The sequence below is a fragment of the Lolium rigidum genome, chromosome 5, assembly GCF_022539505.1.
Source record: "Lolium rigidum isolate FL_2022 chromosome 5, APGP_CSIRO_Lrig_0.1, whole genome shotgun sequence".
Lineage (NCBI taxonomy): Eukaryota > Viridiplantae > Streptophyta > Magnoliopsida > Poales > Poaceae > Lolium > Lolium rigidum.
This window is the reverse complement of record NC_061512.1, coordinates 115,504,948-115,577,036: the sequence shown is the minus strand read 5'-3', so window position 1 is coordinate 115,577,036 and position 72,089 is coordinate 115,504,948. Positions and strand designations below refer to the sequence as shown.

Below are 72,089 nucleotides of genomic sequence, written 5' to 3'. Positions count from 1 at the left end.
ATCCATGAGATATACATGTTATAAGTTGAAAGCAACCGCTGAAACTTAATCTTCCTTTGTGTTGCTTCAATGCCTTTACTTTGAATTTATTGCTTTATGAGTTAACTCTTATGCAAGACTTATTGATGCTTGTCTTGAAAGTACTATTCATGAAAAGTCTTTGCTATATGATTCATTTGTTTACTCATTGCATTACCATTGTTTCGAATCGCTGCATTCATTACATGTGCTTACAATAGTATTGATCAAGATTATGATGACATGTCACTTCAGAAATTATCTTTGTTATCGTTTACCTACTCGGGACGAGCAGGAACTAAGCTTGGGGATGCTGATACGTCTCCAACGTATCGATAATTTCTTATGTTCCATGCTACTTTATTGATGATACCTACATGTTTTATGCATACTTTATGTCATATTTATGCATTTTCCGGCACTAACCTATTAACAAGATGCCGAAGAGCCGATTCTTGTTTTCTGCTGTTTTTGGTTTCAGAAATCCTAGTAAGGAAATATTCTCGGAATTGGACGAAATCAACGCCCAGGGGCTTATTTTCACACGAAGCTTCCAGAAGACCGAAGAGGAGACGAAGTGGGGCCACGAGGTGGCCAGACACCAGGGCAGCGCGGCCTAGGCCTTGGCCGCGCCGGCCTGTCGTGTGGGGACCCCATGCGGCCCCCTGACCTGCCCTTCCGCCTACATATAGTCTTCGTCGCGAAACCCCCAGTACCGAGAGTCACGATACGGAAAACCTTCCAGAGACGCCGCCGCCGCCAATCCCATCTCGGGGGATTCAAGAGATCGCCTCCGGCACCCTGCCGGAGAGGGGAATCATCTCCCGGAGGACTTTTCACCGCCATGGTCGCCTCCGGAGTGATGAGTGAGTAGTTCACCCCTGGACTATGGGTCCATAGCAGTAGCTAGATGGTCGTCTTCTCCTAATTGTGCTTCATTGTTGGATCTTGTGAGCTGCTTAACATGATCAAGATCATCTATCTGTAATGCTACATGTTGTGTTTGTTGGGATCTGATGAATAGTGAATGCTATGTTATGTTGATTATCAATTTATTATCTATGTGTTGTTTATGATCTTGCATGCTCTCCGTTACTAGTAGAGGCTCGGCCAAGTTTTTGCTTGTAACTCCAAGAGGGAGTATTTATGCTCGATAGTGGGTTCATGCCTCCATTAAATCCGGGACAGTGACGGAAAGTTCTAAGGTTGTGGATGTGCTGTTGCCACTAGGGATAAAACATTGATGCTATGTCCGAGGATGTAGTTATTGATTACATTACGCACCATACTTAATGCAATTGTCTTTTGTTTGCAACTTAATACTGGAAGGGGTTCGGATGATAACCTGAAGGTGGACTTTTTAGGCATAGATGCATGCTGGATAGCGGTCTATGTACTTTGTCGTAATGCCCAATTAAATCTCACTATACTCATCATATCATGTATGTGCATGGTCATGCCCTCTCTATTTGTCAATTGCCCAAGCTGTAATTTGTTCACCCAACATGCTATTTATCTTATGGGAGAGACACCACTAGTGAGCTGTGGACCCCGGTCCATTCTTTTACATCGAATACAATCTATCGCAATACTTGTTCTACTCGTTTTCTCGCAAACAATCATCATCCACACTATACATCTAATCCTTTGTTACAGCAAGCCGGTGAGATTGACAACCTCACTGTTACGTTGGGGCAAAGTACTTTGGTTGTGTTGTGCAGGTTCCACGTTGGCGCCGGAATCCCTGGTGTTGCGCCGCACTACATCTCGCCGCCATCAACCTTCGACGTGCTTCTTGACTCCTACTGGTTCGATAAACCTTGGTTTCTAACTGAGGGAAACTTACTGCTGTACGCATCACACCTTCCACTTGGGGTTCCCAACGGTCGCGTGCTGTACGCGTGTCAGTCAACTGTGCATTGATTCTTACATGTTTACCTATTGCACTTGTTATATTGCTTTATGATGACAACTATCCATGAGATATACATGTTACAAGTTGAAAGCAACTGCTGAAACTTAAATCTTCCTTTGCGTTGCTTCAATGCCTTTACTACGAATTTACTGCTTTATGAGTTAACTCTTATGCAAGACTTATTGATGCTTGTCTTGAAAGTACTATTCATGAAAAGTCTTTGCTATATGATTCAGTTGTTTAATCATTGTCTTTATCATTGCTTTGAATCACTTCATTCATCTCATATGCTTTACAATAGTATGATTAAGATTATGTTGGTAGCATGTCACTTCATAAATTATCTTTTTATCGTTTACCTACTCGAGGACGAGTAGGAACTAAGCTTGGGGATGCTGATACGTCTCCAACGTATCTATAATTTCTGATGTTCCATGCTTGTTTTATGACAATACCTACATGTTTTGTTCACACTTTATGATGATTTTATGCGTTTTCCGGAACTAACCTATTGACGAGATGTCGAAGTGCCAGTTGCTGTTTTCTGCTGTTTTTGGTTTCAGAAATCCTACAAAGGAAATATTCTCAGAATCGGACGAAATCAATTCCCAATATCTTATTTTTCCCGGAATCTTCCAGAACACCGGAGAGACCACCAGAGGGGAGGCCCAGGGCCACCACACGTGTGGGCGGCGCGGCCCAGGGGGGCGCGCCCCCCTACTATGTGGCTGCCCCGCAGCCCCTCCGACTCCGCCTCTTCGCCTATTTAGGCCTCCCTGACCTAAAACATCGACACCGATTGACGAAACCCGAGAAAACCTTCCAGAGCCGCCGCCATCGCGAAACTCCAATTCGGGGGACAGAAGTCTCTATTCCGGCACCCTGCCGGGACAGGGAATTGCCCCCGGAAGCTGTCTCCACCGCCATCTTCACCGCCATCGCTGCCTCCATGATGAGGAGGGAGTAATTCACCCCCGGGGTTGAGGGCTCTGCTGTAGCTATGTGGTTCATCTCTCTCTTTGTGATCTAGTTGAATATCATCTATGTGCTACTCTAGTGATGTTATTAAAGTAGACTATTCCTCCTCCATGATGTAATGTTGACAGTGTGTGCATCATGAAGTACTTGGTATATGCTATGATTGTGATCTCTTGTAGATTATGAAGTTAACTATTACTATGATGGTATTGATGTGATCTATTCCTCCTTTCATAGTGTGATGGTAACAGTGTGCATGCTATGTTAGTACTTGGTATAGTTGTGTTGATCTATCATGCACTCTAAGGTTAATTAAATATGAACATCGAATGTTGTGGAGCTTGTTAACTCCGGCATTGAGGTGCTCTTGTAGCCCTACGCAATTAGTGGTGTTCATCATCCAACAAGAGAGTGTAAAGTGGTTTTATTATGTGATCAATGTTGAGAGTGTCCACTAGTGAAAGTAGGATCCCTAGGCCTTATTTCCAAACATCAAATCTCCGTTTGTTTACTGTTCCGTTGCATGTTTACTCGCTGCCATATTTTATTCAGATTGCTATTGCCACTCATATTCATCCATATCATTTGCATCTCAGTATCTCTTCGCCGAACTAGTGCACCTATACATCTGACAAGTGTATTGGTTGTGTTGGGGACACAAGAGACTTCTTGCATTGTGATCGCAGGGTTGCTTGAGAGGGATATCTTTGACCTCTTCCTCCCTGAGTTCGATAAACCTTGGGTGATCCACTTAAGGGAAAACTTGTTGCTGTTCTACAACCCTCTGCTCTTGGAGGCCTAACACTGTCTACAGGAAAAGGAGTGTGCGTAGACATCACCTAGCGAGTACGAGGAATCACCTCGGGCAAGTACAATCAACGCGTCCTATTTCCTGGACGTAGGTACCAACAGCAGTTGATCGGCACAAACACCTAATCACCGGATTTCTTATGGGCAAGTCCGCGTGCATTCCTACGTCCAAGTACATCTCTATGAAACTTGAGTACAATTATACTTAAATCCGATTATATCGAAGTATAAGTGCAGTTTCATATAACACATAACTACATTTACGTACAACACGCGAGTACAATTGAATACATGGATGAGTACAAGTACAGTCACGCACACGAGCAGGTACAGTCGCGCACATGAGCAGGTACAGTCGTGCACACGAGCAGGTACAGTCACGCTGAACACACGAGTACAGTTGAACACACGAGCGAGTACAAGTACAGTCACGCAGACGAGCAGGTACAAACGCGCACACGAGCAGGTACAGTCACGCACAACACACGAGTACAGTTGAACATACGAGCGAGTACAAGTACAGTCACGCAGACGAGCAGGTACAAACGCGCATACGAGCAGGTACAGTCGTGAACACGAGCAAGTACATGTAAAGAAGTACAGTGGCGCACACGAGCAGGTACAGTCACGCGTAAGTACAGGTACAGTCCCGCGCACGGGCGAGTACAGTTAGCGAGTAAAGGAAAAAATTGCACCAAATACACTAAAAACAGAAGTACTTATCAGTTGAAACACGAGTACAGTTAGGTACACACCATAGGTACAATCATAATATTATTGGAAGTATGAAAAAAAAGTATCTCCAAACCTATCAATATGAGATCTAGTTTTGAAGATCTCGGTGCGAGGATCTCGAAAGTGAAAACGGTTCGCAATTTGGACTTACGGTTCTCAAGATATTTCATTTTGAAAAAACGAATCTAGAAGAAAAAGGGAAAAACTGACACAACCCAGTCTTCTCTCTCCTCCCCCATCCCCAATTTCTTCCCCTTGCGACACGTGGCGAGCAGGGAGACCACTTGCCAGAGATTTTCTGGCACCACAGCGCGCCACTTGTCACGTACGGAGCGAGTTGCCTTCCCTTCGTGAAGGTCGGCCTTTTTAACGATTTTGGTTTGTTTGAAGGGAGTTGGGAGAAAAGGGAATGTGAGTTTGAGACTTGCCGTCCGTTGATTGATTCGTGGGACTGGGAATTTATCTGGGTAGGGGAAGGGGAATAAAGGAGGTTAAATCCCTCGAATCTACTCCCTGGGGAAAGGGAATTCGAGTTAAATTATCTTTCTGGCTTCACCGGCCGGCACGCCGTCGTGGACCGATCCGTGACTATCTTCACGTCCTAGCAGTACGCTGCTGGTGACTGCTAGCCCAGCATACGTTCCACCGATCCTGTTATCCGTGCATGGCGTGCTCGCCCATACACAACTATTTTGTGGAGGCCGCGTTGATACTGCTTGACCGGTAGCAGGAGACGGGGCTTCTCGTGTCGGATTATCTAGCGATGCGAGGTGCAAAGCGCCGGCGACGCAGCTGCACGAGGTCGCTGCACGTCTGCCCACCTGATAAAATGAGAATCGGGCGGCTCCTTGCTGATCAGTTTCCAGCCCATTCGTCTCCCGAGAAGAGATAGCTTCCTTTGGTCGAGTCGAGTCGATCGTGTACCTCTTCCGCCAGCCTGGTGACACGCGTACATCACGCGACCGTTGGGAACCCCAAGTGGAAGGTGTGATGCGTACAGCAGTAAATTTCCCTCAGTTAGAAACCAAGGTTTATCGAACCAGTAGGAGTCAAGAAGCACGTCGAAGGTTGATGGCGGCGAGATGTCGTGCGGCGCAACACCAGGGATTCCGGCGCCAACGTGGAACCTGCACAACACAACCAAAGTACTTTGCCCCAACGTAACAGTGAGGTTGTCAATCTCACCGGCTTGCTTGTAACAAAGGATTAGATGTATAGTGTGGATGATGATTGTTTGCGAGAAAATAGTAGAACAAGTATTGCGATAGATTGTATTCGATGTAAAAGAATGGACCGGGGTCCACAGTTCACTAGTGGTGTCTCTCCCATAAGATAAATAGCATGTTGAGTGAACAAATTACAGTTGGGCAATTGACAAATAGAGAGGGCATGACCATGCACATACATGATATGATGAGTATAGTGAGATTTAATTGGGCATTACGACAAAGTACATAGACCGCTATCCAGCATGCATCTATGCCTAAAAAGTCCACCTTCGAGGTTATCATCCGAACCCCTTCCAGTATTAAGTTGCAAACAACGAGACAATTGCATTAAGTATGGTGCGTAATGTAATCAATAACTACATCCTCGGATATAGCATCAATGTTTTATCCCTAGTGGCAACGAGCACATCCACAACCTTAGAACTTTCGTCACTCGTCCCGGATTTAATGGAGGCATGAACCCACTATCGAGCATAAATACTCCCTCTTGGAGTTACTAGCAAAAACTTGGCCGAGCCTCTACTAATAACGGAGAGCATGCAAGATCATAAACAACACATAGGTAATAGATTGATAATCAACATAACATAGTATTCTCTATCCATCGGATCCCAACAAACACAACATATAGCATTACGGATAGATGATCTTGATCATGTTAGGCAGCTCACAAGATCCGACAATGAAGCACATAAGGAGAAGACGACCATCTAGCTACTGCTATGGACCCATAGTCCAGGGGTGAACTACTCACTCATCACTCCGGAGGCGACCATGGCGGTGAAGAGTCCTCCGGGAGATGATTCCCCTCTCCGGCAGGGTGCCGGAGGCGATCTCTCGAATCCCCGAGATGGGATTGGCGGCGGCGGCGTCTCTGGAAGGTTTTCCGTATCGTGGCTCTCGGTACTGGGGGTTTCGCGACAAAGACTATATGTAGGCGGAAGGGCAGATCAGGAGGCGTCACGGGGGCCCCACACGCTAGGGCCGCGCGGGCCCCCTCTGGGCCGCGCCGCCCTAGTGTGGCGGCGCCCCGTGGCCCCACGTCGTCTCTCCTTCGGTCTTCTGGAAGCTTCGTGTGAAAATAGGCCCCTGGGCGTTGATTTCGTCCAATTCCGAGAATATTTCCTTACTAGGATTTCTGAAACCAAAACATCAGAAAACAGCAACTGGCTCTTCGGCATCTCATTAATAGGTTAGTGCCGGAAAATGCATAAATATGGCATAAAGTATGCATAAAACATGTAGGTATCATCAATAATGTGGCATGGAACATAAGAAATTATCGATACGTCGGAGACGTATCAGCATCCCCAAGCTTAGTTCCTGCTCGTCCCGAGCAGGTAAACGATAACAAAGATAATTTCGGAGTGACATGCCATCATAACCTTGATCATACTATTGTAAGCATATGTAATGAATGCAGCGATCAAAACAATGGTAATGACATGAGTAAACAACTGAATCATATAGCAAAGACTTTTCATGAATAGCACTTTCAAGACAAGCATCAATAAGTCTTGCATAAGAGTTAACTCATAAAGCAATAAATCAAAGTAAAGGCATTGAAGCAACACAAAGGAAGATGAAGTTTCAGCGGTTGCTTTCAACTTATAACATGTATACTCATGGATATTGTCAATGTAAAGTAATATAACAAGTGCAATATGCAAGTATGTAGGAATCAATGCACAGTTCACACAAGTGTTTGCTTCTTGAGGTAGAGAGAAATAGGTGAACTGACTCAACATAAAAGTAAAAGAAAGGCCCTTCGCAGAGGGAAGCATTGATTGCTATATTTGTGCTAGAGCTTTGGTTTTGAAAACAAGAAACAATTTTGTCAACGGTAGTAATAAAGCATATGTGTTATGTAAATTATATCTTACAAGTTGCAAGCCTCATGCATAGTATACTAATAGTGCCCGCACCTTGTCCTAATTAGCTTGGATTACCGGGATTGTCATCGCAATACACATGTTTTAACCAAGTGTCACAAAGGGGTACCTCTATGCCGCATGTACAAAGGTCTAAGGAGAAAGCTCGCATTGGATTTCTCGCTTTTGATTATTCTCAACTTAGACATCCATACCGGGACAACATAGACAACGAGATAATGGACTCCTCTTTAATGCATAAGCATGTAGCAACAATTAATTTTCTCATATGAGATTGAGGATATATGTCCAAAACTGAAACTTCCACCATGATTCATGGCTTTAGTTAGCGGCCCAATGTTCTTCTCTAACATTATGCATGCTCTAACCATTAAATGAGTGGTAAATCACCCTTACTTCAGACAAGACGAACATGCATAGCAACTCACATGATATTCAACAAAGAGTAGTTGATGGCATCCCCAGGAACATGGTTATCGCACAACAAGCAACTTAATAAGAGATAAAGTGCATAAGTACATATTAAATACCACAATAGTTTTTAGGCTATTTGTCCCATGAGCTATATATCGTAAAGATGAAGAATAGAAATTTTAAAGGTAGCACTCAAGCAATTTACTTTGGAATGGCGGAGAAATACCATGTAGTAGGTAGGTATGGTGGACACAAGTGGCATAGTGGTTGGCTCAAGGATTTTGGATGCATGAGAAGTAATCCCTCTCGATACAAGGTTATAGGCTAGCAAGGCTATTTGAAACAAACACAAGGATGAACCGGTGCAGCAAAACTCACATAAAAGACATATTGTAAGCATTATAAGACTCTACACCGTCTTCCTTGTTGTTCAAACTCAATACTAGAAATTATCTAGACTTTAGAGAGACCAATTATGCAAACCAAAATTTAGCAAGCTCTATGTATTTCTTCATTAATAGGTGCAAAGTATATGATGCAAGAGCTTAAACATGAGCACAACAATTGCCAAGTATCACATTATCCAAGACATTTTACCAATTACTACATGTAGCATTTCCTGATTCCAACCATATAACAAATTAACGAAGAAGATTCAACCTTCGCCATGAATACTATGAGTAAAGCCTAAGGACATATTTGTCCATATGCAACAGCGGAGCGTGTCTCTCTCCCACACAAAAAATGCTAGGATCCATTTTATTCAAACAAAACAAAAAATGAAAACAAACCGACGCTCCAAGCAAAGTACATAAGATGTGATGGAATAAAAATATAGTTTCAGGGGAGGAACCTGATAATGTTGTCGATCAAGAAGGGGATGCCTTGGGCATCCCCAAGCTTAGACGCTTGAGTCTTCTTAAAATATGCAGGGGTGAACCACCGGGGAATCCCCAAGCTTAGAGCTTTCACTCTCCTTGATCATATCGTATCATCCTCCTCTCTTGATCCTTGAAAACTTCCTCCACACCAAACTCAAAACAACTCATTAGAGGGTTAGTGCACAATTAAAATTTACATGTTCAGAGGTGAAATAATCATTCTTAACACTTCTGGACATTGCACAAAGCTACTGAAAGTTAATGGAATCGAAAAATCCATCAAGCATATCAAAATAGGCAATACGAAATAAAAGGCAGAATCTGTCAAAACAGAACAGTTCGTAAAGACGAATTTTATTGAGGCACCAGACTTGCTCAAATGAAAATGCTCAAATTGAATGAAAGTTGTGTACATATATGAGGATCACTCACGTAAATTGGCATAATTTTCTGAGTTACCTACAGAGAATTCTGCCCAAATTCGTGACAGTAAAGAAATCTGTTTCTGCGCAGTAATCCAAATCTAGTATGAACCTTACTATCAACGACTTTACTTGGCACAACAAAGCACAAAACTAAGTTAAGGAGAGGTTGCTACAGTAGTAACAACTTCCAAGACTCAAATATAAAATAAAAGTGTTGTAGTAAAAACATGGGTTGTCTCCCATAAGCGCTTTTCTTTAACGCCTTTCAGCTAGGCGCAGAAAGTGTATATCAAGTATTATCAAGAGACGAAGTATCAACATCATAATTTGTTCTAATAATAGAATCAAAAGGTAACTTCATTCTCTTTCTAGGGAAGTGTTCCATAAATTTCTTGAGAGGAAATTGATATTTAATATTACCTTCCTTCATGTCAATGATAGCACCAACAGTTCGAAGAAAAGTTCTTCCCAATATAATGGGACAAGATGCATTGCATTCAATATCCAAGACAACAAAATCAACGGGGACAAGGTTATTGTTAATGGTAATGCGAACATTATCAACAATCCCCAAAGGTTTCTTTGTAGAGTTATCAGCAAGATTAACATCCAAATAACAATTTTTCAATGGTGGCAAGTCAAGCATGTTATAGATTTTCTTAGGCATAACGGAAATACTTGCACCAAGATCACATAAAGCATTACAATCAAAGTCATTGACCTTCATCTTAATGATGGGCTCCCAACCATCCTCTAGCTTCCTAGGAATAGAAGCTTCGCGTTCTAGTTTCTCTTCTCTAGCTTTTATGAGAGCATTTGTAATATGTTTTGTGAAAGCCAAGTTTATAGCACTAGCATTAGGACTCTTAGCAAGTTTTTGTAAGAACTTTATAACTTCAGAGATATGGCAATCATCAAAATCCAAACCATTATAATCTAAAGCAATGGGATCATCATCCCCAATGTTGGAAAAAATTTCAGCGAGTTTTATCACGAGGCGGTTTCGACGGTTTTAGCAGTTTCGAGCGGTTTTCGCGCTTTGCATTAGAAGTGGAAACATTGCCAACACCAATTCTTTTATTATTAATAGTAGGAGGTGTAGCAACATGCGGAGCATTAGCATTGCTAGTGGTGGTAATAGTCCAAACTTTAGCTATATTATCTTCTTTAGCATTTTCTTCTTTCTCCCACCTAGCACGCAATTCGGCCATCAATCTTATATTCTCATTAATTCTAACTTGGATGGCATTTGCTGTAGTAACAATTTTATTATTATGATTTTCATTAGGCATAACTTTCGATTTCAAAAGATCAACATCAGCAGCAAGACTATCGACTTTAGAAGCAAGTATATCAATTTTCCCAAGCTTTTCTTCAACGGTTTGTTAAAAGCAGTTTGTGTACTAATAAATTCTTTAAGCATAGCTTCAAGTCCAGGGGTGTGTTCCTATTATTGTTGTAAGAATTCCCATAAGAATTACCATAGCCGTTGCCATTATTATAAGGATATGGCCTATAGTTGTTACTAGAATTGTTCCGATAAGCATTGTTGTTGAAATTATTATTTTTAATGAAGTTTACATCAACATGTTGTTCTTGAGCAACCAATGAAGCTAACGGAATATTATTAGGATCAACATTAGTCCTACTATTCACAAGCATAGACATAATAGCATCAATCTTATCACTCAAGGAAGAGGTTTCTTCGACAGAATTTACCTTCTTACCTTGTGGAGCTCTTTCCGTGTGCCATTCAGAGTAATTAATCATCATATTATCAAGAAGCTTTGTTGCTTCACCAAGAGTGATGGACATAAAGGTACCTCCAGCAGCTGAATCCAATAGGTTCCGCGAAGAGAAATTCAGTCCTACATAAAAGGTTTGGATGATCATCCAAGTAGTCAGTCCATGGGTTGGGCAATTTTTAACCAAAGATTTCATTCTTTCCCATGCTTGGGCAACATGCTCATTATCCAATTGTTTAAAATTCATTATGCTACTCCTCAAAGATATAATTTTAGCAGGGGGATAATATCTACCAATAAAAGCATCCTTGCATTTAGTCCATGAATCAATACTATTCTTAGGCAGAGATAGCAACCAATCTTTAGCTCTTCCTCTTAATGAGAAAGGAAACAATTTTAATTTTATAATGTCACCATCTACATCTTTATACTTTTGCATTTCACACAATTCAACAAAATTATTGAGATGGACAGCAGCATCATCAGAACTAACACTGAGAAAATTGCTCTCGCATAACAAGATTCGATAAAGCGAGGTTTAATTTCAAAGAATTCTGCTGTAGTAGCAGGTGGAGCAATAGGTGTGCATAAGAAATCATTATTATTTGTGTTTGTGAAGTCACACAACTTAGTATTTTCAGGAGTACCCATTTTAGCAATAGTAAATAAAGCAAACTAGATAAAGTAAATGCAAGTAACTAATTTTTTTGTGTTTTTGATATATAGTGCAAACAAGGCAGTAAAATAAAGTAAAGCTAGCAACTAATTTTTTTGTATTTTGATATAATGCAGCAAACAAAGTAGTAAATAAAATAAAGCAAGACAAAAACAAAGTAAAGAGATTGGATTGTGGAGACTCCCCTTGCAGCGTGTCTTGATCTCCCCGGCAACGGCGCCAGAAATTTAGCTTGACACGCGTACAACACGCGACCGTTGGGAACCCCAAGTGGAAGGTGTGATGCATACAGCAGTAAGTTTCCCTCAGTTAGAAACCAAGGTTTATCGAACCAGTAGGAGTCAAGAAGCACGTCGAAGGTTGATGGCGGCGAGATGTAGTGCGGCGCAACACCAGGGATTCCGGCGCCAACGTGGAACCTGCACAACACAACCAAAGTACTTTGCCCCAATGTAACAGTGAGGTTGTCAATCTCACCGGCTTGCTGTAACAAAGAATTAGATGTATAGTGTGGATGATTATTGTTTGCAGAAAACAGTAGAACAAGTATTGCAGTAGATTGTATTCGATGTAAAAGAATGGACCGGGGTCCACAGTTCACTAGTGGTGTCTCTCCCATAAGATAAATAGCATGTTGGGTGAACAAATTACAGTTGGGCAATTGACAAATAGAGAGGGCATGACCATGCACACACATGATATGATGAGTATAGTGAGATTTAATTGGGCATTACGATAAAGTACATAGACCGCTATGCAGCATGCATCTATGCCTAAAAAGTCCACCTTCAGGTTATCATCCGAACCCCTTCCAGTATTAAGTTGCAAACAACAGACAATTGCATTAAGTATGGTGCGTAATGTAATCAATAACTACATCCTCGGACATAGCATCAATGTTTTATCCCTAGTGGCAACAGCACATCCACAACCTTAGAACTTTCCGTCACTCGTCCCGGATTTAATGGAGGCATGAACCCACTATCGAGCATAAATACTCCCTCTTGGAGTTACTAGCAAAAACTTGGCCGAGCCTCTACTAATAACGGAGAGCATGCAAGATCATAAATAACACATAGGTAATAGATTGATAATCAACATAACATAGTATTCTCTATCCATCGGATCCCAACAAACACAACATATAGCATTACGGATAGATGATCTTGATCATGTTAGGCAGCTCACAAGATCCGACAATGAAGCACATAAGGAGAAGACGACCATCTAGCTACTGCTATGGACCCATAGTCCAGGGGTGAACTACTCACTCATCACTCCGGAGGCGACCATGGCGGTGAAGAGTCCTCCGGGAGATGATTCCCCTCTCCGGCAGGGTGCCGGGTGCGATATCCTGAATCCCCCGAGATGGGATTGGCGGCGGCGGCGTCTCTGGAAGGTTTTCCGTATCGTGGCTCTCGGTACTGGGGGTTTCGCGACGAAGACTATATGTAGGCGGAAGTTGCAGGTCAGGAGGCGTCACAGGGGACCCACACGCTAGGGCCGCACGGGCCCCCTCTGGGCCGCGCCGCCCTAGTGTGGCGGCGCCCCGTGGCCCCACTTCGTCTCTCCTTCGGTCTTCTGGAAGCTTCGTGTGAAAATAGGCCCCTGGGCGTTGATTTCGTCCAATTCCGAGAATATTTCCTTACTAGGATTTCTGAAACCAAAAACAGCAGAAAACAACAGAATCGGCTCTTCGGCATCTCGTTAATAGGTTAGTGCCGGAAAATGCATAAATATGGCATAAAGTATGCATAAAACATGTAGGTATCATCAATAATGTGGCATGGAACATAAGAAATTATCGATACGTCGGAGACGTATCACCTGGTTCGCGTCGCGCCGGCTTGCCCACCCCCATCTAATCAGTCCTTCATCAATCATCACCCACATCCGAGGCTGCCGATCGGCATCCGGAGATCACCGATCAGGTTCATCTGGTGGTTCACGCGCAAGGTAAGATACTAACATCAGTGTGCAATCCTTCAAAACTGATGTCTGCAACTCCTAGTTCAGTCGACCTACCTTCGTTAATTTGTGAAATGGGACAAATCATGAGAAAGACAAGGTGTGAATCAAGTGCTGACAAAAAGAAGAAAAGGAAAAGATTAAACTGCAGTAACTCGGTCTCAAAAGGGTGCTCTACATACATTCTGAAGTTATATCTTTTTTTTATCCTACCATTATTCCATTACATATTTTTTTGCCTTTTTAAAAATTAAGAAAGATCTAAAATAGCCGATGAAAAATGAAACCTTAGAAATTGTAAATGAATCCCTAAAAGCGGATAAAGACTTATATTCTATTTGATCTTTTTTACCAGTTATTGAATTTGAACAAAAAGTAGGGCCCCATTTTGTAAATCGCACGGGGGCCCCAAAATTCTAGAGACGGGGTTGGTTACCGGGGAGCTCAACACTTTTGTTCTATGTTCTTAGTTCCTAAATTATTAAATGTTTTTACTAAAATTCGTTAATAGTTTCAGAAAGCACCATGACTGCACTTTGGCTTATGAACAAGCTCTAGACAACTGAATACCTCGGGAGATTCAACCGACGATTTGTTAAAGAATTCTTGAATGGAAGTGATGTGGAGTACGCAATTCATCCACGCCTAATTGCTATTATGAAAGAGAAAAGTTTTGCAGGAGCTGATCCCGATGAGGATTCTTATAATCATTTGCATTTCTTTACTCAGTTGTGTTCGACTATTAAATTGAGAAACTATTCTCATGATAAATTGAAATTTAAATTGTTTAGTCAATCCATAATCAACAGTGCATTGTATTGCTATAGAACATGTCTTGTAGAAAAGATTGGTACTTGGGAGAATCTCATGAAGGAGTTTATATTTCGATTCTACCCCAAGGTCAAACGCCGATGCGAGAAGGTTCATAACCAATTTCAAGAATCATCGCGGCAAAAGTTTAATGAGAGCCTACTTGAGATATAAAGGCGTGGTTCAAAATTGTCCCCATCATCATTTACCACCTTGATATGTTTTGCATGTTTTTTAATTGAGGACTTGATCAAGATAATAAAAGAGAATTAGACTTATTATCCAGTGGATCTTTTATGGAACTCACCCCTGAGCAAGCTTGGGTGTGCCTAGATAAAATTCATAGAAATAGACAATCTTTGGGGATTTGATCTTGGGAGTGACGGTGAGATAGAAACTGAATATGATTGCCTAAATGCTTACAAGAAAACCTGACAAGTAAAAGGAATGGGTAATAAACTTAATCTTGATGATGTTATGGTATTACATGTTCTTCAAGCTTTTACAAAATTTATTAGAGCACCCAAGAAGGAATGGCTTCATTATACTCCGCCACCTCCACCAGTTGAAGCAGTGCAAGTGGAAGTTGATGCACCTAAAAAGGTACCCATTGAGAGGATACCTTATGAAGACCCGCTCCCTTTCCGAAGGACAGGGCAAGGCATATTAGTGCTCAAATCCTTGCAGAACTAAAGGAAGAAGAGATGGAAGAGGTAGAAGTACCAAAAGAAAAAGTTGGTAATAAGGAACCCACCTATGAAGTTGGAGAGGGAGAAAGAGAGGTAACTAAGGAGAGAATTTTGGCTATGTACGCACATTGCAATGTAGTTGAGCTTGACTCCGAAGCCTCACAGTTCGTAGAAGGTATGGTTAAACCTAAAAATGTGGGTAAGCCTGTTCTACCTTGCACTTTTGGTGGATCCTCTTATTATGGTCTTTGTGATATCGGAACAGTCGTTAATGTTATTCTTTATAGATTTTATTTCAGTATTCAAGATGAACTTGAACATGCACAATTAGAAGACACACATATGACAATAATGCTTGCTGATAAGACTCTTAGAGTTCCAATGGGAATAATAAGAAATGTGCCCATTGTGATAGGAACTTACACATATCCCATTGATTTTATTGTTATGGACATGTCAATTGATTCTCATTGTCCAATTATTTTTGGAAGAACATTTCTAAGCACCGCAGGGGCTAGCATTGATTGTAGAAAAGAAACTATCTCCCTCAAGTTTGGAGAGGAACTAATGAGCTTCCATTTCTCAAAATTCGTTCATAAACCAATTTTCGAAGATATTTAGGAAGAACAACTTGAGGAGGAAGGTAATCTCACCAATCTTTCTGTCATCCTTTATGATATCCCTAAACATGATACATAAGTAAGTTTAAGTGAAAGTGAAGACTCTATGAGAGATTTAGATAAAGAGGACATTGGTAAATACTTAGATTCATCTCCTGTAGTTGATTGCTCAACTAATGAAAATTATGAGACACCTGAAAGAAAGGGAGATGAAGATTTACCACCTCCAGAACTGAAACATCTTCCAAAAGATTTAAAATACAGGTTCTTAGATGAAACGAATAAATATCATGTTATTATAAGTGCTAACCTTGCAGAAAAGTAAGAAGAACAATTAATGATGGTACTTAAAATGCACCGTAAGGAATTTTGGTATTCCCTAGATGACTTTAAAGGGATTAGTCCCTCAATACTCACTCGCGGAATATTCATGGAAGATGGAGCCCAACCTGTGGCATATTTTCAAAGGAAACTCAAACCTGAAATGAATGAAGCGGTAAGAAAGGAAATCATCCGCCTCCTTGACGCATGTATCATTTATCATGCCAAAAATAGTGATTGGGTAAGTCTTGTTCATTGTGTCCCTAAGAAATGAGGATTGATTGTTGTACCAAATAAACACAATGAAATGGTCCCTACTAGAACCATCGTAGAATATAGAATGTGCATTGATTTCAGAAAACTAAATAAAGAGACTAGAAAGGATCATTACCCATTACCCTTTATAGACCAAACTTTGGAAAAACTTGCTAGACATTCTTATATTTCTATTATCTAGATGGATACTCTGGTTTCTCCCAAATAGTTGTTCCTCTGGAAGATCAGTTGAAAACAACTTTCACTTGTCCTTTTGGATTATATGCTTATCATAGAATGCCTTTTGGTTTATGCAATGCACCGGCTACCTTTCAGAGGTGCATGACCTCCTTATTTGTTGATTATATTGAGAATATAATGGAAGTATTCATGGATTACTTTTCTGTCTATGGAACTTCATTTAACCATTGTTTGCGAAATCTGAATAAGATTTTGCAAAGATGCGAACATACTAATCTAGTCTTAAACTGGAAAAAAGGCCACTTCATGGTTCAAGATGGGATAGTACTTGGTCACAAGATCTCGGGAAAAGGAATAGAGGTTGACAAATCAAAAGTGAAAGCCGCAGATAATATACCACCTCCACGGAATATTAAAGGTATAAGAAGTTTCCTTGGCAATGCTTGATTTATAGAAGGTTTATTAGAAAATTTTCCTAAATAGCAAGACCTTTAACAAAAAAATTACTAAAGGATGTTCATTTTAAGTTTGATGAAAATTGTCTTATTGCTTTCAACATTCTTAAACAAGATCTCCTTAAAACTCCAATGATAAAACCGCCTGATTCGAGAAAACCTTTTGAATTACTCTAAGAGGCAAACCATGAGTCTTTCGGTGTTGCTTTGTGCCAGCGTGATGGTGATTACCTGAATATCATTCGTCACGCTAGTCACACTCTCAATAACGCACAGATAAATTATCCTATGGTCGAAAAAGAATTCTTTGTAGTTGTGTTTGCCTGTGAGAAGTTTAGATCTTATATTACTAACTCGGAAGTTAGATTCCATACTGATCATAAAGGCTTGAAAGAAATCCTTGAAAGGACCAACATTAAGCCTAGAATGATTCATTGAATTTTTCTTTTGCAAGAATTTGATTTACAGATCATACAAAGAAGTGAAGAACAACTTGAGGATCAAGATCCTTTAGATGAATAAATAGTGCAGCATAAGGTAGCCACGGTTTTTGTACCTCCAAGTACTCTTCGCTCTTATGAAAAAAGGTCCATGTTCTTTGTGATGCTGCTAGCAAACATTTTTTACCCACAATTTGCGAAGGGAAAGGGAGAATGACATGAGAGTCCAAAAGGTAAATGATCTAGACTGAGACCCATGCATTGTAAATAAGTCTGAGGTATTTTTTCTCTTTTTCAGTTCGTAGTCTTCAGTTTTTCATCTTTCTGGACACATTTTTTTAGCTCTTTTCACTAGCAAATATTTGTTACCCCCATTTAGGTACGGTCGCTATTTTCTTTGGAAACTTTTTGTTTTACTCACGATGTCCTCCTTTTTTAGTACAGGCGAGCGGTACGACAACACACGCCCGAACGGACGGTTGCTATTTGTGCAGTACCTTTTTCGTTTGTTCTCTCTCGTTGGTTCTTTAAAAACGCGGTGATCTCACCTCCTTTTTGAGTCGGTAACTCCAGTACGACCAGGCGGTACCGTGCAAACCCGCCCGTACCAAATTCTCGAAAGGTTTAAATCAAAGTTGTTTGTTTGGATTTTTGGAAAGGTATCGGGTACGGGCTACGCCCATACCAGTGGTCATCGCGTATCCTAGAAATTCATTTTTAGCTCTTTATCTTTCATTATTAGTTGGGATTCTTTTTCTGTGCGACCATAACTCTAATCCCACGAGATTTCTCTTTACCTACCCCTAATAAATCTTCACAAAGCCTCTTCTTCTTCAACTCTTTCAGATCTTCATCACCAGATGCGTTAGTCAGCTCCAGGAAAAGGGAAACCTCTTGGCCTCATGCCTCCGTCATGGGATAGCTTCCAGACTTCGTCCCTCGAAGATGACAAGCGCATGAAGCTCAATGCCTCAGCTCAAGAAAATGAGAACCGTCTTACGACTCTTACGATGAAGACTATGAGCCCTTCATGCATCAAGCTTCACATGGTTGGAAGCAGTCAGAGTACTTCGCCATGGTGACGCCATAAGACGACGAGGAAGCCAAGAAGCCTCGCAGGAAGGGATGTGTGGACTCTCTCAAGCTCATCTCCACCAACTACATGTCACCCAAACGTAAGTTTAATAGAGTTGATACAGGAACTTATGAGGGGACCACCGCTTGCACCTCCACAACAAAGAAAGTCATGTTGAAGGCTCGCATCAATGTCAATCCATTGGAGGAGTGTGACTTCAATCTCAAGGATTAACCAACTCCACCAAGCAAGCCACTCATGAGGACTAAGCAGCGCATTAGTTAGCTGGAGAAGTATCAGATGGAGGAACTCTTTCACCAGGACATTTGGATAAGTATCAAGAAGAACAAGAAGGAAATCAACGAGATAGTATAATTAATCACTGATGCAATGAACTCCACACGCTCTGAACTGCAGAAGGCTCTCTGTCACATATCTGCTCTAGAGGAGATGAATAGGAAGCTCCGTGTAGCTGTCTCCAATGCCATCCCTCCAACTTGAAGTTGCTATGGTATCAAATAATAGCAAGGATTATTTGATCCCACCTGGCTTGATTCCAAGCTTGGGGAGATCTATAACACCTTGTAATTTATATTTCGAAGTTCCCATGTTTACTTTTCCAAATGCATTTAGTTTTAAGTTTCGATAAGGATTGCATTAGTGCTTCTTTTATTTACTTTTGGAGAGCGAAGGATTCTTATCCTATAAATACGAGCCGTAATTATATTTGAAAAATGATTGAATCATGATTATTGTGTTAGATGTGTGAATTAGGATGAATATTATTGTACTTGCATCATGGTAATGATCTTAGGGTCTTCCACACCAATAAGTCTTGATAGAATATGAGAATAAAGACATCTATAAAGCATATTATGATCATTGGTTTAACTATATGAGAGAGAGAAAATTAGAAAAATAAAATGACTGTGAAAGAAGTTTCATGCTATCAAATTATGTATGAAAATATAAACAAATAAGATAAAAAAGAGTCACTCATAGTTCTCATATAAAAGCTGAGCTTTGTGATCTTATAATATGTGAAGAAAATAGTTTTCATGTATATACTATCGAGTATGAAAGGTGTGGAGACATTTAAGTCATTTGAGTATGAGAATAGTATGGTGTGGTTCATCTTCTAGTTCTATATGTGATGTTATAATCAGTGTTCTTAAAAATGCCTCATTTATTTTAACAACTCACCCTTCATGAACAAAGATAACTTTGTCCATTAAGCATCTATCTGCATCGGGGACGAGCAAGAGTCTAGCTTGGGGAAGTTGATGAGTTTATTTTTAGCATGTTTTTACACGGTTATTTCATTTAGATATCTCTGAGTAGCAATAGGATTTTTTTTAATTTACCGTGCTACCGCACCCTTTTATGCTTGTCTACGCATGATCTTAAAATATTAAGACAATGATGAAATATCAATAAAAACTATCATTTTAAAGGTATTTTGATGTCATAAAAATTATTTAAGCACTTAACCATACACCTGGGCGAAAGGGAAACGCGAGGACATATTCCAGTAAGTTTAGCGGGCATCGATACGGGGGCCCATACCGTCGGCCCATACACCGTACCAGGAGCACCACCTCATCAAATACTTTCATCTCGCATAGACGGCAGGGAGATCTAAGACACACAGCTTCGAAAAACACAGAAACATCACCTCTGGGATAGATCTGGAGGAGGAACTTTGGAGAAGACATCATCCAGGCTGCTACACGGATCATCGAATGACAAGGCATCACCTCCTTCATCATCAGCCGCTGCATCTCCATCACCATCATCGATCCCATTCTCCTTCAACCATAGTTGTAATCTCGATTGCTATTGTTGATTTGTATTTGAATTGATACCATTACTTTCATCCCATCCATAAGAGTATGATGATGTTCTTGATGTTTGCCTTATGGTCTCGAGAGAGAACTACCCTTTGAAGTGTGGTAAGTGTACGTAAAGAAGAGATATTACTGTATCGGCATTTTAACACATGGAAGAGGGGGATAAAGGGAGACTCACCAAGCTCATTTCGATAACCATGAGGTAAAGCCCTTAATTATGATGGTCAATATGTGGTTTTCATAAGGCTAGCCGCAGTGGTTATTTAGAGATGCGATAACCGATGGTTTTCTGGATGTATCTTGTTATGAAGCTCTCTCCACAGACATATGAATCTTAGTCCAATTCAATTTCATGCTGACTTTCTATGCATCCAAACACAACATTAGTTAAAATCACTTCTTGATAAAGGAAACCACATAAAAACTTCTGATTTTAAGTGGAACCTTAATCTTTCAAATATATTTCATAAGGTAAACCGTGTGATCATTAAGCAAGTCAAGATACATTGATTTGACTGTAACAGACCCGAAGTGGTTAGCGACCACCTAAAAACTTCCTCATTGTCGGGCAGCTGGACCGTCATGAGATGCAAATAAGATAAACCCATGAGACGCAAAACAAGATGAACCCATCTATTTTATTTATTATCCGATAGGACTCCCCTGAAATCTATGTTTAAAGGAGTCGATCCTAATACATGCGCCAATCATCTCCTTTGGCTAGAAAGTCTTACTAATTGATATTTCCAGAGACCAGCTTATTATGGCCAAAGTACGTCTAAAATGGAACATACCTTGCATAAGCTAATATCCCCAGACATTATAACTAATATGATCTGCCGCACTGTACAAAGCTAACCTTAGTTAAGCACATGTTTCTAGGGATCAGTGCATATCCTACCCACCGGGCCCAAAATCTACAGTACTGGTAATTCCTGATCAACAGTTACTTGATGGTCGATTGGACGTTACGATCCTAAACAGTGGCATGCTGGTCGTGTGTCTCGTATATAAAGAATTCCAGGTATTATATAAAACCAGGAACGTGAATTGGTCGTGTGTCCTTTTATATATGCTGCTGGAAGGACTAGCTAGCAGATCAGTGTTTGATCGATTGACGGTGTAAGTTAATATCGTCGACACCAATCATCATTCGTACAGTAAGGACACTGAACGACGGTCGCGCATGCTTTGCATGTTGCAGAGCGTATACCGTGTGGCAGTCGCGCGTACTGGCAGCAAATGACAATATGGACCCATTCTCATCTGAGCCATTTATTCTCAGCTTCTGACTAGATTATGCCAACAGAAATTATAAGACAGGGAGAACTGAGTTCTAGCTCAGTGGCAAGGCAAGCGAGTGCGCAGCCAGTCCATCCGGGTTCGAATCCCCATCCGCGGTAATTTCGCAGGAGGGTTGAATAAATCGGGTTATCATCCATCCGCGTCCATTCGTGGGGAGAGTCTCATCCTACCTAACAACGTATAGCCAAAAGAGGGATCATTCCGCCATTGATCAACGAGTTTTTAAATTATAAGACGGTGATATGTTCAATAAAGGTTTCTTTTGCTTCGTAAGAATCCTGGAAAATTGTAATTTGCTCTTCGCTGCATCTGCTCTTGCCACCAGATTTTTTTTAAATACTCGGTGCATATGTTCTTGCCACCGTTTTTTTATTTTTTCTAATCCAAATAATTTTTTTGGCCCGTACATCTTGATATCCTACATTTTGCACACCAAGTTTCACGAACAATTAATATTTTTTTGTGTCATGTGTAAAAACAAAAAAAAATCTTGTAAAAAGCTATTTTAGCGCCGAATTTTGTCTTCTCAACACATTTACACATGTCACAAATATGTCATTTTTTCGTCAAACAACTTTCTGAACGCATAAAATGCTAAAACGCCTCTAGTCTTTGTCCGAAACGAGGGCCATGTACTACCCAGTCGAGGCTCGGTGCCCATGCACGTTTCCTACTCTGGCAAAATTTGGTAATGTTAGAGCATCTTCAACAGACGTCTAAAACAATTGTTGCGCGCTAAAAATGACAATTTTGGGTGCAGGAATGGAAATCAGCGCTCCAACATATACGGTAAATGCGAGCACACGGTATTTTTTTTCAACGTGCACGATATTGCAGCATTCTGCGCGGCATAGTTGGCGCATTCGCTCCAGCGCGTGGCAAAACGCGGTGACGCGGGCGAAACACAACTACCAAACTTTTCCGCTCATGTGTTCCCCCGCCGGAGCTGATTCTTCCACCCCTCCCCTCTGGCGACCTGCCACGCCGCATCGCCGCCGCAGACGCTGCGCCCAGGTCGAATCTTGCCCATGTTGTTGTGCCGACGCTGAATCACTGCCGGCGTTGCCGCTCCCCCATTCCAACTCGAGTGTGTCGTCTCGGAGGTCGATTCGCCGACCCCGACGCCTCATCCCGTGCGTTGCATCACTGCCGCCGAAGCTACGCGCAAGTTGCTCGAAGGTATGGCGCGATGTCGACTCACCCGGTAAATTTCAGGGCTCTCATTTGTTTGTTGAATATACTCCAATTTTTCATTGTTTCTAGATGAGTTTGTCGTGCATTCATCCGATGAGGAATGTGATCTTCAAGAAGAATAAGAGGTGTCTATATTTTTGGCTATGCACGCAAACAAAAGGTTGAAGCATGGTGGTTTTGTTTTTGGTTAGCAGAAGTTGTGGCGGGAAAGGATAGAAGGGCACAATAAATTGATGCGGATCTATTTTGTGGACAATCCAATATTTTCGGAGAGCTATTTTCATTGTTGTTTTCGGATGAGCATTAACTTTTTCAATCATATCGCAGAGTAGCTGAAGAAGTATGACAAGTTTTTTGATCAAAGCAGAAATGCCGCCAGGGAACTTGGGAATAGCACCTGCCAAAAGGTCACCGTCACTTTGCGTATGTTTGCATATGGGATTCTAGTGGATCTAGTTGATGGCCATTTGGCGATGAGTGAGAGTCAAGGTATCGAGTGTGCCAAACGCTTTGTCGTAGGAATTGTCAAAGCATTTGGTGAGGTATACTTGAGACCTCCCAATGCTCAAGACATGACAAGGTTTCAGGAGTTAAGCAAAAAAATCAGGATCTCAACTTATGCTTGGTTTAATTGATTGCATGCATTGGAGTTGGAAGAAATGTCATGTAACATGGCATTAACAGTTTAAAGGCCACAAAAAGGATTCCAATATAATCCTTGAAGTTGTGGCTCATTATGAAACTTGGATTTGGCACGATTTCTTTAGAATGTTCAGTTCATGCAATGACCTCAACATTCTCCAACGGTCACCATTGATGAACAAAATTGCATTGGGTGAGAAGCAAATGGCCGCACCTACAACCAGGGCTATTGCCTAGCCGATGACATCTACCCAAGGTAGCAAACATTTGTGAAGCCAGTTCACAAACCATTCGGTAAAAAAAAACTTCAGTTTCATAATGCACAAGTGTCAGCCAGGAAAAATATGGAGAGAGCATTTGGGATTTTGCAAGCCCAATGTGCTTTTCTATTGTGAGATGACTGGCTAGATTTTTGGATCAAGAGATCCTTTGGTACATTATGAAGGCATGTGTCATCATGCATAACATGATCATCGAGAATCCGCGAGGGAAAAACAATGACTACTATCACTATTAGTTGATGGGACACCATGTGCAAGTGTGTAAAAGATAAGAGAGGGTAGCCCGCTTCATTGCCTCGCACAAAGCTATTCGAGATGATGATGTGCATGATCAGCTTCAGGAAGATATCATTGAGGAGTGGTCGACGTGGAATGGCCAACAACAGTATGTCTCATCTCACATGCATGTTTGTTCTATTGTTTAAAAACTATTTGTTGTATTGTTCATGATCTATTTATTGTATTGTTCACAAACTATATGTTGTATTGACAATAAACTGTTTGTTTGTGTTGTAATAATAATTGAACTATTTCACTGATGTTTTTTTGGTTCTTTTTATCTTCATTGCTCTATATTTGTTGTTGTTTGGTGTTTTTGGATGCGCCAGCACGCTGTATTTTAATGCGTCTGGTACAGCGCTCCTTTCCACATGTAATAATTTTGGGTTTCTGATGAAGCAATCCCTTCCGCACGTGCAAAACTACCAAAACAGGTGATGTATGCTAGTTTTAGCACGCAGCAGTTTTAGGCACATGTTGGACACGCTCTTAGCTGAGAAAAACTTAAGAACTGCACACGCGGCGCGTATGTGTGAAGGAGAAAACATACATATCCATGCGATAGACTACAGATGCAAGTGAGATATCACAAAAACTCACTATAGTTAACAACTCCCCCTTCGTCTCTTACCATAGGAGGCAGAGGAGACACCTCTCCCACCCCAAGATCTCTGTTGGCATGAGGGCTGCTCACCCCTCTCTCTATTTTCCACTCCCGCGGCAGGAGGGGGGACCTCGCTCCTTCGTTCTAGTCTAGTTTTTTGGGTTAGGTTTTGTCTCATGTGGTGCGCCGTTGGGCGGCTGCTGGGCAAATGAATCTGCCTCAACTCTACTCCCACACCGGCACTGACCTTCACTGTGGCGTCTCAGAGTTGATGGCATCGTATGCTTGTCGATCCTTCAGATCGGCGGCTCGGTATTCTCGCCTTTCTTTAGATCTGGCGAGATATTATTCTCGGTGTGTCACTGGTGTTCGCTATTGTCCATGGCGGCGCTGGGGTTCGGGCCGAGGTGGATGCCCTAGAGCAATAATGTTAGTTTGGAAGTGGTGGATTTGTCATTATTCCTCAACTTTATCGATGGGATGCGACGGATCTTGGTCCAAGGTAACATAGGGACGTTCGCTAGTCGACGTATCATGACGACATGTGTCTCGCTCGCTGCTTGCAGCGGGCATGTTCATCGACTCACAAAGTCTTGTTGGCTATTGTGCTCTTGTAAATCTGGCAATGGTGAAAGTCGGTGTCTCTTCCGACGTGCGTCTAGGCGGTGTTGGAGTTTACCGATGGCCGCTTTCTTTGGCGAGTGTAGGAAACACTATGAGTAGTTTTTTGCATATTTTTGGGACACATGTTTTCTCCTAGTCTATTTGTTAGTTTCCACATTTGTTTACTCATGTAACTTGATTTTCTATTAATGAAATACGTAATTGCTCTCAAAAAATCTCACTATAGTTTATTTATTGATCCTACTTTAAAATTGAGGACTAAATTTAAAAATAAAAATTATAAAGTGGACCATAAGTACATATATCGGGCCATGGGAAGCTCGGCCAGGCTGGCCTGGCCCGGCACGAAATTCTTGGCCTTGGGCCAGCCCGATCATACATGTGGGTCTGGCATGGGCTAAATATTTAGGCCTGATGGCTAGGTTGGGCTAGGCGTGTGCATAACTCGGAGGCAGCGTAGAGAGAATGACTACATCAGTCGTGTTGTATAAGGCTTCCGCTTAGCGATCTACAAAGATATGTGGATCTTAATCTTATTCTCGTTACTTGCATCTTCTTAGATCTTGGCTCTTCCTAGATTAGATTTTAGTTTTGTTTGCATTTAGTAGGAAACTTTTTATCTCTTGTGCTGCAAATCTCATCCGAGATCTCGCACGACCTAGGGTCCAAAGCTCAGTATACCAATGCCACTGAACAAGACAAACTTATTTAATCTTGTTTACTTAATGAATAGTATAGTGGTTTTCCTACAAATAATTTTGGAAGATAAACATCCTACTCAAGATATAGAAAAATTATGTGGTTCATCCATATAAAAAATTGTTGACAAAAGATAACTTGGTAAAAAGACAATGGAATGGTTGTAAAAAAAAGTGTTTCTTTTGTGAATAGAATGAAACAAATGAACATATTTTTCTTTTACATATGTTCGCCCAAGCCGTTTGGCATATATTTTTTCTTAATTACAGTGGTCAACCACTTTTTGCATTGGCATTGGTTGAATGGAATCAATAACAAAAGTAAAGAAATAATACACATTGGTATTGTTGCTTTGTGTTGGTTGATACGGAGATGTAGAAACATTATTAATTTGAACAAAGTTGTTGTCTCAAACTTTTTGCATGTTATCCATATGGTTACAGGCTGGATTCAGCTATGGTATTTTCTATTTCTAAAAAATCAACGGGAACTTATGGATACTGGATGCAACCGTTTGTTGATGTCTGCACAAGATATCTATGGCCGAGCCGGTTGGTTGCTCACTAGTAGATTGACATATGCTTAGATATTCCATGATTTTTATGTCATTTGTGATGTAATAAATAGATATTTGAATGACATAATAAAATTATGGATGTGTGCATCAACTGATGTAGAGGCCAGGCACATCCCCATTTCAGAATAAGGAACTTAGAGAAGCAAAAAATACTAAGCAATTGGTTATCTATTAGTGTTATCTCTCCAAGAAGTAATGTTATAATTGTCCTAAAATTATGGGTCAATGGTAGTTGAACTAGAAAATATACGATTGGAAGAAGACATCTCGTATAATAGAGAGAAATGTCTTACTTTTTTACCGATAAATCATCTCGTAACTAGGATAAGATAAGTATGTTTTTCTCTCCTAAAATTCAACACTCATCCTACCTGACATTGACGCGAGACTATGATTAAAGCGGAGTGGTCATCCACTCTTCCACGCAAAAAATAAAACAAGCGATGGTATACTAATAAGAAAATTGATGCATGTGGCACACGATATGCAAATCTCTCGATATCAGCCCTCGACCAAAATGAACCAAACAAGAATGGGGTGATCATTTCAGTCTTCGATAAAAACATTATTTTTTCTATCTATGTACAAATATAATTGATATAACAAGAAAAGCTCAAATACAATGTTCACCTCAACTAGGGTAGAAATTTGAAGTGCATAAAAATATAGCTTTTCTGAAACAAGCTATTCCTATATAAGGACAACATGAAAGCGCACATGGAACAAATCATGGATACTAGTACAACAATATTTGAGGGAAGTGAAACAAATTATAGTGCTAGAAGAGCACATGTAGACTAGTGAATAATAAGATTGTAATATTGTGCCGCATACTCTTAGATTTACCATGGAAATCAAAATAATATACATGAATAATTTGCGACAACGTGGAACAAATTTTATAGTAAGGGGGGATAATTTTTGTGTTAGTTGAATAAATCCCGACAGTTTTGGAGTAACACGAACCAAGAATAATGTATGACTACGGTGGAACGAGATTTTAAGTAATGGCAAATGTCACTGCTAGTGTAACAATTCACGACTATTCCAAGAGCAAACTTATAAAAAGTATAACGGGATGAAAATGCTTGTAGAACAAAGTTCCAAATAGGAAAAGCAAGATTTCAAATAAGAGGAACAATTCATGACTAATGGTGTATCAAATTCCAAGATCACCAAAATGTTAATGGTTGTGGAACAAAAGGAACAAAATGTTAAGGACTATATAACAATTCTTGCATACGACCAAAAGGGACAAAGAGACATCTCTCATCGATGCCGACAACAGGTCAGACGGGACAACTCCCACCTAAGACCCCAAATTGAACACGGTTAGGAAACGAAGGGCTCGCCGGATTGACTCCACAACCGCATTAGGCTGCACCTCCCCAAGGCATGATTTGAAGGGTATATATTATCATTTTCTTATTTGCAACATTTTTTTATTTGAGAGTACCTTATCACATGTACCACGCGATCTTATTTGCAACATCATGGAGTCATATAGAACACAGACCTAAGATGTGACAGTACGTTTTACGATTTATAAGAGTGTGTGTCATCCAAAATTTCCATAAGGTGAGAAACAACATGAGGTTGGGTGGTTAGGAGGGTGGTTGTACCCCCAGCCCACTAGAGTTCAAACCCCAGGTTTGACATATGGGTGTCTCATAAAGGCGAAATATTCATTCAGTAGGAGGCGACATTCCCGTCGACAGCGAGGCGCATGTGGTGACTTCGTCAATTTCAAAATCCAATCCGCCGACTCAGTATTCCGGAGGTGCTCATAGGGGTAGAGTGTGCGTGTGTGTTCATAGGAGTGAGTGTATACGTGTGTATGTGAGCGTCTGCGTTTGTACTGTGTTTCTCAAAAAAAATCCCCATAAGGTATTAGAACACAGTAGAATTTCTATGAATGTCTCCTACTGGCTTTCAGAGGACTAACTGGATTGCATACATATACTGTACAATAACAATACTGAATCAGCAATTACCAAGTATTGCCGAAATTCCTCTGCTATGGAGCTCAGGCTGCATTCGAAATTATGTGTTGCTGTACTAGTCGATCGTGGTCACTATGCTCCCAGCATTGCTCCTTTTTTTCTAGATAAAATGTAGGAAACAATTCAAACACAAAAGCAACATGATGTACTCGTAGATCTGGTTGTAAAAAAGACGACCTCGTTTCTTAAGTAAGTTAATTGCTGGACGGTCGGGCAGGCGGGGCAAAGGGCACCCAGGCAATCTTGCAGCGGATGAAACCTGTCGCTGCTAAGGCATCAAATGTGCACAACTCGCACTCAGAACTGTTCACAAACTCACAGAATGATGAGGATGAGGGACTGAAGGAAAGAAAGCAAAAACAGATCAACAGGGAGCAGCAGCAATGGAGGCAGAGTACGAGACAGGCTTCACAAGACTCACGATCCGACAGTTCAGACTCAGCGCAGGAATATCAAACAGCCAAACTAATAAACTGCCGCGAATTGCCTCTAGGATTAACAGTATCAAAAGGTTCACCTAATTTAGCAAATATATACAGGATAACATGCAACCTTGTTTAGCATATTGTTTTCGAACTTGAAGAAAAAAGATGAGCTCATTGTCATGCAAATAAGCATAGCATCCATATTGTTATGGGGTAGTCCTTACATGCTGGTTTAATTTAGTTCTACTGAAATGTCATAATGTGACTGATGAAACGACTGCCGGATTTCGCCCAAAACGAGATAAATCATAGACAAACTACAATAAACTCAACCTTCTCCAGATTTTCTCCAAAATGAGAGTTCGACAAACTACCGCCTGCTGCCCTGCAACTATTAGTTCCAGGAATCCTGAACCATAAAGAAAAATTTTTAGGGAAGTTCAAGTCAGCACGGAAAAGAATGACTCATGTAGAAAACAAAACAAAAATGAGTAAACAGAAGGGCTATTACAGTCCATCTATCTCACCACCAAAAGTGAAACAGAAAGTGAGTTGGGCAACATGTTTACTTAGAGCACAAAATTACATCATTATAATTTGTTTGAAAATAACAAGCTTCTCGATTGCTGATAATATTTGATAAACAAGAAAAGAGAGTTCATCATTACCACCAGGAAACATAAAACATCCTGACACTGACGATGACAATTGATGACTAATAGTGGATCAACAAAGAACCATCAGAGATAAGAGAATTTGAGATAGGGTCCTATGAAATAGTACACAGAGATACATACGCTGTTAGCTTGATATTCATTCACCACTTCTAGAGGCAAATAACCAGATCATCTGGCGCTTCCATGTCATCCTTCTTGCCTGAAAAAAAAACAAGTTTTCTCCGTCAAGCTACAAGAACGTGAATAACAAAGAGAATTCTAACCCACAACAATTTGTAACTATACAAACTATGTGTTGCTTATATGAAATGTGCCAGCGGACAAGACTGATACGCAGAGCAGGTTATCAGAATTCAGCACAGCTCACTGGTCACATAGCTTAGCACTGATCAGAGCAACAGGGTTTATTTAGAAGCCCAAATTTGGGTGATTAGTTGAATTAACAAGTATACAAGAGCCATTAAGTATACAGGGTGAGTTCTTGCATCACCCCGCGAAATCCGACGCGAGATCCAGGTCCCCATCGCCTCCTCGTAATATGTCATCTCCATAGACGAGTTGGGCTGGCTAAGCTCTGGAACGGGGACCCGATGGTAGATAGAATTTTTTGGGCTATGCGGTTAAGTTCCTTCCAACCTCAGTACTCGGTGGATAATAGAAACATACGCTCTCCTAGTTCTTTTGGAGAGTTAATGCACTACCTCTGTGTGCTGGAACTAGATTCATGATTGGGATTACATGGATGGTGACAGTATTGTTGCGTTACATGCGGATTTCTGCTTCATGTAATTCAAAATGTGATAAACATAACAGAAAATATAAAGGTCACCTTAGAAGTGTGGACCTATAATTAAAAGTTGTTCTGGTACATAGCTTAAAAGTTAAAACATGGAAATATCTGTTACTCAAATGATGAACTAAGGAATTGAGAGTTATGAGTAGTATTTATGTCAGTCTGATTAGAGTGAAGAATGTGTTATATATGATGGTTCTGTCAAAGAAAGAAATCAGGTTTCATTTTGGTAGATGTTATTTTACAGAAGAGGTACTGCTGTTCTACTTTTATTAAGAGACAAGTCATCACTTGATTTCCTGTTATGCTAATATTGCTAGTGATGCATCTGTTCTGCAGCAGGCTACAACTAGGAAGGAGAAAGTTGGACCAGTCGTTCAAACAAGGGAGGAGGAGCAGACCTAGAAGAGCAGCAGGGCAAACAGAAGTACCAGGAGCTCAAGTCAAATGGACTAAACCAACCAAGTTTTCTTGTCCTCTCACTAATGTAAGGTAAAATCGATTAACAAAGCAATCTGTAGGATATATATACGTCTGTGCTTTGCTGAATGTGAACTAGTAGTGAATAAAAGAGGAATGTCTCAGCTTATCTTAATGCCAACATAAGATTTTTACTAGAGAACCATGTATTCTGATGTTGCTTTTAAATACTTGGTTTATTTGCTTTTAAGTAAAGGCAATCTTGTTGCTTTAGAATCAGTAATAAGTGTTACCTCTAACTATTCCATAGAGAAAAATCTGTACCGCGGTGCCACAATTTAGATTGGACTTGACTATAGTTTCAGAGAAGCAATCTTCAGTAGCATGTCTTCAGGTTCAACCAAAAAACTTGGTCGCCCCCTTGCATGTAATGCTAGATAGGATTAAGAGGGAGGCACGGCTTTGGGTCATTGCGGGAGCTAAAAGGTTGGGAGATATCATGCCGAGAGAGTAGGCCTTGTTTTTTTTCGGACCTTAACATGTTCTTTCATGTAAAACTTCTTCTTAATCAATAGATTGGGGCAAAGCTTTTGCCCCCGTTTCAAAAAAAAAACTTGGTCGCAGGAAACTAACATCCTAGAGGATGTGTAGTTGGTTACTGCATCCCTGTGTTTAGTCTGCTAGTTTTACATGCATGAGGCTTATTCTAATTCCTGGTAGAGTTTAGATGACCAAGTTAAACTAAATACTAGTCCTCACCAGTCCAGTGTGTGACAGATGATTTGAATTAATAAGACCAATAGAGCAACTTATGTGTTCCTCTTGCTCACCTATTTCCAGAGAAGGAACCAATCAAGTAAATCTGAAATTCAACTCTGTTTGATCTGAGATATCTTTAAATAAAGAAAAATAAGTAAGTTAATTGGAGATAATCATCATATAAATGCTTCATCTCCAGAAATAAGGAAGTTAATTGGAGATCTGAATCTACTTTCCGGTTTCTTGCAAACCACATTTTATTGTCCAGAACATATATCTAGATTTATTTCCTCAACTAAATAGGACATGTCTTGCCATCATTTATTTGATATGATGTAAACAATCTATATGCTCACCAAGTTTTACTTCAATATTGGAATTTGGAATTTTCCTTTGCGATTGGTCATGACTGCTCCAGTTCGTTTTTTGTATGTCTTAGTCAGCAATAAACCTAGCTGCCTCCCCTGCCGGTCATCCCGGCCATCGCTGGTGGCTCTCAGCGTCGCCACCTACCAATATTTTAGGTTCAACTCTCAAGATCATTCAGAATCCATGGCCTTAAAAACCATAATTCATTGTATTTCTGTTCTCATGATGTAGCCTTAGTGATATGTTCTCTAATATTTTCTAAAGGTATTTTTTTTATTCACCCTATAAATGGAGATGCATTGTTGGTAAAACAATATATGTTGTTCAGGACAAGCAAAGATTCTTATATTATGTTTCTCGACATCTATTTGTAAGGTACTTGGTTTGAAATTTGTTTTCTCATTTATGCATCTCTAACAATCCCTGTTACTATCTTTAACAATTCTAATATTTGTTACTATCTCTAAGAAATGTGCCAGCGGACAAGACTGGTACGCAGAGCATGTTATTAGAATTCAGCACAGCTCACTGCTCACATAGCTTAGCACTAAACAGAGGAACATGGTTTGTTTAGAAGCCCATATTTGGGTGGCAAGTTAAATTAAGAAGTATACAAGAGTTATTATTAAGTGAAAACAAAACATCCTTAAGGTATCTTGTGAGCCAAATTATAGAGATGTGGAAATAACATGTAGGGGTGGTCATTTCAATAAAGAAGTGGACATAGAGCAATTAAGTGAAAACTACATCCCTAAGTATCTTCCGAACAAAATTAAAGAGATGCAGAAATAATATTTAGAGCATGTGGTGTAAATTTCAAATTCACAGAAACCAAATAGCTGTATACTTGTTTCAGATATTGCCATCAACTGCGACAGCTCACCAAAGAATACGAATACTGATGCCTACTTAAGAGCTACATCACGTCCCACACAAGATTTAAGTAACGTATACATAGAGTTTTATGAGCATATAGTACTTATGTGAGCAAACATCATTTCATCTTCAGATAAATGTACCATTGTAATCACCTAATCGGAGATTATTTGGCAAATAATGGTAGCATGCTCACAAGATTTTACCTATCACAAATTTCATCCATTTGCACATTACAACAAACAATTCTGTCCAAGGTTCCGAGAACAACATAATGCAGCAGCCCAACTGAAAGCAAGGAGTTTTTAGTAGTAACAGTTAAAGCAAGAAGGAGTTTACCTGTTGTAGGGATCCGGCTTGCTCCAAGCCACGGTGGGAGCACACATGGTACAAGATAAGAGTAGTCATCTTGCAGCCGAGATGCCCCGATCACCTTCCCCTTGTGGATGTCCACGACGACGACGTGGTCGCCGACCTTGAGATGCACGGCGCAGGCGTTCAGAGGGTCGAGGACGGCGATCTGTGGCGCCGCCGAGTTGTGCCGCACGGGATAGCCTCCATCCGCCAAGACCTTTCTGAGCTCCACCTGCTGCTCCAGCGTCCAGGCGCGGCCCTCGTCATCGAGCGCAAACGAGCTGAGCAGAAATGGCCCGCCCGGAGCGAGCTCGGCGTACCTCAGCCTCCCCTCGCTGACCCCAACGCGCCGGAACTTGGCCACCTCCCTCATGTACCTGGCAGTTTCCTGCTCGTCCTTGCTGAAATCTCCAGTCTCCGTGGGTGCGCGTGCAGGCAGCACGCTGCGGCTGGGCAGCAGGGTGCAGAAGATCTCCGGCGTGTCGCGGAACGGGTCGAGGGAGATGACGCCCAAGGTCAGGTCGACCCACCACAGCCGGCCGCCGAAGGCAACCGTTTCTTGGTTTAGCGACATATTGCGCGGCGGCATTGATCTGCGCCGTATGCCCATCACCACCGTGTTCCACTTCCCTTCATCCGAGAGAAACCGCAGAAGGGTGCCGCCTCGGCTGACGAGCTCGGCTACGGCGAACCTGTCTGTGTAGAGTGCAGACTCCTTTTTGTTCTGGCAAAGAAAGCCACTGTATAGAGTCTGGCACGCAGCGCTACTAACCCACAGTAGACGCAAACAATGGTTGCGTGCGCATTGACTGTACCGTTCGTTCACCATGACTTGTGAACTTGAATGATTGAATCCAAAACCCGTAATACTCCATCGCGAAAACTCTGGAGGCGCGCGTGCCGGCGTGTCGCGGAAGTGGTCCACGGAGATGTCGCCCGGCGGTCAAGTGGACCCAGCACAGGCGGTTTACCTCGATCCATCAGTCACAAGGGATCCGTCGATCGGTTGATTCGCGTCGCGATATTTCGCGGGAGAAACGCATCGGCATGCGCTACAAATTACTACACCGCCTCGCGTGCCCACATTAATTCGTCTTCCGCGCGCACGCGGTGGATCAATCAATTAACTAATCTACTGGTTCGCCTACGCTCGCCTGCCCCATACGCACTCTAATTCGCCTACGCTCGCGGCACCATGGATTATGCATGCATGGATTCGGCGGCAAAGGTGCAAGCGCATGCATGCACGTGACTACTAAACCACCCATCCCCTTGCACTTGTAAGCATACGATCGGGTATATAGATTTTTGTACGCACGTGTTTTCCATGTTAAGATATCAATACAACTTTCTTTTTGCGAAAATTCTAACGATGTATTAATAATCATCAATAGTAGTACAAAGATATCTAAAAGTAATAAAAATTACAAATAGATCATTGGACCACCTAGCGAAGACTAGAGACACTAGCACGAGCCGAAGGCGCGCCGCCGTCCTCACACCTCCATCACCGGAGACAGACAAACCTTGTCGTAGTAGAGCTTGTTACAGTAGGCAGACGAGAAATCTTCGTGCTAAGGCCCCAAACGACCAGCGCACTAGAGGAGCAACCATCGCCAATGATGATAACCGTAGATCGAAAGAGACTGACCTGAAACCACACAATCGAACACGAAAGACGACTGGATCACGAGAGATCCATCGGACACACAACTCCACGCGCCCTCCGCCGGTGCTAGATGCACCACCGGAGCGAGGATAGGACGGGGAGGACCTTATTCTGACTTCAGGAAGTAGCCGCCGCCTCACCATCCCGAAGAAGACACCGAAAACAAACTAAACGAAGAATTGAAACCTTCCCGCCGGCGAGAGGCTGCGGTCTGCCACACCTCCAAGGCTCCAAGGCCACCGAAGGCGGAGCTGACCGGCAACATCGTCGGCGAGAGGTATGAAACCCTAGATGGGTTTAGAGCCGCCTCCTGATCGCCTTGGTGTCTTGATGTTTTCCCGTAACATACCAATACAACTGATATCATGTACCCCATGCTAAGGCCATCTCCAGCGGGATTTTTGGGGTCGATGTTCGAAGTAGCTGGCACGGGCGGGAAAGACTGCCGATCTCGAGGGACTAGTCCCTGGATAACCCCAGACAACGCCAGTGTGTGGCCTGACAAACTCGGTGGCTTGGACGCAGACCAGCCACAACTCGTAGACATGGCGTTGGCAAGAAGCGCCGTTTGAGCGGCCATGGCCTCGGAGTTTGCAAGGGCTATAATTTGGACATCATATGCCAAGGCTTTGGCCCTTTCTTGGGCGGCCGCAGCAGCAACAAGCTTGGTCTTCACATTGTCTGTATGGACAGTTCACTTCCTTGACTTTGCCGCCCTCTCCTCCGGCGTGGACTCCTTTGACTTAACCATACCGGGAATGGCAGCCTTTTTTGGGCGTTCGCGACCACGACAACATCTATGGCCACCGCGGTTGGATTTGTGGTTTCTAAGGAAAACCGGCCTGAAAAACCACACAACGCAGGGAACCAAACGCACACCTCTAGCTCCAAGGTCGCCGCCCCGACTTACACCACTCGGCATCAAAGCGACACACGAGCCATAACGCCGCACGACCCAGCCGTCCCGTTGCCCATGCTACCCAGGAGACCGCACACAGACAGTCCATCGTAGCAGCCAGAAGAACCTCCGCATTCCCCGAAGATGAGCCAGCCGGGTTCACAACCTTGCCACCCACGCAGCACCAGAACGCCACCCAAAAACCAAACAGTGCCACGATCCTGCCCCATTGGACCGCTCCAGTTGCATAGGAGACCGAAGGCCACCACCTCGATGTGCCACCATCGTCCGGTGCCCCGGAGCCCGCATCCCTCGACCACATAGCCATGTACCCCACCTCCGCGAACCCATCACACCCCATAGGCCAAGAGCTCCAAGCCAACGCGTCCAACAAGGTAGTGGCGCGTCCTTCACCGCCGTCCGCTCCCGGTGGAGCTTACGTCTTCACCCGGAGAACTTGAAGCTCTCCACAACGACGCCAACAAAAAAAAGAATTATTTGCACTTAGCAATTATTTGCAAATTTTATAGTTTTTCATTATAAATTATTATATTTACTATTTTTTTTACAAAATAAATGCCCAGTCCTTTCTTTTAGTGACATCTTCTACCCTTTTTCCCACCCTTTTTCTTCCGCGCTCATTGCCTCCCTTAGTCTCCCGCCACTTCTCCCGCTAATAGTTTTTCTCGTTATTATTCCCAAGGGGGTAGCTATATATGACATATATATATCGTTTTAGATCTATGGTTTTTGGTCCAAGTAGATGGACTAGTCCGCGTGCATGCATGAGTTGAACCAGGAGCTCGTTGATGTGTAGATCGAATGCCAATCAGATGATTAGAGGTGTGGGCCCATCGTGAACACACGCCGGGCTGTTGGTCTTGTGCACGACCATCAACTGCATATAGCTGATGTGTTGGTCTGATCTTCTCGCGCGACGTCGTTGAGTTGCTTTCCACACGCGTCTAGCTTGCTAGGTATTGCAAGCATATCCAAAATACCACATTTTTTGGTGGGTGGTTGGAGCCGCCCATGCCGTGCGGTTTATGGTTAGGCCGCTCAAAAGTTAACCTACACTTAGAGAAGGAGAAATTTGTTCAAAAATAACGTGAAGTATATATTTATTCAATCGTCAATCGAAGTTTTGTTTCTCTAATTGTAGATCACAATTTGATCTTTTTTTTTAGAGCTATCTATAGCTTGTAGGTACGACATATATATTAATTTTTTTCCGGGCATGTTGCATATGTAGCTTATGTCAGTTAATCCTGCATATAATCCAACAACAGAAAAAGGTATGATACAAGTCGCCTCGACAAAAGGCTTTGCATAATAGAAAGAGGGAGTTAGCTAGCTCGGCTGATATATATTTTTTTCCTTCAACTACTCTAGTCTCGGTGATCCGGCCAGAACGCATGCTCTAGGAACCGATCGACCACACGTACGTACCAGCTGAGGAAGGGATGCTTGGAACGATCGAGGAAGCTATATAGGGCAACCATACATGCATACATCTATGTGAAGAATATATATACAAGTATTGCACATACATATGTGGCTTTGCACAAAGTGTGTGCCATCGCCTAACTCCATCCCTAGTTTTTTTTTTTTTTTTTTTTTTTTTTTGAGAAAGGGCTACGTGTTCAGCTCAAAGAGATACATTACAACGCACACACGTTAAAGCCAGCTCGAAAGATCGAGAAACGCCACGACCCAAGAACTTTGCAGAAAGACCCTCCAAAGAAACGAACATTACAAAGAAGCCCGAAGCCAAACTGCAACCAGCCACTCCTCCGCTCACCGCCGGCGAACACCGGCAAGGAACACGACGGAGCCATATCGCCCAAACGGGCTTTAGGAGCCGCATCGGAAGCCCGCGGAGCGCGGAGCTGATAAGGATTCCGAAGACCATCGGCTGGGGATCCACCCCAAGCTCGTCGCATCCCGGACCTCGGCGCACCGGATCCTCCGCCTCCCGACCCCTTCCCGACTTGGGCCATCATCGCTTCTCGCCAATCGCCGGCGAAGCCCTCGAACCAGCAAGCCAACGGGTCCCGGCAGAAGCCACCTCGCCCCGCCTCCACGACGGCCATCAAAGAACGCTCCCGCAAGATCGGGACCTGCAAAATCGACCTTATTTGTGGAGATTCGCGAGTCTCCCCTCCCAATCGCATCCGGCTGCGACCATGGAAGCACCACGATGAGGAGGGAGAGGACTCCACAACACCAGACCGTGGTCGCCCGATCCGGAGTCTCTCTCCCGGCATGAAGCCGAGGTAACGGCATACGCCGACACAAACCAAAAGAGCAACTATATAATATCTAGAAACTATCCTACAAACTCCGGCACCTCGCCTCAGCATCACCCCTCCGGCATCGCCGTCGAGGAAAGCCTCGGGTCGGCCCGGTTCACCGGGGTCGACTCTCAAACTACTGTAGGACTCTGAGAGAGGAGAAGTGAGGTATTTGGATAGGTTCCGTTACTCCATCCCTAGTTAGCTAGAGGAGGCACTAACAACCGCAACTGCACTTCTATGCGCTACCTAGCTACTATATCAAGTTTCTCTCTCTCCAAGTAGTTTCATTCTTTTTCCCACCAAAGTTGGCATAGGCCTGGTTATATATCGGAATAGTCCATATATCCCGACGATGACGAGGTTGGTGGCAGTGCACCGGATCCGGTGGTGTTGCGGAATGGGTGCACCCAACGTCGGCGTAAACCCCGATTGGTTTACACCACAATGTTATAGTGGATGTTAGACATAAGAGCATCCCCACTCGTTGGCGCTCCCCACGCCCAAATCCGGCGAAATTTTCGTCCGGATTGGAGGAAGATTTGGCGTGGGGAGCGCCGAAGTTCCAGCCGTCCCCCCGGCAGGAAACCCCCAACCTCGACCATTTGACATATTTCAAACAAATTTAACATAAAATTTAACAAGTTCGGCGACCAAAAGTACGAAAATTGCTGAAACAAATTCGGCGATAATCAGTACAATGTTTAACAAGTGCTGAAACAAATGAAGCACACAATTTCACAATTTTTCAAACAAATTAAGACAGACTAGTTGGCGTCGGCGTTGGCGTTGCCTCGGAGCCTCCATATGTGCTCCACCAGATCATATTGCAGCAGCTGATGCATTGTAGAGTCTCGAATCTCCTGGCGCATAGCAAAGAAGGCGGCCCATGATGGAGGCACCTGGTGATTAGGCTGTGCAAGAGGACCCTCTCTCTCATATGGTGCTTCTTGCTCAGCCAGAGGAACCGGATGCTTTCGCTCATTTTCAATAATCATATTGTGTAGGCACACACAGCAGTTCATCACCTCCCACATCTGATCTTTCGACCAAGTCATAGCGGGGAACCGGACGACAGCAAATCTCTGCTGGAGGACACCAAATGCACGCTCGACGTCTTTTCGGCAAGCTTCTTGTTTCTTGACAAACTCGCAAAGTTTGGGGGTGCTAGGGTTGGAGATAGTCTTCACAAATGTTGCCCACTTTGGATAGATACCGTCTGCAAGGTAGTATCCTTTGTTGTAGTGCCGACCATTGATCACATAGTCCACCGGGGAGCATGACCCTCAACAAGCTTGGAAAAGACCGGGGAGCAGTTTAGGACGTTGATGTCATTGTTGGATCCAGGCATACCAAAGAAAGAGTGCCAAATCCGAGAGATCATGGGTAGCCACTGCTTCAAGTATCACAGAGTGCAGCCTTTTTGTGACCCTTGTAAATTCCCTGCCACGCAAACGGACAGTTCTTCCATTGCCAATGCATGCAGTCAATGCTTCCAAGCATCCCTGGAAAACCCCTAGCTTCATTGGTTGCAAGGATCCTCTGAGTGTCTTCGACAGTGGGTGATCTCAAGTAGTAGTCCCCGAACACTGCTATGACAGCCCTGCAGAACCGGTAGAAACAATCTCTTCTTGCATAAGCTCGACGAACATCTGCTCCTCCTCTTCGTCCGAGTCCATGGCCGGCGAGGCAAATGGACGAACACCTGACGGGCGTGGTCGAGGCAACCCGAGCCGCGAGCGACGAGGAGCCGGCCAAAGTCGGAGAACAGGCCGGCGGAAGAGCAGCCAGATAGGCCGTCGTCGAAGGGCGGCGGAATCTGGGCAACAAGCCGGCGGGGTGGTGCCGGCGGCGAGAGAGATACGAGGGGTGGGGGAGATTTTGAGCGACGTGGCGGTGGGGTTCGTGCGTCGAGTCACCGACAGATCGGGCCCTTCCCCGCTTTTCACTCGTTCGGAGTCCCCGAGCGTGCCCCGGGGGGGCGGGGATGGCGTGGGCTCGCCGGATGGATGAAGGGCCAAATCCGGACGAAAACGAGGAACCGGGGGCGCGACTGGGCCGAATTTCGCCGTCCGGATGGAAAAAACGTCGCCCGAGGGCCTCGTCGGGGGGACGAGTGGAGATGCTCTAAGCTTCATCGACATCACTATGGTGATGTCTCCGGTAGTGTCAGGCGTCGGGCTCGGAGTGTAACAAGCGTAGGTGAGGTGCACATCATTCAAGTTATCATCTCTTCTCGCCTACGTGAACTTGCATACATATATATCGGTTCCGACAACCACTCCGCCACAAACCAGCCTCTAAGAAGCTGACATGTTTTCCCTCTTTTCTGATTTCTTCCCTTTGACCACTGAGAATACAAATTTTCATATCAAATAATATTTTAAAAAAGTAATTTATAATTTTATCTATGTCTTGCCCGTGAGAACAAACAAAAGCATCCTCTTGTTTATAGCTAGAGAGGTGGTTTTAAGATATTCCATGCGGAGGTAGTTAATTCGCCAAAATTACTGCTCCCATCCTCGTTTTTCTCTCCTCTAAATTAAGCCGCGAACAACTTTTTCCAGCTCGTGCATTGGGAAATAGGGAGGTGGTATTTATTGGTGAGTGGGATTTACTATTCGTGAGAGATTAATTGCCTCCTTACCTCTGCGATTCTGTTTCAATCTCCTCCTACTGTAGAAAGAATGCCGATTGCGTGCCTGCGTCCTCTCCCCTCCGCCTCCGCCTCCGCCTCCGCCTCAACCCAGCCGCTCACCGGAGCCTCGAAGATCGCCGGCCACCCAAGCCCTGCCGCCTCCACTCCCCTACATTCGCCGCACCCTCCCACGCCCAAACCCTAGCACCGCCCCTCACGGCCGCCGTCGCGCTGCTGCTGCTACTCCTCCCCGACCTCCTATGCGCGCGGCATGGCTGGCCCCTATCGTCGGCGGTCCGGTCCGGCGGCAAAGAGGCCCACCTGCTGCTCGCGTCCAACGGCAAGGACGACGACCACCACTCCGCGCGCTGGTGAGTAGGCCGGTGGGGACGATGGGGCGTTCTTCCCCGGCCGACCACCCCGCGCGACATGGCACCCTCCCTGCCTCAACCCGGCAGTGCCACCTCTACCTCGGCCAGGAAGGACGGCTTGACAAGGACGGTGCTGCTGCAGCCAAGGTGGTTCTGGATTCGGGTGTGGCATGTTTGGCCAGCTGGGTGCCGGTCGCTCACCACCGGCGCGGAGTCCCTCTGGGGGCTTGCAGTTCTCAGGTACGGAGTCCCTCCGGCGGTGATGCTGTTGTATCGATTTGTACAAGATGAACTGCAATCATCTGCACTACTAAACGCTGCTACTGGTAGGTGCCATACCTGGAGTAGTATCACACAAGAATCCATCTGCATAATTGGACAAGTGAGACGGGTTAGGAAATCATGTGCTAACTAGTACTACATTAGTGTTTCTTAGCTGGAGTAGTACCTACACATCTTAACTGGACAATGGATTGAATTTAACTAGAACATGTGGTGTTCAGTTATTACATTCTGATGATTCAGGTTATCAAGTAAATAAGCTTGGCCGGTTCTTCTTTATGCTACACTAGTCAAGAACAAAAATTCGTTTTCTTTGGACATGCTTATTTCAGCCATGGTACTGAAGCAACCAATTAAGATTATTTCATTATAAGGAAATAAACCTTGTGCCCTTTGGATTTATGATTTTGCTATTTTATCCTTGATATATTAAATTAAACTATAAGTACCCACTTTGCAAACTATTGCCCGTCACTGATGTGATGTCTATTAATAATAAATATTTTTTCAGTGTGAAGCTATGCTTGAGTTAGTGAATATCTTCCCCTCCCTCAAGTATGAGCTCCACCTTCTTCTCCGACCACCACGCTTGAACAGGCCCTCCCTTGCTTGGGATGGACTCCCTGACATGGAAGTAGTGGCCGGCGCGGCTCCAATCCATTCGCCACGAGTTCATCCTTGTAAGCTCACGCACGCTGTGACCCCCTATCCCTGTGTAGACCTAAAAGTGTGACATTTCAGGGCGCGATGTGTATATTTGCTTCGATTGCGCTGTGCACATGTCCGTCCATAAAGTGAGATTGACCAACACGAAAATCAGCCATCCCGCACTGAAAAATCAGCCATGCTTCATCATGGATATAATCGAATTATTGTTGTTGTTGTGAACGATTTAATCTGCAGTAAAAAATATGCATTGGTTGCACTAAAAGAACACATTTGCTGCAGTAAAACTATTCTGATACTGTGCATTTGGAGTGTAGAATCACTTAACTTGCAATTTATTTTAGGAATAGGATGCACTGAATTAACTAGTGACATCTGTTGGAAAGTTATTCTAGGATGTACTGATTTTACTAGTGGCATCTGTTGGGTTGGTAACTTGGTATCTCAGATAATTTATGGTCTCAGATGCATCACCATAGTTTCCTTCTAAATTGTAAATGTTACAACGTTGTCTCGCCTACTGTAGAATTCTAGTTAAAAAAAATTGTCTGGCTATTCTTCTCCCGTGAGTCACATCAGGTTCTGATACTTTTTTTCCTTATCTGGCTGCAGGTAAAACCACATTTGTGAAGAGACATCTCATTGGAGAATTCGAGAAGAAATACAAACGCATGTGAAGAGGCCTCTCAGTGAACTGAATTTCTCATTCGCCCCTATATTTTAGCATGCATAACACCTAAAGGATGCATTAAATTAATCTGTGCAGCAACCATTGGTGTTGAACTTCAACCGTTGGATTTCACCACCATCTGCGGAAAGATTTGTTTCTGCTGCTTGGAAAATGCTGGGCAAGAGAAGTTCAGTGGCCTTAGGGATGGATCTAGTAAGTGTTATGTGTTACTTATTCTGAAAAGACAAGTGAAGTTTCAATGAATGTTTCTTCTGCATATGATTGTGTCCTGTTGCTCAATAGGTAGACGTCTTGGTTAAGTTGTAATGGTTTCCTTAGCCTATAATTATTAATTTGTAGATCATGGGGTGTTAGATATTCTAGAAACACAATTGAAGTGTCAGCTATTGTTTTTTTGCATATGAATTAGTTGTATTGTCTCAATAGTTAGATGTCTTAAGCCAATTGTAATTGTTTCCTTAGTTTTGTTAGTATTTGTTGTTCCTAAGGTGTAACTGTCAGCCCGATGCATTTTCTTTATCTGAACTTCAGTTAAATGCTTATAGTACTTTTCTTGGATTGCTACTGTTTCTTTTAGTATGCTTGACTGATTGTTCTTTTAAATTATTTTACGGTATCCGTGGTCAGTGTGCGATCATTATGTTTGATGTCACCTCATGAGTGGCTTACAAGAATTTTCCTACATGGCGCAGAGACTTGTGTATGTTTGCTTCTGTTGCAATCTTATTTAGTAAATGTTTAGATTATGGTTCAGAGTTCTGATGTCTAGTTGTTCTCAGGCAGCTTGTGTGAGAACATCGCCATTGCACTTGGTGGTACTAAGGTTGATATGAAGAAGAGACAAGTTAAAGCTAATTTGAGAACCACCCTAGTCAAGCACGCTTTTGCAGTTTTTAGAGTAGGTGCAGGATTGATGTTGTTCAGCTCGCCTTTCTATTCTCTTACTAGATACAATTGCTTTGTTGGGATTAGCAGATGCATGAGTGACCTTGTCAAATGCATGGGCTTTGTGCTTGTTTTGTTCAAATTTATCATAATGTTTCGATGTTGGGAGTTCCTCACTGATGTTCATCAATATTTCTGTAGTGGTTAGTCGTGGTTCGAGTTATAAGTCTTGTCTTCTGGAGTGGTTAGTACTGGTTATGAATCTGGTTATTGCCTATTATTATGGTTCACAAGTAGTCTAGTCCTCATGAGATATATTGTTGCTACATGTGTTTGTACAGACTTCCCTTGTGGTAAAATCATTTATTCTCCTGTTAGTAACAAAATATTGATCTTTTTTGTCTATTCAAATGGATAAGAATTAGCTAGATTTTTTTCTTGCATGTATATAATCAGCTCCTCGTGGTTTACCAAACTCCCTTGCTGGGCTGCATCAGTGTCCGCTCCTCGTGGTTCATAGGGCTGCTGCTAGGAGAGACACCACTGATTCTTTTGCTTACCTATGAAGATTGTTTCAGTGGAGAATATTTTCTTGTCTTCTTTGCTCCTATTATTGGAAAAGCATCTCCAGGCTGCCCACAACACCAGTTCTTGGTAGATCTTACTACAGATACTCTGTTTATATAACATTTGTGCTGTTTTCGGGATATGAAGTTGTTGTAATCAAGCAAGGTATGATAATATAATATGATATAAAAGGATGGAGTGGTTACTTCACAGTCTAGAAAAATTTGAAGTACATGCACGAAGTCTCAACAAAGCGTTCAACAAAAAACAAAATCTTTTCTCGTGTGCTTGCTCTAGTTTGTCATGCGTAGAAGCTGCAGAGGCCACTATGTTTTCTGTTTGGTTTCATCATGGTGAAATGAAAGAAGTAATTTATACATTTATATATGCTGAAACTCTCTATAATTTGAATCACTTTGCTTCTACAGTATGATGGCCTCTTGCATGCTTGATTAAGATCTGTGTAGCTGATAATGTTCACTGAACTCAACTGCTTCTATGATGAAAGGTTTTTGCTAACCATCGCTATGTAAATACCTCTGCTGCTTGTTCTGCTTACCGAGGACTAGTAAAATCATTCTGAGCGAGTGGTACAAGTTGTTCCTGAGCATGTTATAATCTTGTCTTTCTCGCTCCTGTTACTGGAACAACGTCCTGGCCACTCACACACCACACTAGTAGTTTTACAAATCTTATATGTACTCTGGTAATTCAACATTTGTGTTATCTGTGAGGTAGGAAGTTAATGTAAGAATGCAAGGTATTATAGAAACGTTGGAGTGGTTTCTTCACTGTCTAGGAATGTTCATGTACACACACTCAGTCTAACTGGAGTGACCAATGAAAGCAAAATCTCATGTCTTCTGCTTGCCTGCGTGTCAGTTGAGTCAACCATGTAGATGTGTCAGTATGTATTTTGTTCGATTTCATCGAATACAATATAATTACGCTTTTTAAAAGAAGGTTGAAGCTGAATTACTTTGCTTCTACAGTATGAATGCCCTTACTTGATTGAGATGTTCAGCTGATAAGGTTCTTTTGAATTAATATACTGCACACATACCCCCTGCAGACATTTGCAAGAGTGTGCAAGTGATCCATTAAGATAAAGAGCCACCTGTTTAGTGACCTCGTCGTCAACATTTAAATGAAGGCTGGGAATGTGATCAAGGAATTACCAACAGGGCCATCTGATTCATCAATGTTGAGGTTGGCTCAGTTGATAAGGCCACCTTTTTCTGCTCCGTCACCACCATCATCATCAACATGACTAGGTCCAGAAGGAGTAGCAACACCATCCAAGGATTTGAGACAAAGTCATTGCTTTCAAGTACCAAGGTGACGACTTTGAGGTCCGCAAGCCCCCACAAACCCAAGCCGAGCCGTGAGACGAGGTAATGTTTTTTTACTTTTCTTTAGATTTTCATCCTGAGATGTCAGATGTTAATATTCAGGCAGCGATACATGGGTATGTTGCATGATAGAAAAATCCTTGTCTGAATCAGAGAGGGGTTGTCATTGGCTGATAGGTATTTATTTACTAGTAATTGTTGCAAGAAGCGCACCATGTATCGGCTAAAGAAAACATGGTCCTAGTCATGGATGGGATGCATAGGCATTTCACTTTGATGTATGTTCTGTTTTTGAACTTTTTATTTAGAAGCACTTAAATTCGCTATGCATGTTGCTCTCTTGTTTCTCATTTTCATATGGATAGAAAGATGCGCTCCTATGTATGTGGTTCAGCCAAGATAATGATGGACCGTGAAACTGGAAGGTCAAAGGGGTTTGGTTTCATGACCTACAGTTCTGTAGAGGAGGCCCGAGCCTGCCATTACTGGAATGGATGTGAAGGTGTCATGTTTTATTCGTCAAACAATTTGCGTCAGATGGACCTTATGCGCTGATTTTTATCATCCAATTTCTCTCATGGCTTAGCAGCCATGAATCATCCAAATGTGTTTTATTTGTGGCATAATTGCTTGGAAGCTACACTAATTGGTAATTGTGTGGACGGGCTTGTGATTATTAAATTATCTTGAAAAAATGGTGCTCTGTCAGCAAATAGAATTTTATAGGTTATTACACTGATATGTTGTAATTGTTACCTGTGGAGTTGAGTTACTGCGCAACAGTAGCACAGTAGGCTCTACTTTTATCCAACCAAACAATGAGGAAATCATCATACTTAGTACTATAAGATAAAGATAGAGATGATCTGAAATGTATACCTTCTCAATAATGGACAGAATATGATATTTGGTTTCTAGCTTGCACTTTATGCAAGTTAAAAATCGGCACATATATTTGGAGAAATATAGGTTCCTTGGGAGGCTAGCAGAATGATTTTGGCATCTTCTAGTAACATTCTTTTGTATAGAGACTAACATTGCAACAGCTAGAACTACACGACTATGCATGTGTAGTAATTTCCAAACTTTGCACTTTATTCAAACAATCATGTAATCTAGGCACATATTAACAGAGCTCTCGGCTTTGTTCTAAGCTAGCAGGAATAGAAGCTAAATGTACTCATCTATATCTTAAGTCTGAATCACGTAATTGCATTCTACTCTATATATCTTACTGCAATTTACATAACTGCACCTGTTCTTTCTTGTTAACTACTCCCTCCGGTCCTATTTAATTGACTCAGATTTAGTATAAAGTTGTACTAAATCCAAGTCAATTAAATAAGACCGGAGGGAGTAATAAGATACTTTACTTAGCCCAATTAGCTAGTGGTAAAAAGAAACTCCTTTCGTCGGAAAATAAAATGCCATGCTTGGAATTTGATAATCATGTCATCAATGATCAAAATGAACTCTAATCCAAGATTATGTAGTTTACATTATGTCAACTCTTTCTTGGGAATCTGATCTAGTAACAATTTAAATGTATTAATTTATTTATTTTCCAATTTATATATGATCTAGTAACAATTTAGAGCTGTTGGATTCTTTTGTGTGGCATAGCAAGACGATAGATAGTATAGTGGATTCTTGGAATGAGTTGTGTTGTCTCAGAAGAATTCTTGTTGATCAATCGTACTGATAATGAACATTTTTTTGTTGTTTTAGAAGAATTTCTTAGTTGCTGCAGTGGATTCTTAGAATGAAAATATTGTGTATTATCAAAAATATTTTATGATGACCTCCCATGTCCGTTCTTGCAATAGATGAAAGATGTTTCACAAGTGTCTTGGTTGGATGATGAATTTACAAAACACTGAATAGGCCCTTAATTTTCCAGGTTTGAGTCCCGAAATGCGCTAATGTTAAGATCCAGCTCAGCGCAATCAACCGAAAGCGAACTGGAAGGTATATTGTTATCTCGCCATACTTTCTGACTAACTATAGATGGACATGCTTGAAAGTATTTTTTTTATGATTTCTACACTGTTGCTTGCTTGTGAATGAGCCTAAATTTGTACTAGTGGCAGTTGAGCTTGAATGAACTGGAACATATTTCATCTAATTGGTACCAGAGTGACATGTGCTATGGCACCGTGCGAAAGATAAATAGCTGGAGCTTAGTGAGAAAAAAAGATAAATATGATATGGCACCGTCTTGCGAAACATTTACTATAATAGCTTAGCTTGATGGGTATGCGATTGTGCGAACAAGAAGTCCATTAGAAATTGGCTGCAATTATCTTTTTTTCCTCGTTGAGATGCATTTAAGTCATGTTTTACTTGTTGAGATGCATTTATTTCCTGTTTAGCTAGCTTGAACCTGCTGCCACCTCTCTTTTATTAATTTCTTCTATATGCGCAATTCTACATTCCATTCACAAACATATCGATGCTTTTAGAGTTTGAGTGCACTTGCAACACTCAAAATTTGGTCATGTGATAGATAAAATCCATAGATTTTTCTTAGTTATGTTTTTACCAATAAATAGCAATGCTTTTATTATATAATTGCCTTGTTAGTTGCCACATGCTCTAGCAGGACTTTCTTATGCATTGTTTGTAGGCATGTAGTTCTTGTTATGCACTGTCCTGCCAAAACCACAACCCAGCGAGGTTTCTTATCCACCAGAACCGTGAGCTTTTTTAAATTTCTGATGATTTGTCCTGATCATTTTAGATGTCTGGAATGATTGATGATGCAATTTCTGGGTGACAACACTGTTTTAAACTATTTGTTATGTCCATTAGTATTAATCTTCCTTTTATATATCTTAAAACAGATGAAGTTGTGCATTTGCTTGTTGCTCATCATTCTTGGCTACGCCCCTGGCATCATCTACGCACTAATGTGTGTACTCGTTGCTCTCAACTCGGACGGTATGTATGGTACTTGTTCCTTGTTCTAAATGGACAGATATCCCATCCAATTTGAATTGTTTATGGATATCACATCAACTGCCCAAGTATCATGTTTTAGTCTTGATCAAGGATAACTGAGTTGTTTCAACATATGAACTTTTTCAATTGCTGAGTGCATTCTCATTTCAGTAGTCCAGTGACGAGTACCTTGTAACATGTTAAAATTTTAATATGAAGACGCAATGACGAGGGTCATTCAGTTTTGTCTGTTAGAACATGTGCTTTATTATGTCTCAGAAGCGTAGTGTGTATCCATTGGATGCTTGAATGAACGTTAGGTTTTTCCCGGCAAGGAAACCGTTAGTTGATATTCTGTAGGTCTGGATGGGATATTTCTGCTAAATAATTGTCAGAGTGGCTACTATCCCGGTTGAGCTTAGTTTCTTGCTTTGTCAAGTATTACTCTTCCACTGCTAGGAGCAACTATGGATTCAATGCGACCCACCTAGAACCTTCTGTTTGTACCTTGGAAGAGATTAGAATCTTCTGTCTGCTACTAACTTAAAAATCTAAAGTTAATATTGTGGTATGTCACTGTACAAGATCTTCATGACTTAAACTTAGAGATTTGATACTGGCAGCTTGCAAGAGTTTTTTTTTTTGGAATATGGTTGTCTCTGATGTTGGTGATGCACTGTTGTTGCAGATGGATGCACTGGAAGTTCCATATGAGGGATGTATGTGCTCTGGATTGGTCATTATGCTCTGTTTTCTTCTCCAGACAATGGAATTTGTTGAACAAGAACTGTTTGCAAAAGCTTATCATTCTCCTATGTGATTTACTGGAGGTGAAGATACCAGATGACGAGCGCAAGCTCCTCGCTCTAGGTTGGTAACTCTTTTTGGAAAATAAATCTTATTGTTGATAGTGGCGACTCTCCAAGAATTCCATGAGCTTGTTGTCCTATGTATGTTGCTCAAGTTCTCCTTTTCTTTTCTTGTAAGTAAATCTCTTTGCATGTGTATAATCCCTTTTCGATTTAGTGGTGGAATTTGTTGATGATGTTGTGGACTGCGTACATACATCCTTACAATTTGTCACTTGTTGATTTACTTAAATGATGGTAAACTGGTGTTAGAATTTCAGCATGGATTGTCTTTTTTATATGTATGGTCCTATGTAATGATGGTAAACAGTAGTTTGCTGAAGTAGTAGTGATAGTAGGATAATATAAATTTTGATAAGCCGTACATATGTGTTTTCTTGTTAGTAGCATAAAGAAGACAACTTAAATGTTGTGTGATTCTCCGGTTGAGCTATTTGTATGTCAATGTAATATTTGTGGATGCCATAGTGAATATATTCTCCTTTCTTTCTCCTTCTCCATGTCCTAATTGTCAAGGAGATGCCATGTCCTGTTGCCTGTCCTGCTTCACATATGATGTATTTTTTCTTGGTCAGCTGTCATGGAGGTGATGGACAGAAGTGTACACAGGGAAGCATCAGCTGTCGTGTAGGGGAGAAGTGGATCGGAGGTGGCCAGTTGGCAAGGATGTAGGGAGCCATGCGGTTCGGGCCGGCCAGTCATGCTTTCATTCTTGATTTCTTCCACGGATGTTGCAGCCGGTTAGGAACTAGTGAGCTTTAGGTAGATTGACTGATACTACAGTGGGTTTTTGCACTAATATTTCATCTTACGCGTTACCAGCGCTAGATCAATTGGCCTGGAGCATCTTATGAGAGACAAGCTACTTGGCCACCTTGTGTATTTCAAGGCGCTGAATGGCATGATCTAAACTTGTTGTTGAACTTAGAGATTTGATAGTGGCAGCTTGCAAGAGATTTGTTTCTTTTTGGAATATGGTCGTCTCTGATGTTGGTGATGCGCTGTTGTTGCAGATGGATGCACTGGAGGTTCCATAAGAGGGATGTATGTGCTCTGGATTGGTCATTATGCTCTCTTTTCTTCTCCAGACAATGGAGTTTGTTGAACAAGAACTGTTTGCAAAAAGCTTATCATTCTCCTATGTGATTTACTGGAGGTGAAGATACCAGTTTTGGAAAATAAATCTTATTGTTGATAGCGGTGACTCTCCAAGAATTCCATTAGCAGATGAGCTTGTTGTCCTATGTATGTTGCTCAAGTTCTCCTTTTCCTTTCTTGTAAGTAAATCTCTTTGCATGTGTATAATCCCTTTTCGATTCAGTGGTGGAATTTGTTGATGATGTCGTCAGCCAAATCTATATGTTCTGTGGACTACGTACATACATCCTTACAATTTGTCACCTAGTTTACATTACATGGCTACTTCTATATGATGACCTATGTATATTATTTATCATTCCGAAGTAATACACACCTTTTGCTTGTGATTGCTATCTCATAACATCTGGGTTGCCCTGATATTTTAGTGTGTATTGTCGGCTGAACCTTAAAAGTCTTTCGCAGGCAAGAGCGGAGCTCATTGACTGTTTTATGTTGTTGCTTTGAAATCTCGGCTGTATAGATCTTTGCTCAACCTTGTTTCTCTTGCTTTCAGATTCAACTGGAAGAGTAGAAGGTGATGGGTTACTGGGTGACACATCAGCATGCTAGAAACACTTGATGGGAATTACGAGATACAACGGGACGTGGCAGTGGAGCAGTACATCAGCATGCTGTCTTGCCCCTCGTTAAGCGGAAAAGTTGAGCGGAGGTGGCCAGGAGGGAGCCATGGCCCCCAGTTCGGGCAGGCTAGATATGCTTTATTTGAGCCAGCTAGCTACTAGCGAGATGTAAGTCAACGTTGTCTTGCCTCATCTTCAACTTATTTTTGCACGATTTTTCCAGTGCTAGAACAATTGGGCTGTAGCATATTATTTTACCGGTTAGATTTTGTTGTGTGACGTTTGTTTCCTGAAGACACACTAGGTCACTTTTGCTCTCAAGATTCTGAATAGCATTAGCTAAACTTGTCAGTGGAATTCTATATTGAAATGTCACAAGTGTTGTGGTTTTTGCACATTATTATCCATTATTCTGCTCTATGCCGGAGAAATTACAAACTTGCTGTCAAAATATGCTAACATTAGGTTTGTCACTGTACAAGATCTTCATTATTTAAGTATAGGGATTTGATAGTGGCAACTTGCAAGCATTGTAGTTTTGTTTTTTCAGAATATGGTTGTCTTTGACATTGGTGATGCATTGCTGTTGCAGATGGATGCACTGGAGGCTCCATATGAGGGATGTATGTGCTCTGGGTTGGTCATTATGCTTTGTTTTCTTATCCAGACAATGGATTTTTTTTTTAGAAAGAACTTGTTTGCAAAAGCTGATCATTCTCCTTGTGATTTACTGCAGGTGAAGATACTGGAGGACGAGCGCAAGCTCCTCGCTCTTAGGTTGGTAATTCTCTTTCTGGAAAATAAATTGTATCGTTGATAATGTTGACTCTCAAAGCATTCCATGAGCTTGTTATCCTATGTATCTTGATCAATTTCTCCTTTTCCTTTGTTGGAAGTAAATCTCTTGCATGTGTTTGATCCCTTTTTGATTCAGTGGTGGACTGTGTTTGTGATGTTGTCAGTCAAATCTATATGGTCTGTGGACTGCACCTACATACATCCTTAGAATCTGTCACCTAGTTTACGTTACATGGGTATACTTCTATGTGATGACCTATGTCTATTATTTACCATAACGAAATAATACACACTTGTGCTTGTGATTGCTTCCTCTATTGAATTGATCGAGATGAATTTGCCGTGTTCTAGGTAACATATAGGTGGCCCTGATATTTTAGTGTGTCTACTGTCAGCTGAACCTTGAACATCTCTTGCAGGCAAGGCCGAAGCTTATTGGTTCTCTTTTGTATAAATCTTTGCTGAACCTTGTTTCTCTTGCTTTCAGATTCAACTGGAAGAGTAAAAGGTGCTGGGAGACATGACGCGGCGGTGGAGTAGTACCTCAGCATGCCGTCTTTCCCCTTGGGAAGGGGAAAAGTATAGCGGAGGTGACCAGGAATGAGGGTGCCATGGCCGTCGGTTCGAACTGGCCGATTATGCTTTCTTTGCTTTTTTCTTCCACGGATGTTGCAGCCGGCTAGGTACTAGCGAGATGCAGGTTGATGTTGTCTTGCCTAGAGCATCTTCAACTGATTTTTGCACTATTTTCCAGTGCCACATCAATTGGGTTGTACCATATTATTTTACCGGTTAGATTTGTCTGCGTGAGTTTGTTTCCTAAAGACACAATACGTGGTCACATTTTCCTCTCAAGGTGTTGAACTGCACTAGCTAAAGTTGTCGATTGAATTCTATATTTAAATGTCACAAGAGTTATGCATTTTGCACATTATTTCTCTCTTGTCCATTATTTTGCTATGTGATCAAGCCGGAGAAACTACAAATTTACTGTCAAAACATTAACTCCAGGTTTAGCGCACTAGTTAGCGTGTTTCCAGCCACAACCATCGTTGGCCTATATAGCATCCTACGGAGGCCTATATAGACCTTGGCGGTTCTACACGATGTGCGAGCGAACTTGAAGCAACAAGAATCGGTCGGCGGGTTTGCCATTGTGCAGATTGGACTTGGAGGAGGGAAAGATGATGGCATTGTGAGACTTGCGAGGGCTAGCTAGGCGATGCGTAGATAGGGTTGCCGATGCTGAATGAGCGTTTCACATACAGTGGTTGCTACGCTGACAAATTGAGGCAGAAACGATATAATATACTACCTCCGATTCAAGGAATAAGGCGTCCTCGTTTTACGTGATTTTCGTTTGACTAAGAATTACTTCAAATATATAAAAATTATTTGTATGAAATTAGCATCATTAAAATGTGTTTTTCAATACGAATCCAACGATACTAATTACATATAATATAAACAAATTTTTGTTGCTTAATTTTTATGGTCAAAGTTCGTCTTGGAATACGCGTGCGCCTTATTCCTTGGGACGGAGGTAGTATGTATTTCGAGGTTGTTCTTACAAGTAGCCCAAACAAGGACGGTATAATTACTCGATGGAGAAAGTAAAGAGTTTTCATATCCATGTGTATATGTTAAAGGTTGTGGACTGACTAATTCCTAGCATCGTCAACCCAGGAAGAAAGTAGAGATTAACTCCCATAGTTACCGCTAGAAAAATGAGCCACCAAGAAAGTAGAGATTAACTCCCATAACTACCGCTAGAAAAATGAGACACCCACAATTACTGCCCATCGTATGCAGTCACATAATGAATGACTATTTATAGGGCAATTGTTTTCCCTATGCCACTCTCCATGTCATCAATCGCAGGCCCTAGGAATCTAGACGGTCCATCAAGCAAACCAAAAAGAAACTCTCATGAGAACCAACCTGAGGTTGGGTGGTTAGGAGGGTGGTTGTACCCCCAGCCCACCAGAGTTCAAATCCTAGATTTGACATCTGTGTGTCTCATAAAGGCGGAATATTCATTCAGTGGGAGGCGACGTTCCCGTCGACAGCGAGGCGCCTATGGTGACTTCGTCAATTTCAAGATCCAATCCGCCGGCTCAGTCTTCCAGAGATGCTCAGAGGGGTAGGGTGTGCGTGTGTGCGTTCATAGGGGTGAGTGTATACGCGTGTATGTGAGCGTCTGCGTTTGTACTGTGTTTCTCAAAAAAAAAAAAAAAAAGAAACTCTCATCTTCTTCCCGCCCTTATTTTTCCCTCATCAAATTTGAAACCCGGCAGAACCTTGAACTCCTCTAATCTATAAATATCACTAGGTGTGTGTCTTACGCGTGCGTCGCGTGTGACTTAGACTTTGACTCTTGCTCGTAGAGGAGAGGAGAGGGGTCACTCCGTTCTCCTCTTAGTCGATTTGATCGTTGCCCACCCGGCCGCAAAGATGATTCATCCAACAGGTATTTTACCATCATTTCTTTTGGTTCCAAGAGTGGCCGCCAATTCTCCTTCCATGATTTTAGTGTTAATTTCGGTTCTTTTCCCAGTCCCACTCTGGCGTGAGCACTGCTGCGATGAGGAGTGTCCTCGTCATGGACTCAACAAGGGGAGAAGAGAAGATAGAGCGAGCGCGCTGTGGCCAGAGATGGAGGTGGTGAGGACGACAGACAGAGATATGGTCTGTGTAGTCGGCGGGCGACGAGATCTAGCAGGTCAGATTTCTTTTCTTTTTGTCCGATTCTGGGCGCGATTCAATACTAGTGCTACCTCTGTGTGCTGGAACTAGATTCATGATTGGGATTACATAAATGCTTAGTCTCCAGAAATACGGAAGTTAATTGGAGATCTGAATCTGTTTTCCAGTTTCTTGCAAACCACTTTTTATTGCCCCCGGGACGGGGAATTGCCCCCGGAGTCATCTTCATCGACACCACCGCCATCTTCATCGCCGTTGCTGTCTCCCATGATGAGGAGGAAGTAGTTCTCCCCCGAGGCTGGGGGCTGTACCGGTAGCTATGTGGTTTATCTCTCTCTCCCATGGTGTGATCTTTATGTGATCATGAGCTTTGTATCACTATTAATCTATGTGCTACTCTAGTGATGTTATTAAAGTAGTCTATTCCTCCTCCATGATGTAAAGTTGATAGTGTGTGCATCATGTAGTACTTGGTGTAGGTTATGATTGTAATCTCTTGTAGATTATGAAGTTAACTATTACTATGATAGTATTGATGTGATCTATTCCCCCTTTCGTAGCTATTGGTGACAGTGTGTATGCTATGTTAGTACTCGGTCTAAATTGCAACGGTCTATTACGCACTCTAGAGGTTACTTTAATATGAACTCCGGAAGTTGTGGAGCTTGTTTACTCCGGCTTGAGGTGTGCTTTTGTAGCCCTACACAATGAATGGTGTTTGCTATCCAACAAGAGAGTGTTTAAGAGTAGCATTTATTTATTCAGTTATGTGATCATTGTTGAGAGTGTCCACTAGTGAAAGTATGATCCCTAGGCCTTGTTTCTAAGCATTGAAACACCATTTCCAACAAGTTCTGCTACATGTTCGCTTGCTGCCACTTTTATTTCAGATTGCAATTACTACTTATAATCATCCATATTACTCGTATTTCACTATCTCTTCGCCGAACTAGTGCACCTATACATCTGACAAGTGTATTAGGTGTGTTGGGGACACAAGAGACTTCTTGTATCTTAATTGCAGGGTTGCTTGAGAGGGATATCTTTGACCTCTACCTCCGTGAATTCGATAAACCTTGGGTGATTCACTTAAGGGAAACTTGCTGCTGTTCTACAAACCTCTGCTCTTGGAGGCCCAACACTGTCTACAGGAATAGAAGCGTGCGTAGACATCAAGGGGGGACCTCGCTCCTTCGTTCTAGTCTAGTTTTTTGGGTTAGGTTTTGTCTCATGTGGTGCGCCGTTGGGCGGCTGCTGGGCAAATGAATCTGCCTCAACTCTACTCCCACACCGGCGCTGACCTTCACTGTGGTGTCTCGGAGTTGATGGCATCGCATGCTTGTCGATCCTTCAGATCGGCGGCTCGGTATTCTCGCCTTTCTTCAGATCTGTCGAGATATTATTCTCGGTGTGTCACTGGTATTCGCTATTGTCCATGGCGACGCTAGGGTTCGGGCCGATGCGGATGCCCTAGAGCAATAATGTTAGTTTGAAAGTGGTGGATTTGTCATTATTCCTCGACTTTATCGATGGGATGCGACGGATCTTGGTCCAAGGTAACACAGGGACGTTCGCTAGTCGACGTATCATGACGACATGTGTCTCGCTCGCTGCTTGCAGCGGGCATGTTCATCGACTCACAAAGTCTTGTTGGCTATGGTGCTCTTGTAAATCTGGCAATGGTGAAAGTCGGTCTCTTCCGACGTGTGTCTAGGCGGTGTTGGAGTTTACCGATGGCCGCTGGCTTCGGCGAGTGTAGGAAACACTATGAGTAGTTTTTTGCATATTTTCGGGACACATGTGTTCTCCTAGTCTATTTGTTAGTTTCCACATTTGTTTACTCATGTAACTTGATTTTCTATTAATGAAATACATAATTGCTCTCAAAAAATCTCACTATAGTTTATTTATTGATTCTACTTTAAAATTGAGGACTAAATTTAAAAATAAAAATTATAAAGTGGACCATAAGTATATATATCGGGCCATGGGAAGCTCGGCCAGGCTGGCCTGGCCCGGCACGAAATTCTTGGGCCAGCCCGATCATACATCTGGGTCTGGCATGGGCCAAATATTTAGGCCTGATGGCTAGGTTGGGCTAGGCGTGTGCATAACTCGGAGGCAGCGTAGAGAGAATGACTACATCAGCCGTGTTGTATAAGGCTTCCGATCTACAAAGATATGTGGATCTTAATCTTATTCTCGTTACTTGCATCTTCTTAGATCTTGGTTCTTCCTAGATTAGATTTTAGTTTTGTTTGCATTTAGTAGGAAACTTTTTATCTCTTGTGCTGCAAATCCCATCCGAGATCTCGCACGACCTAGGGTCCAAAGCTCAGTAGCCCAATGCCACTGAACAAGACAAACCTATTTAATCTTGTTTACTTAATGAATAGTATAGTGGTTTTCCTACAAATAATTTTGGAAGCTAAACATCCTACTCAAGATACAGAAAAATTATGTGGTTCATCCATATAAAAAATTGTTGACAAAAGATAACTTGGTAAAAAGACAATGGAATGGTTGTAAAAAAAGTGTTTCTTTTGTGAATCGAATGAAACAAATGAACATATTTTTCTTTTACATATGTTCGCCCAAGCCGTTTGGCATATATTTTTTCTTAATTACAGTGGTCAACCACTTTTTGCATTGGTATTGGTTGAATGGAATCAATAACAAAAGTAAATAAATAATACACATTGGTATTGTTGCTTTGTGTTGGTTGATACGGAGATGTAGAAACATTATTAATTTGAACAAAGTTGTTGTCTCAAACTTTTTGCATGTTATCCATATGGTTACAGCTGGATTCAGCTATGGTATTTTCTATTTTTGAAAGATCAACGGGAACTTATGGATACTGGATGCAACCGTTTGTTGATGTCCGCACAAGATATCTACGGCCGAGCCGGTTGGCTACTCACTAGTAGATTGACATATGCTTAGATATTCCATGATTTTTATATTTAGATGGTTGATTTTTGTATCGATCTTATGTCATTTGTGATGTAATAAATAGATATTTGAATGACATAATAAAATTATGGATGTGTGCATCAACTGATGTAGAGGCCAGGCACATCCCCATTTCAGAATAAGGAACTTAGAGAAGAAAAAAATACTAAGCAATTGGTTATCTATTAGTGCTGTCTCTCCAAGAAGTAATGTTATAATTGTCCTAAAATTATGGGTCGATGGTAGTTGAACTAGAAAATATACGATTGGAAGAAGACATCCCGTATAATAGAGAGAAATGTCTTACTTTTTTACCGATAAATCATCTCGTAACTAGGATAAGATAAGTATGTTTTTCTCTCCTAAAATTCAACACTCATCCTACCTGACATTGAATACGCGAGACTATGATTAAAGCGGAGCGGTGCATCCACTCTTCCACGCAAAAAATAAAACAAGCGATGGTATACTAATAAGAAAATTGATGCATGTGGCACACGAGATGCAAATCTCTCGATATCAGCCCTCGACCAAAATGAACCAAACAAGAATGGGGTGATCATTTCAGTCTTCGATAAAAATATTATTTTTTCTATCTATGTACAAATATAATTGATATAACAAGAAAAGCTCAAATACAATGTTCACCGCAACTAGGGTAGAAAATTTGAAGTGCGTAAAAATATAGCTTTTGTGAAACAAGCCATTTCTATATAAGGACAACATGAAAGCGCACATGGAACAAATCATGGATACTAGTACAACAATATTTGAGGGAAGTGAAACAAATTATAGTGCTAGAAGAGCACATGTAGACTAGTGAATAATAAGATTGTAATATTGTGCCGCATACTCTTCGATTTACCATGGAAATCAAAATAATACACATGAATAATTTGCGACAACGTGGAACAAATTTTATAGTAAGGGGGAGATAATTTTGTGTTAGTTGAATAAATCCCGACAGTTTTGGAGTAACACGAACCAAGAATAATGTATGACTACGGTGGAACGAGATTTTAAGTAATGGCAAATGTCAATGCTAGTGTAACAATTCACGACTATTCCAAGAGCAAACTTATAAAAAGTATAACGGGATGAAAATGCTTGTAGAACAAAGTTCCAAATAGGAAAAGCAAGATTTCAAATAAGAGGAACAATTCATGACTAATGGTGTATCAAATTCCAAGATCACCAAAATGTTAATGGTTGTGGAACAAAAGGAACAAAATGTTAAGGATTATATAACAATTCTTGCATATGACCAAAAGGGACAAAGAGACATCTCTCATCGATGCCGACAACAGGTCAGGCGGGACAACTCCCACCTAAGACCCCAAATTGAACACGGTTAGGAAACGAAGGGCTCGCCGGATTGACTCCACAACCAGATTAGGCCGCACCTCCCCAAGGCATGATTTGAAGGGTATATATTATCATTTTCTTATTTGCAACATTTTTTTTTGGTTTGAGAGTACCTTATCACATATACCACGCGATCTTATTTGCAACATCATGGAGTCATATAGAACACAGACCTAAGATGTGACAGTACGTTTTACGATTTATAAGTGTGTGTGTCATCCAAAATTTCCATAAGGTGAGAAACAACATGAGGTTGGGTGGTTAGGAGGGTGGTTGTACCCCTAGCCCACTAGAGTTCAAACCCCAGGTTTGATATATGGGTGTCTCATAAAGGCAAAATATTCATTCAGTAGGAGGCGATGTTCCCGTCAACAGCGAGGCGCGTGTGGTGACTTCGTCAATTTCAAAATCCAATCCGCCGACTCAGTATTCCGGAGGTGCTCATAGGGGTAGAGTGTGCGTGTGTGTTCATAGGAGTGAGTGTATACGTGTGTATGTGAGCGTCTGCGTTTGTACTGTGTTTCTCAAAAAAAAAACTCCATAAGATATTAGAACACAGTAGAATTTCTATGAATGTCTCCTACTGGCTTTCAGAGGACTAACTGGATTGCATACATATACTGTACAATAACAATACTGAATCAGCAATGACCAAGTATACAAGTCAAACACAAATGCTACACATGATGTACTCGTAGATCTGGTTGTAAAAAAGACGATCTCGTTTCTTAAGTAAGTTAATTGCTGGACGGTCAGGCGGGCGGGGCAAAGGGCACCCAGGCAATCTTGCAGCGGATGAAACCTGTCGCTGCTAAGGCATCAAATGTGCACAACTCGCACTCGAACTGTTCACGAACTCACAGAATGATGAGGATGAGGGACTGAAGGAAAGAAAGCAAAAGCAGATCAACGGGGAGCAGCAGCAATGGAGGCAGAGTACGAGACAGGCTCCACAAGACTCACGATCCGACAGTTCAGAATCAGCGCAGGAATATCAAACAGCCAAACTAATAAACTGCGGCGAATTGCCTCTAGGATTAACGGTATCAAAAGGTTCACCTAATTTAGCAAATATATACAGGATAACATGCAACCTTGTTTAGCATATTGTTTTCGAACTTGAAGAAAAAAGATGAGCTCATTGTCATGCAAATAAGCATAGCATCCATATTGTTATGGGGTAGTCGTTACATGCTGGTTTAATTTAGTTCTACTGAAATGTCATAATGTGACTGATGAAACGACTGCCAGATTTCGCCCAAAACGAGATAAATCATAGACAAACTACAATAAACTCAACTTTCTCCAGATTTTCTCCAAAATGATAGTTCGACAAACTACCGCCTGCTGCCCTGCAACTATTAGTTCCAGGAATCCTGAACCATAAAGAAAAAAAATTAGGGAAGTTCGAGTCAGCACGGAAAAGAATGACTCATGTAGAAAACAAAACAAAAATGAGTAAACAGAAGGGCTATTACAGTCCATCTATCTCACCACCAAAAGTGAAACAGAAAGTGAGTTGGGCAACATGTTTACTTAGAGCACAAAATTACATCATTATAATTTGTTTGAAAATAACAAGCTTCTCGATTGCTGATAATATTTGATAAACAAGAAAAGAGAGTTCATCATTACCACCAGGAAACATAAAACATCCTGACACTGACGATGACAATTGATGACTAATAGTGGATCAACAAAGAACCATCAGAGATAAGAGAATTTGAGATAGGGTCCTATGAAATAGTACACAGAGATACATACGCTGTTAGCTTGATATTCATTCACCACTTCTAGAGGCAAATAACCAGATCATCTGGCGCTTCCATGTCATCCTTCTTGCCTGAAAAAAAAAACAAGTTTTCTCCGTCAAGCTACAAGAACGTGAATAACAAAGAGAATTCTAACCCACAACAATTTGTAACTGTACAAACTATGTGTTGCTTATATGAAATGTGCCAGCGGACAAGACTGATACGCAGAGCAGGTTATCAGAATTCAGCACAGCTCACTGGTCACATAGCTTAGCACTGATCAGAGCAACATGGTTTATTTAGAAGCCCAAATTTGGGTGATTAGTTGAATTAACAAGTATACAAGAGCCATTAAGTATACAGGGTGAGTTCCTGCATCACCCCGCGAAATCCGACGCGAGATCCAGGTCCCCATCGCCTCCTCGTAATATGTCATCTCCATAGACGAGTTGGGCTGGCTAAGCTCTGGAACGGGGACCCGATGGTAGCTAGAATTTTTTGGGCTATGCGGTTAAGTTCCTTCCAACCTTGGTACTCGGTGGATAATAGAAACATACGCTCTCCTAGTTCTTTTGGAGAGTTAATGCACTACCTCTGTGTGCTGGAACTAGATTCATGATTGGGATTACATGGATGGTGACAGTTTTGTTGCGTTACATGCGGATTTATGCTTCATGTAATTCAAAATGTGATAAACATAACAGAAAACATAAAGGTCACCTTAGAAGTGAGGACCTATAATTAAAAGTTGTTCTGGTACATAACTTAAAAGTTAAAACATGGAAATATCTGTTACTCAAATGATGAACTAAGGAATTGAGAGTTCTGAGTAGTATTTATGTCAGTCTGATTAGAGTGAAGAATGTGTTATATATGATGGTTCTGTCAAAGAAAGAAATCAGGTTTCATTTTGGTAGATGTTATTTTACAGAAGAGGTACTGTTGTTCTACTTTTATTAAGAGACAAGTCATCACTTGATTTCCTGTTATGCTAGTATTGCTAGTGATGCATCTGTTCTGCAGCAGGCTACAACTAGGAAGGAGAAAGTTGGACCAGTCGTTCAAACAAGGGAGGAGGAGCAGACCTAGAAGAGCAGCAGGGCAAACAGAAGTACCAGGAGCTCAAGTCAAATCGACTAAACCAACCAAGTTTTCTTGTCCTCTCACTAATGTAAGGTAAAATCGATTAACAAAGCAATCTGTAGGATATATATACGTCTGTGCTTTGCTGAATGTGAACTAGTAGTGAATAAAAGAGGAACGTCTCAGCTTATCTTAATGCCAACATAAGATTTTTACTAGACAACCATGTATTCTGATGTTGCTTTTAAATACTTGGTTTATTTGCTTTTAAGTAAAGGCAATCTTGTTGCTTTAGAATCAGTAATAAGTGTTACCTCTAACTATTCCATAGAGAAAAATCTGTACCGCGGTGCCACAATTTAGATTGGACTTGACTATAGTTTCAGAGAAGCAATCTTCAGTAGTATGTCTTCACGTTCAACCAAAAAACTTGGTCGCAGGAAACTAACATCCTAGCGGAAGTGTGAAGTTGGTTACTGCACTCCTGTGTTTAGTCTGCTAGTTGTACATGCATGAGGCTTATTCTAATTCCTGGTAGAGTTTAGATGACCAAGTTAAACCAAATAGTAGTCCTCACCAGTCTGACAGATGATTTGAATTAATAAGACCAATAGAGCAACTTATGTGTTCCTCTTGCTCACCTATTTCCAGAGAAGGAACCAATCAAGTAAATCTGAAATTCAACTCTGTTTGACCTGAGATATCTTTAAATAAAGAAAAATAAGTAAGTTAATTGGAGATAATCATCATATAAATGCTTCATCTCCAGAAATAAGGAAGTTAATTGGAGATCTGAATCTACTTTCCGGTTTCTTGCAAACCACATTTTATTGTCCAGAACATATATCTAGATTTATTTCCTCAACTAAATAGGACATGTCTTGCCATCATTTATTTGATATGATGTAAACAATCTATATGCTCACCAAGTTTTACTTCAATATTGGAATTTGGAATTTTCCTTTGCGATTGCTCATGACTGCTCCAGTTCGTTTTTTGTATGTCTTAGTCAGCAATAAACCTAGCTGCCTCCCCTGCCGGTCATCCCGGCCATCGCTGGTGGCTCTCAGCGTCGCCACCTACCGATATTTTAGGTTCAACTCTCAAGATCATTCAGAATCCATGGCCTTAAAAACCATAATTCATTGTATTTCTGTTCTCATGATGTAGCCTTAGTGATATGTTCTCTAATATTTTCTAAAGGTATTTTTTATTCACCCTATAAATGGAGATGCATTGTTGGTAAAACAATATATGTTGTTCAGGACAAGCAAAGATTCTTATATTATGTTTCTCGACATCTATTTGTAAGGTACTTGGTTTGAAATTTGTTTTCTCATTTATGCATCTCTAACAATCCCTGTTACTATCTTTAACAATTCTAATATTTGTTACTATCTCTAAGAAATGTGCCAGCGGACAAGACTGGTACGCAGAGCATGTTATTAGAATTCAACACAGCTCACTGCTCACATAGTTTAGCACTAAACAGAGGAACATGGTTTGTTTAGAAGCCCATATTTGGGTGGCAAGTTGAATTAAGAAGTATACAAGAGTTATTAAGTGAAAACAAAACATCCTTAAGGTATCTTGTGAGCCAAATTATAGAGATGTGGAAATAACATGTAGGGGTGGTCATTTCAATAAAGAAGTGGACATAGAGCAATTAAGTGAAAACTACATCCCTAAGTATCTTCCGAACAAAATTAAAGAGATGCAGAAATAATATTTAGAGCATGTGGTGTAAATTTCAAATTCACAGAAAACAAATAGCTGTATACTTGTTTCAGATATTGCCATCAACTGCGACAGCTCACCAAAGAATACGAATACTGATGCCTACTTAAGAGCTACATCACGTCCCACACAAGATTTAAGTAACGAATACATAGAGTTTTATGAGCATATAGTACTTATGTGAGCAAACATCATTTCATCTTCAGATAAATGTACCATTGTAATCACCTAATCGGAGATTATTTGGCAAATAATGGTAGCATGCTCACAAGATTTTACCTATCACAAATTTCATCCATTTGCACATTACAACAAACAATTCTGTCCAAAGTTCCGAGAACAACATAATGCAGCAGCCCAACTGAAAGCAAGGAGTTTTTAGTAGTAACGGTTAAAGCAAGAAGGTGATTACCTGTTGTAGGGATCCGGCTTGCTCCAAGCCACGGCGGAAGCACACATGGTACAAGAGAAGAGTAGTCATCTTGCAGCCGAGATGCCCCGATCACTTTCCCCTTGTGGATGTCCACGACGACGACGTGGTCGCCGACCTTGAGATGCACGGCGCAGGCGTTCAGAGGGTCGAGGACGGCGATCTGTGGCGCCGCCGAGTTGTGCCGCACGGGATAGCCTCCATCCGCCAAGACCTTTCTGAGCTCCACCTGCTGCTCCAGCGTCCAGGCGCGGCCCTCGTCATCGAGCGCAAACGAGCTGAGCAGAAATGGCCCGCCCGGAGCGAGCTCGGCGTACCTCAGCCTCCCCTCGCTGACCCCAACGCGCCGGAACTTGGCCACCTCCCTCATGTACCTGGCAGTTTCCTCGTCCTTGCTGAAATCTCCAGTCTCCGTGGGTGCGCGTGCAGGCAGCACGCTGCGGCTGGGCAGCAGGGTGCAGAAGATCTCCGGCGTGTCGCGGAACGGGTCGAGGGAGATGACGCCCAAGGTCAGGTCGACCCACCACAGCCGGCCGCCGAAGGCAACCGTCTCTTGGTTTAGCGACATGTTGCGCGGCGGCATTGATCGGCGCCGTATGCCCATCACCACCGTGTTCCACTTCCCTTCATCCGACAGAAACCGCAGAAGGGTGCCGCCTCGGCGGACGAGGTCGGCTACGGCGAACCTGTTAGGCGGCCCACGCCCGTGCCGGCGCCCGCCACCGGCCTGGGTGAGGATCCCCATGTGGTTGTCCAGAAGGGTCCTCCTGGAGCCACCGATGTCCGGCAGCCTGAGCATCTGGCCGCTGAGAGGGTTGCAGACAAAGTGCTGGATTTCCATGTCCATGCATAGATCCCAGGAGGTGCAGGGCGCCTCCGCTCGGAGATCGCGGTAGTTGAGGAGAAGGTGGCCGTCGCCGCTTGCGGCGCGAACCTCGCCGCCAAGGAGCTGGACGACGTTGCTGCCAGCGGCGGTGTTAGTAATAATCTTGCCTTAGTTTGTTTGAGTCTAATTAGGAATTGGCAAGAGTTTATTCAGCAAGGTTGTAGGTTAGTCTAGCCTAGCTTGCATGGCATAGACGATGAGTGCTAGTTCTAGTAGCAGTAGGTTTGTCGTGTCTTAGGTAGTAGCACGTGTTAGTTTAGGTAAGAGTCATGTTCTGGTCCGGTTTGCTGTTTGTGTCCGGCCAGGGTTATACTAGCAAGTTGTGTCGGGTCAGTTTAGGAAGTCATGTACCGGTCGGTTAATAAGGTTGGGGCTGCTCGTGTATATATACATGAGGTTGGCTGCCGCTTGTAACACAGAAGTTGTATTGTGAGTTGAGAAAAGTAGAAAATAAAGAAAAGAATAGAGGGCACGATACGTGCCCTTGGCGATAAATTTTGTGCGCGTGTGTTCGTCTAGTTTGATGTAATCGATCCGTGGGCGAATCCCAACAATTGGTATCAGAGCGAGGTTCAAGATTTGAAGCCACGCTTGCCCCGGGGAGGCGACCCTACTAGCGCCTCGGGGCGGGCGACTGTCGCTCGGCGGAGCGACAAGGAGGAGACGGCGGAGAGTTGTCGTCGCAAGGTGGTGGGGCTGCGGATGATCATTGACGGGAGAGGTGGTGCCGAGGTGCGGTGCCGGGAGTCTCGTCAAGATCGTGTTCGGAGGAGTCCGATGAGTCAAAGAGTCAAGTGTGTGCACGTACGCACGTCGAGTCGGCGTCGAGTCCGTGAGTCGTCGTTGTGTCCAAGTGCTTGTTTACTGTGAGGATCCATTGCAGTTGAAGCGCGTCACGTTCGAGGAGTTGCCCGGGAGCAAGGATCGACATGAGCGAAGACAAGGTGGCAAGGTGGCCATCTGCGTGTCTCGGCGAGGAGATCAAGCTTGACGTGTAGTGGGACAGTGACCGGTTAAATTGGTTCGACGTGAAGACTGTCTGTGTGTCAAGTCTTGCATGTTGCACGCGTAGATGCGACCGTGTGGGCTGGTAGTCCGGATCATGCGTTGAAGTTGAGTCGACAAATCGCGAATCTGCAAGGAGTCAAGAGCAGGAGTACAAGGAGATGACAAGTCAAGATTAGGAAGAGATTGTTAGTAATAATCTTGCCTTAGTTTGTTTGAGTCTAATTAGGAATTGGCAAGAGTTTATTCAGCAAGGTTGTAGGTTAGTCTAGCCTAGCTTGCATGGCATAGACGATGAGTGCTAGTTCTAGTAGCAGTAGGTTTGTCGTGTCTTAGGTAGTAGCACGTGTTAGTTTAGGTAAGAGTCATGTTCTGGTCCGGTTTGCTGTTTGTGTCCGGCCAGGGTTATACTAGCAAGTTGTGTCGGGTCAGTTTAGGAAGTCATGTACCGGTCGGTTAATAAGGTTGGGGCTGCTCGTGTATATATACATGAGGTTGGCTGCCGCTTGTAACACAGAAGTTGTATTGTGAGTTGAGAAAAGTAGAAAATAAAGAAAAGAATAGAGGGCACGATACGTGCCCTTGGCGATAAATTTTGTGCGCGTGTGTTCGTCTAGTTTGATGTAATCGATCCGTGGGCGAATCCCAACAGGCGGGGCGTTCCCTGGGGTTGAGGAGGTGCGCCGGGGCGGAGATGGTTGAGACGCCCGGAGGCTCGAGGGGGCGGAAGCACGGGGTCGGCGCCGACGATGATTGGTCGACGCGCGACGTGTAGTCAATCATGGCCCATGGTGGGTGCGAGGAGGTGGCGGTGGAGAGGGAGCGTCGGAGGTTGGCGGAGACGGCGGCGGAGAGGAGTCGCCGGAGAGACATGGTGGTCGGGCGGCGTGGTCTCCTGGTCTTGTTTGGCTGTAGACTCCTTTTTGTTCTGGCAAAGCATAGGCTCCCCGTCCTGGCAAAACTGATTTTGCAGCGGCACTGTAGACGCAGGTCTGCCCGACAAAGGCAAAGAGGTCGCGTGCGCTGGTGCGAATAGACAGAACTGATTTGAATTTAATCACCTCCTGATTTCCAAAAAAAGGCTACAAACTTTTTGCCCGAAGCGAGGAGGGAGCGATATATCTTTTGAACCACATCGATCTAATTTAAGAAGACACTTGATAGGAGCATTTTCAGTCGTTGCGCTACCCAGGCCAAAATCCGGCGCTATTTAGCGCCGGATGGATGTAAAATTCAGCCCGAAGAGACCCATTTTCCCAGCAGCGAGCCTAGAAAAAAAAACAAATGTAGGTGAATTCAAACATAAACAGACGAAAAATGTTCAAACTTAAGCGAAATGTAGAGATATTTTAATATATATAGGCGAGTCCGTACATATATATGCCGAATTTGTTATATATTTGAATTCGGCCAGAGGGAAATATAAACTAAACTTAAAACACAGCGTTCTACATGCTGAAATGGCGGTAGAACGTCGTGTAGTCATTGTCGTCCTAGGGTGGCGGCGCCTGCTGGCTGCTGCTCTGGCCGGCTCCCCAACGGCTGGACCCCTGCCTAGGGTCGCCGAGACGTGGCGGCGATGGCGTCGACCGGGACCACTCATCCTCGCTGGAGTCCTCCAGCTTGATGAGCGGCGCGCCGCTGGCAGGTGCGGCGCGGCGCCGCGCGGCGGCCAGGTCCAGGAGTCGCTGATGCTGCTCCGCCTCCTCCCTCTCCCAATCCTACATGGACCAGGCGAGCGCCGCGTCCATCGGCAGGGTGTTGTCGGCGGGGACGAGGTTGTTGAGCGACCTCGCGGACCGCCGCGTCCTCGGCCGCGCGACCTCCTTGGCGGCGAGGTCGGACACAGCTGCGGCCGCTGCATCCTCCTTCTTGGGCTTCCTCTTGCGGCCGCGCGACGGAGACGACGAGGCGCGCCCCCTCACGGATGACGAGGGTGCCGCTGCTGCGCCCTCTGGTCCGCGGGGGCGATGTCGGCTCCTTCTTCACCGTCCTTGGCGTCGCTGGTAGAGGAGCCGACATGCAGTAGTGGGAGCAGCGCGTGAATTTGAGGAGACGACATTAACTCGCCGGGTGGAAGCTACGCGTCGCGGTGATGACTGGTCGGCGGCAGGCTTTTACAGTGTGCGGAAGACGATGCAACGAGGACGAGGATCGGTCTTTCTCGTCGACAAGTCGGGGCCACCAGGCGCGCAGAACTTTCCTTGACGTTTCCCGCGCTTTTATTTCCTCCAGACTCCCCGAACGCGCCCCGGGGGGCTGGGGATGATATGGGCTCGCCGGATGGATGAAAGCCCAAATCCGAGCGAAAACGAGAATCCAGGTGCGCGACTGGGCCATTTTTCGTCGTCCGGATGGAAAAAAGGGCTGGTAGGGGTCTCGTCGGGGAGACGGCTGGAGGTGCTCTAACCATTGGAGTGGCTACACCCTTTAGATCCTTCATGAGCATGTCTTGGATATATTTTGTTTGACTGATGATAGTCCCTTCTCTCAATTGCTTAATCTCAATACCAAGAAAGAACTTCATCTCTCTCATCATAGACATCTCAAACCTATCAGTCATAATCTTTGAAAATTCATCATTGAAAGCTTTGTTAGTAGAGCCAAAGATAATATCATCAACATATAATTGGCAAACAAAAAGCTCCCCACTGACCCTCTTAGTGAAAAGAGTGGGATCGATTAGCCCAACATCAAACCCATGGTCTAACAACAATTTTTACGGTGCTCATACCAATCTCTTGGAGCTTATTTGAGACCATAGAGTGCTTTATCAAGCTTATAGACATGGTTAGGGAAGTTGGGATCCTCAAATCCCGGGGGTTGATTAACATAAACCTCTTCAAGTAAAGAAACATTAAGAAAAGCACTTTTCACATCCACTTGTTGCAATTTAAAGTTATGATGTGTGGCATATGCAAGAAGGATACAAATGGACTCAAGGCGAGCCACGCGAGCATAGGTTTCACCAAAGTTAATTCCTTCAATTTGAGAGAAACCTTGAGAAACCAATCTTGCCTTGTTCCTCACAACAATTCCATTCTCATCTTGCTTCTTCTTGAATATCCACATAGTGCCTATAACATTGTGGAACTCTTCGGGCTTCTCTACTAACTTCCACACTTTATTATGCTTGAAGTTATTGAGTTCTTCATGCATAGCATCCAACCAATCCGGATCCTCAAGCGCTTCAATTACTTTCTTTGGTTCCACCAAGGAGATGTAAGCATGATGATAGCTAAAGTTAGCCAAGTTGATACTTGGGCTCTTATATCACCAAGAACCTTCTCATGAGTATGTTCAATAATTTCCAAATGGGGTTTCTATTTCCGTGCTCTCGGGTCCTTAGTTGTACTCAGTTTTCCCCAGCTCCTTAGTTTTTCCTCAGTTTTCCCCAAGCCCTTGTCTGAAACCCGCAGAAGGAGCTCGGACGGGAGGATTCTCGTTTAGTTGACCGTTCCGTGCTGACGTGTGGGGCCGCGTCGTGTGGGGCCGCATCGCGTGGGCTGGTAGAAAGGGGCCGCGTGGGACAGGACAAGACCGCGTTTGGTTGTACGTGAGCAAGAGCTTGGTTCTGTCTCTCTCAGTCCAAATTGGCATTTTTAATAGCACCTTTTCCCCTATTTCTCTCTCTGTCTTTTTTCACCAAATTAGTATCAAATGTAGATAAGCTTCCATTTCTATCTTTCTTCAATTATTTGTGCCTTTTGGTCCTCGTTTTTTGCCCAATATGGTAGAAAATCTAGTACTCCCTCTGGTCCATATTAATGGCCTCGCTATCTTGGTTCATATGTACTCCGTATATAGTTAAATCTAGAAGCAAATATCGATGCTAATGTACGATAAATTCACGTCGTCATAATATATCGAGAAAACAAAGTAGGGCCAACAAAGTATAGTAGAATAGGGATAGATAATAAGCTGCATACAACAGCCAACATAACAGGTTCTTAACAAAGGCAGGCCAATAACGAGGTTCTTCACAACACCAACATAGTAACAAAAGCTGCTTTGCAGCAGCAGCACACGTCCTGGACTCTGCCTACTCCATTCCCATCTGACTCTTCCTCCGGTTCTTGCTCCCATGTCTCTTGATCTTGGGCACCTTGGGCTTGATCGGAGGCATGCGCCCGGCGGCGATCTCCACCCGCTGGAAGTTGCGGAGGTGAATGCCGAGCGCCTTGTGCTTGGCGCGGAAGGCGTAGACGTTCACTGTCGCACCGATATTGGGGAAGGTCCTTCCGATGTCCTCGGCATGCGTGAGGAGGCAGTTGAAGTCGGTGCCGCCGAGTCTTCTAGTAGACACCTTTGGCGAAGTAGGAGGCGTATTGTCCGACCTGCAGCCTCTGCAACACCTGCCGAGCCTTGGTGTGCTCATCCTCCTCGTCGCTGCCGACGTCACTGCCAGACACCTGATCCATATCAAATGGAAACTATGAGTGAATGAGTTGCAAAGATGGCGTAACGTGCATGATAACAAAGTTAGGAAAAATAGAGGCAGCCTCAGTTAGAGTGAACACGATTATATATCTACAGAGACGGGGTCAGCGAACCAAAGCTCATGCACAACAGATTTGTACACAACAATGGTTCGCTGAACCCGCTCTGTACAAATTTGTGCCCAACGATTCATCATAGGCATAGAAATAAATTCCACATCTGAATTTGAACAAATTTCAGATTATTTGCAAAAATAAGCGATTGATATCTTTTGATTAGTGTATAAATTAACTGATTGAGATCCCATGATTACTTGCATAAATTAACCGAACGGCCGAACCCCGAATCTTAAAGGGAACGAAATCAAGAAGGGATCAAATCAAAATGGAATAAAATCGGCGCAAATATTAACCCAATACTCATCCTACCTACAGATCGACACTAATAGTTACTAGGGAACCAGCAAAAATAGGGTTGAAAAAGGAAAGGGGAACAACAAGGGAGCAAACCGTAGTTACCACTGCGGCAGCCTCCGATGCACCGGCGGGAGCCGCCAATGCACCAGCGGCGGCGATGGCCGTAGAGGGGACGACGTCGAGGACGAAGGCGCCGCGCTCGCAGTCGACAGCGTCGAGGACGATGGGATTCGCATTCTCCTTGTCCATCGCAGGCAGAGGAGAGGGAGAGGGTTCTTTTGCTTTGGTTATGATGGGACGTGAGAGGCGGCGTTGCGTGAGGGAGTGAGAGTGACACTGATAGTGTGAGGAGGCGAACATGGAGAGGCATCTATAAACGCGAGGGGCCTAAATGGGACCCACGTCCTACGGGTCCACTATTGCACGTCTGCACGTCTTCGACTTCTGCACCGCGACACGCGTCCACGATTGCATGTCTTCAACTTCTGCACCACGACCTGCGTTCTACGCGTCAACAATTGCACGTCTTCCACTTCTGCACCGCAACACGCATCCTCGAGTCTAACCCTGCAAATTTAGATATACTCGGGTATACCCTCGAGTCTTACACTAGCATTTTTGTGTGTGCTCAGTTTTCCCCTTGAGTGCTAATACTGGCTAGTGCAATATACTCAGTTTTACCCTCAAGTGGATGGTCAACATAGAGTCAACAAATGGGATTAAGCTAGTTAAATGAGTCATTTAATGTGCAAAAAAATCCAAAAAAGATAAAACCATAGTGGCACTTAGTCATGGAGTCTTCTTACGCGACCTGCCACGTCGGGAACCATATCAATCATAGATAAATCAAGTTTTACCACAAATTGCCACTTCTCAAATCACCTAGTAGCTATGAAGGTGCATGGCTGTCCACAATAAGCCCTTCCCAAAACAGCTTTTCCTAAAACATACTTTATGTGAATGAGGCCACAATTTTTACACTCATGTATATTTGTATTGCAAATAGTTTGAGGTAGGCCAAGATGGGTTTCATTGTACAAAACACGCATTGTCCATTTTTTAAATCTCATATTTGAATCCCTTAGTCTGTTTACTACTCACGTGCCCTTAGTTTCATGATACTACTCAGTTTTTCCCTCTCCCTTCACAAATTCTCACAGACGCACAACCTTGCCCTGATTGGTCTAGCCCTTGTCACGCGGATCATGCCTGCCGACCATTGATCGTATGATCTAACGGGCAGGATAACCCCTCTCTCTCTCTCTGATCGGGGCCACCACCCTTGTTGTGGGTATACTTTATGGGTATATCAACGGCATGGCCTAGATCCGACAAGCCCGGGTGGCCCATAGTTGGTGGTGAGGCATGTGGCCCATCGGGCGGCCCAG

General features: G+C 42.8%; 2 protein-coding genes across 2 annotated transcripts; one reads left to right on the top strand and one right to left on the bottom strand.

The window, feature by feature from the left end:
* The first annotated feature begins 42,842 nt into the window (after positions 1 to 42,842).
* LOC124657722 lies at positions 42,843 to 50,292 on the top strand. Its single transcript, XM_047196236.1, has 6 exons — positions 42,843 to 42,984; positions 45,317 to 45,638; positions 47,497 to 47,564; positions 48,440 to 48,536; positions 49,225 to 49,406; positions 49,981 to 50,292. Exons 2-6 carry the CDS (start codon positions 45,511 to 45,513, stop codon positions 50,034 to 50,036), a joined length of 531 nt encoding a protein of 176 aa, XP_047052192.1. The 5' UTR covers positions 42,843 to 42,984; positions 45,317 to 45,510; the 3' UTR covers positions 50,037 to 50,292.
* A 10,254-nt stretch (positions 50,293 to 60,546) lies between these two features.
* Positions 60,547 to 66,718, bottom strand: LOC124652187. The gene is made up of 3 exons (XM_047191205.1): positions 66,486 to 66,718; positions 63,937 to 64,916; positions 60,547 to 60,793 (listed from the first exon to the last, which is right to left on the bottom strand). Exons 1-3 carry the CDS (start codon positions 66,716 to 66,718, stop codon positions 60,744 to 60,746), a joined length of 1,263 nt encoding a protein of 420 aa, XP_047047161.1. The 3' UTR covers positions 60,547 to 60,743.
* Positions 66,719 to 72,089: the final 5,371 nt, after the last annotated feature.

Bases quoted from the DNA above. Each gene is read 5' to 3' on its own strand.
- LOC124652187 (XM_047191205.1), bottom strand. From the start codon at position 66,718: ATGTCTCTCCGGCGACTCCTCTCCGCCGCCGTCTCCGCCAACCTCCGA. The intron at 64,917-66,485 runs GCCCACGGATCG...CGCCGCTGGCAG, and splicing joins CGCCCCGCCTGTTGGGATTC to CAACGTCGTCCAGCTCCTTG. The intron at 60,794-63,936 runs GTAATCACCTTC...TTTTTTTTTCAG, and splicing joins AAGCCGGATCCCTACAACAG to GCAAGAAGGATGACATGGAA.
- LOC124657722 (XM_047196236.1), top strand. From the start codon at position 45,511: ATGACTAGGTCCAGAAGGAGTAGCAACACCATCCAAGGATTTGAGACA. The intron at 48,537-49,224 runs GTATGTATGGTA...CTGTTGTTGCAG, and splicing joins CGTTGCTCTCAACTCGGACG to ATGGATGCACTGGAAGTTCC. The intron at 49,407-49,980 runs GTTGGTAACTCT...TTTCTTGGTCAG, and splicing joins GCGCAAGCTCCTCGCTCTAG to CTGTCATGGAGGTGATGGAC.